Genomic DNA, 72089 nt, shown 5'->3' with positions numbered 1-72089 from the left:
TTTTGGGTACATAAGGGGATGATATACAATGATAGGATCATAAAGTACACAGGATAACCAGTGTTTCTTGCATGTTATAACAATAAAAATATATATTATATATACATAAATAAATAGTATAAAGAATTTAGATATAATTCACATATACAACATAAATAATATAGAAATCTATACATTATTTTACATTTTTATTTAAGGGTCTTTTCTTAATAACTATTAGGAAAAAATACATATTTCAGAATATAACTGTGAGACTCATTATTCCATCTTATGATACAGAAATTTGCTCACTGTCTTCAGGAATCTCTGCATGTAGACTATAAATGCTCTATTGAAATAGATAGACAGTAATATATCTAGCTACAGTACATCTATATTGCACTTTCAAACAATTCTAATCACACTAAGTTTCCACCAACATAGATCATTTTATAGCCAAATAAACAAAATCCAGTGCATATGACTGTTATTTGTGTGTTGGAACTTAGAGTCAACACTAGACTATCAATTAGTGTCACTAACACATACTTCTGAGTAAAATTTCAAATAATGTAAGACTTTCTTCTTAGGTTTTTGTTACTACCACTTATCTAAATGTGTTCTTGTCTAGGTTCAAAGACCCCACAAAACTGAACCAAGTGATCATGTATTGTTTCTCCTCTGATGATCTGTTTGTAGCATTGGACATTGCTCATCGGTTCTTCTTACGGAAAATGGTCACTTCACTAGGTTTCCATTCCATCATGATTGCTAGGTTTTTCTTCTATTTTTACAGCTGTGTGTTCTCAGGCATTATTGCCCCTAGCTTTTAATTTTGGAATGCCCCCCAAATCAACCATTGAATGCTTTCTCTTAATCTTTTCCATCTATAGTCACTCCCCACTGAATCATCCAATCTAATGACTCTAAATGTTCTCTATACCTGAGTCTTTATCTATCTATGCAACTATTATCTATATAATCATCTATTATCTATCTAATCATCTATAATATATTATCTATTATCTATCTAATCATCTATCTATTGTCTATCTATTATCTATCTAATCATCTATCTCTCATCTGTCAATCTATCTTATCTGTCTTTCTAATCTACTTGTTGCTTGTCCTCTGACTGTTTCTCTTCCCTGAATTTCAGACTCTTGGATCCCAATGTCTACTTAACATTTCTATGGGGATGTCCCCTGGGAAGTTCAGGAAGAGCTGAGCTCTTAACAGTCCTCCCTAAGCCTGCTTTGCTCTCAGATTTCTCCATTTCAGTAAAAGGATTGCATTATCTCAGTTTAGGGAAAATCATGAGATATTTTTGACTCCTCGTCTTTTGCACTGTAGCTGGCTAATCAGAAATACCGTAATTCAACCCTCAAAATATTTCCAGAACTGCCCATTTTCTCCCAGCCCCAGTGGTTCCACCACACTCAGCCTGTATCTTCTCCCATTTGCTTTAGAACAGAGCCTCTTACTAGCCTCCCTGTTTCCTCCCCACTTCCATCCTTATCCCCCTGAGCCTTTCAACAAAGACAGCAAGTGTGATCCTGTTAAAATATTATATATGTCAGGTTATTCCTCTTCAAATTCTCCAATAAATTCATGACTTTTTCAGTTAAATCCCCAATCCTTCTAAAGACATACAAGCTTATTACCTTTCTGCTTCTGATTCTTACTTTATCCCCTTCACCATCTACTCCACTCCAGCCCAGCTGCCCTACCTTCTCTTTTTTTCTCTTTCTCTTTATATTTTTTTCTTTTTAGGGCCACACCTGTCCCTGTGGCATATGGAATTTCCCAGGCTGGGGGTCATGTTGGAACGGCAGCTGCCACAGGCACAGCAACATGGGGTCTCAGGCACATCTGCAGCTTACACCACAGCTTTCAGCAGCACAGGTTCCTGAACCCACTGAGTGAGGCCAGGGATTGAAGCCATATCCTCACAGATACTAGTTGTGTTCATAACTCTCTGAGCCACAATGGGAACTTCATTTTTTATTTTCTTCCTTTCACTTCCTGGGATAAACTGAGTTTATTCAGAGTCTTCGCATTGCTCCTTCCTATAGTTAGAATGCTCCTCCTCAGATATCTCTGTAATAAACACCTACCCTTTTTCCCAGTTGTCAATTGCCACTAATGTTACCGTCTTTCAGGTGTTCTCTGATCACCTTACTGCTGTCCACCTCCTTGACATTTCTATATATCCCTTTTCTGCTTTATTATTCTCTCTAGAATGGCTCATTATGTGCTATTATACATATCCCATTAATTTAACTTCTCATTTTTAAAAATAGAATATAATCTTTCTTATTTGCTTTTGATGGAAAATGTACATCAGTTCAAGGTTTATTCCATTTTAATCTTGAGGCTTACTGTGAAGTTTTGTGGGCCGTTTATTCTAAATGAATACAAACAATGCAAACTGAAAACAATTTTGTGCTGGGCAAAATCTTTGAAAACATGAATCCATGAAAACTACAAAGGGTTTCCTGTGGGAAAAGTTGAAAAGCCCTAGATAAAACCTTAAACTTAACTATCTTCTGTTTCTATATGCCTGTGATTCTCCTAATTTGATTCTAGAGCTTTATCACATATAAAAATAGTAGATAAGTATTTTGCATAATTTACTCTGACAAGCATCATGCTTAGTGCTTCACGAGCATTATTTTACCTATTTCCACAACATCCATCATAGCTATGCTTAATGGTTAATAGAAATAATTTTTATAGGTGACCTAATTGAGTTCTCATGAGAAGGAAGTAGTACAACGAGTAAGTGTTGTCTTTCTCTAGAGACCTGGTGCTTAACCATGAAGTGTCTTCCTTTCTTTCCTGATATTAGATTAACGTTGCTTGTGTGATCCATGGGTCCCTCTCTTTTTGGTTACAATATCCTAACTTAAATTTAATATGATCATGCTGAGATGCTATCCCAGCTAAGTACCACCATACATGTGGTGTCCGACAAATGCTTCCAACTAGCTTCCAAATCATCTTTGGGCAGAGTCCTATGTCTCTTACCTTGACAGCCAATACTGATTCTCGTCCTAGAAACATTCTACTCAGGACCAGGCCACTTACCTACAGCTCTCACAGTCACAAGCAACAAACGACGATGCCATGCGTCCAGACAACTTATACTTGCTCTAGGTCTCCAGTGTATTTGATGCATTATGTATCTCAGGGGTTCATAGCTTTGAAAGTCTCTAAAAAGCAATTAACCAAAGTGTGTTAACTTTATTTAGGAGACTCTCACTCAATGCAAAAGTGAATGATTTTAAAAATAACATACAATTACTATATTTTGAGTAATTAAATATTGTAAAACACTTTCTTGAGAATTTTATTTGATTGTCAAAAACCTGTATGGAGTACAGATTGCTTTTCCAACTCTCAACAAGAAAATACTTAGTATGAGAGTTTCTAGACTCATACTTAAGTGAAGTAAGTCTGAAAGAGAAAGACAAATACCATATGATATTGTATCTGGAATCTAATATACAGCACAGATTAACCTTTCCATATAAAAGAAACTCATGAACTTGGAGAACAGACTTGTGGTTTCCAAGAGGTTGGGGGAAGGAGTGGGATGGACTGGGAGTCTAGGGTTAATAGATTCAAACTATTGCATTTGGAATGGATAAGCAATGAGATCCTGTTGTATAGCACAGGACTAGATATATCTAGTCAATTGTGATGGAATGTGATAGAGGATAATGTGATAAAAAGTATATATATATATATATATATATATATATATTCTGTACAGTAGAAATTGACAGAACACTGTAAATCAACTATAATAGAAAAAATAAAAAATCATAAAAAATAGATCCAGGGCAGGTAATCAATTTTCCAGGTAAAATGATAAATAAGTAAAGTCAGGATTTAAACCGATCTGATTAGGAAATGTAAAGTCTTTTCTATGCCAAGAATATTTCAAAAGCATATAATACTTATCTATTCTGCTATGACTATAATGCTTTAAAAGCAAACTGCACTTATTCTGAGTTTCTATATAGTCAGATTTTGCAACAATCATATTTGGCCTCACTTTTCATCAACTCATTACTGCCTTTTTTTTTTTTCCACACCAGCGACTTGGGGAAGTTTTTAGGCCAGCAGTGACCTAAGCCATAGTAATCACAACACAATGTCAAATCCATCACCCCCCAGGCCACCAGGGAAGTCCCTTTACTCAGTTTGTAAGTGGCAAAAAGTGTCATATTAACTAATGTGCCTAAAATCGATTCATCAAGTTTCTTCAGTATTTATCACAGTGATATTTATTGAGAACTTAATATGTGTCAGACACTACACTGAGAGCTTTAAAAGAGTCTTTTACTTTAACCTTCACAGTAATTTTGTGAGATAAATATGATTTTTATGCCCATTGTATGGATGATCTGAGACATAGAAATGATCATACAGGCGTCCCCATCTTAGCACAGCAGAAACGAATCTGATCAGGAACCGTGAGGTTGGGGGTTTCATCCCTGGCCTCGCTCAGTGGGTTAAGGATCTGGAGTTGCTGTTCACTGTGGTGTAGGTTGCAGACATGGCACGGATCTGGCATTGCTGTGGCTCTGGTGTAGGCTAGAAGCAACAGCTCCAATTAGACCCCTAGCCTGGGGACCTCCATATGCCACAGGTGCAGCGGTAAAAAGACAAAAGACAAAAGACAAAAAAAAAAAAAAAGAAATGATTATACATACATTGTTCAAGGTCACAAAATTTGAGGCTTGTACAGGGAAGATTTAAGGCTTTTCTCTCAGGGCTCATCATCTGTTCCCATGTCATGGCCCTCTAGTACTTCCTATGTTCTAGATGCTCTTTTAGGACCTATGGAAAGTGATAGAACTAAGGTATGGGTTCTGACATCAACAAGGGTCCAGTTTATGGGAGAAACCAAATCTTTGTAAACAAATAACTGCAACAAGTTATGTTGCAATTACCTATCATGGTTGACAGAGGGAGGCAGGCCAGAATGGAGAGTTTGCTTGAATCAATAAAGGACGTGTTGTGTGTGTGATGAGAAGTAAGAGAAATGTGTGTGAGCTTAAAGATGCATGGACAGTTACCCAGTGGGAATATGGCATTTCTGGAAAAGGAGAAGAAACTAAAACTATCAAGGCACTGAGTCAGGAAATAGAATGGATGAAGGAACCATTGACGATTTGTCATAGCCATCTACAGTGTAGAGTGTGTTTGTTGGCCTAATGTTAGGCAAGATTGCAGAGGGCTTTCTATGCTACACTCAGAAAACTCTCAAAGGCGGTGGCTTCACTTGGACCAATAATAAGATGTCTGAAGTGTCAGGGGCTGTGCAAAAAGCCTGATGGTGATATGGAGGCAAATATCACTGCCCAAATCAATATGTGTGGAGCAAGACTGATTGATGGATAGGTAAACACTCTAGACCCATGTCTACTTTAGGATCCAAAAAGTGAGGAAAGAGACATTTCACTAAAGACTCAAAGTGGCCACAAGTGGTTATAAAGCAAGTCAGTGGACACAGCTAACTCCAAAACTCAGTGTTTCTGACTCCACATTCTACGCTTTTTTTTTTACCACAGCAAATTCTTCCTAAACCTTCTGCCACGACATAAATACTCCTTCTTTGTAGGCATTTTTTTTTCTTTCTACATCCACACTGGACATTCCCAGGATAGGGGCCCAGTCAGAGCCTTATCTGTGACCTACATTGCAGCCTGAAGCAATGCTAGATCCTCAACCCATCGAGTGAGGCCAGGAATTGAACCCAGATCCTCACAGAGACAAGTCCTTAACCTGCTGATCCATAATGGGAACTCCTCATGTAGGCATTTTTGTTCTTAGTCACATCTTGAAGAGAAGGGGCAAATAGCACTTGACTTCCTGACCTCACTCCCTAATCCATCCTGTCCTCTTATAAGAGTGGTTTGAGAATCTCGTGAGAGAGAACCACAGGTAGACCTGAGACAGCTTTGCAGTACAGGGGGAGATTTATATCTCAGGGAATCTCTTTGCTAGAAATGTCTGCATTCTCCCACCTAACCTGTGCACACTCATATGTACACATATTTCATTCGTATCCCAAACACATTTGCATTCCAAATTGTTTGTGCTTAGGATTCATTCATCTTAGAACCTTCTTTTACTCCTTTTAGTTGTTCAAAAAATATGTTATCTTTTCCCTGTGCTATGCAGCAAGTCCGCATTGACCATCCATTCCATATAAAATAATGTGCATATGCCAATTCCTACAGTTACCACAGCAGTTCTTCAAAGTAACACAAGTGGAAGTTAACAACATGGAACTTGCTAAGAGAATGCATATTTTGGGCTGAGCTTTGTCTAAGTCTACAATTGTATTCTTTTCCCAATAAAAATGTTGGTAAAATAGGATTTCAATGGCTCACCTGTGGAATTTTTAATAACATTTTTTGTCTTTTTTTTTTTTTTTTTTCTGTCTTTTCCAGGGCCGCACCCTGGCATTTGGAGGTTCCCAGGCTAGGGGTCTAATCGGAGCTGTAGTTGCTGGCCTACCCCAGAGCCACAGCAACATGTTATCCAAGCCACGACTGAGAACTACACCACAGCTCATGGCAATGCAGGATCCTGAACCCACTGAGTGAGGCCAGGGATTGAACCTGCAACCTCATGGTTCCTAGTCAGATTTGTTAACCACTGAGCCACAAGGGGAACTCCAATAACATCTTCATCTAAATCCCATCTGTAGTGATTCTGATTCAAAATATGTCCTGAACTTTGATATTAAAATCAACCAACAGCCAATTATAATGCATTCAGAATTTGAGAATCCTGAGATTAAGTTATATTATTATGTGGAAACATTATTTGACTCGGCTGGCTTTCTGTATTTTGAAAGGACTTAATCAGTATTAAATTTTTGCTCCTTTCCTCCCTCCCTCCCTTTCTTCCTTTTTTCTTTTCTTTTTTCTTCCCTTTAGTTATATAAAAAAGAGCAATATAATGATCTAGATATTTTAATGTCCATTTTGAAAATGAATAAATCAAGGCTTATGAAACTGAAATGGTATATTTGATCTCACAAAAATAGTAACTTCCTGTGATGGACTTTTTCCTTATAGACAGTTTGCATTTCCTAGCCCTGCAATTGCAAATGGTTCCAGAGTTTGCTATGATCAGGAAGAAGAGTACTGAGGGTTCAGATTGGCTATGTGGACAATTGAGAGTGTAATTAGGAGCAAAACCATCTCTAAATTCCAGGTGATTCCAAGACATGACTCTGTGTATGGCCTCTGAAACCCACCTTTCAGGTTCTGCTGTTTTTGCGTTGAATGTGTCTGTTTTTGTAGTTGCCAGTATTAGGCAATACAGAAAGATGAGGACACCTTGGTCATGTGGAAAGCAGGTTGCACTTAACCATGGTAAAGTTTTACATGTACGGGAGGGAGCAGAGGGGACAACAAACACACACATCAGGGAGGAATCCCTCAGAACAAATAATTAAATTTTAAATTTTCATTACTGCTCTGGGACATCATCCCTCAAGAATCTAAAATTCAGCCTAAAGCCCTAAAATGAGAAGACTCAAATGACTTGGGAGTTTCACTGTGTATGACTTCCTTGTCTTTATTTTTAATATATAAAAGGGCAGTGTTGGATTATAGAACTATTGCATTTGTGGTCATGATAGAAAAAGCTTTATTACATCTCCATTGAACTGTAATTTTTGCACCTGGATATCGTGACTCTTTTGGCTTTTATGATTTTTTTTTTTTGCATGAATATGTGGTGAGGACAGGTATGAAGCAGATTATTTGTACACATCATTTATGGGGTTAGGGTATTTTTTAATCTGCTGTGCTTATGGTTGCTTGCTTATTGAGATGTTAAAGACTATAGTAAATTTTTTAAAAATTAAAAATAATAGTAATAGTAAAATGAAACTATCAGGTATTTAACTAAAGGACATTTTGGAATTAAGTAAACTCAAGTACAAATTACGGTTTTGCTAAATATCCTGACTTTGCAACAACTGTATAACCTCTCTGATCTTCAGGTTTTTTTTCATATTTGAAATGGATATAAATATATTGGAGTTGTTGTGAAGATATGATTTACCATCAGCAAAGTACATAAACATGTTTGTCATGTAATGGAGAATTATAATAAGTAACATTTAGTGTGTGTGTGTTTCCTTTCCATAGGGAAAGATTTTTTCTAGGGGTGGACAAGTGATTTAATTGCCTCTACTGAGCATCAAAAGTTGTTAACTTTTGTTATTGTGTCTTCTAACATAGCATTTTTGCTGATGTTAGGGGCTGGCCCTCTTTTTAGAGCACGACCTTCTGGGAACCCCTAATTTCATTATCTTTCTCTTTCTACCCCATGCATGATCAAAACCAGATCTCAATTTTTTTGTCAAAAGGATTTGTGAAGTTAATTCCCAGTAAATGGTAGATTATCATCTATGGTGCAATTTATAAACTCTATAAGTGATATTTTTATCATTTCTTTACTGGTATATATCTATAAATCAGTGATTGATTCTTTAGAAAAATGTTTATGGTCTTCCTGTTAAGCTTTTCTAATATTCTTTCTTAATTAGTAAGACACACAATTATGATGCTATCTTTATTCTTAATCCTTCAATTCTAGTCTTTATGTTTATTTTTTAATAGTAAGTTTCATTGATTGGGGAAGTGATGACCAAAGAAATCACAAATTTTGGCAACACTAAACACACATAGGGATTATATGAGTTTGTGAAGGCTCTAAATGGCTTTACAGAGATATATCAAGTACTTCCAATTATTAGTTATGTCTACTAATCCTTCTCTTAAAACACAAGTGGACCTCTAGAAAATTAAACAACAAAGTTTAAATGCTCTTGTTAGCTATAATTTTTTTCTCTATGTGTCAGATATTACGATGAAATTGCTAGATATGCTTTCTAAAGTAATCAAGATAATTCTATGGATTAAGTATTAATATAGTTCCCACTTAGCACAGGAGAAAATGAGAAGTTTGGAAATTTATCAAGTGACATAGCAGAAAAATGCTGGAGTCAGAATCATATTTTGGCTGTACTTGTCCAGAGTTGATGTTTTATTGCCATGCTCTAGTTCCTTAAAAATTATCCCGTGAAAGTAAGTTATTATCAAAGACTAACAATATCCCTGGTATCTATCAAATCCATCTTCTAAATTTAATAAACAATTTAATCACACATTGGAGAAAATGATGTATTCACTTATACAAGTTTAATTTACACAATGATTAAATAGTTAGCATTTGAAAATCCTGAATTTTGAGGGAATATTAGACTTTTCTAATTTGGTGTAAAATATATTTTATATTTCTTCCTGAGACTTGCAGAATGGGAAAGATGAGTCAGTTATCCATGTAATACAGAAAATGCCTACTATCTTTTGTCTATGTGATGCTCAAATAACCTGAATTTGAGTAAAGTATAATTTAGCACATATTGTACCTTTTGGCATCAAGCCATACCAACAATTTTGATTCTAATTTTCCTTCAAACTGAATTTTTTATTCTTTTTTTCTCCAAACTGAATTTGTTTAGCAAATTGAGTGTTGTTCAGAAAAATTAAGTTTTAGGAAGTAAATTACTTTGCTTTGACTTAAACCATGGCTACTCTGAGAGTGAATTTATTCTTAATTTGATCTCAACTTCAGAAAAACAGGAAATAAGAAGGGCTTATTTGAGTTCTATGAACATCTAATAGTGCATAATATATGTTAGAGAATGGGAAAACATAAAGAAACATGACAGGATCCCTAGAAGCCCAAAGCCAATTGGAGAGATAAACTAATAAATTTTTACTTGCAAAGATACACACATACACAACGAGGGAATATGTTGAAAGGATGGAACTGTTCATTCGCAGAGGGGACTTTGATTAACTGCCTGGGAGAATTAAATTAGGGAGAGTTTCAAACAGGATGTCATGAGCGCCTAGTATTTAAAAGACTAAACAGGAGTTTTCCAGGCAGACAAGTTGCAAGAAGGCATTTGGCAACAGTAACTTTCTCCTTGTGAGGTCTAGTGGAGGTTGCAGAGTTTATTCCATGTTTGCTTGCTTGCTTGAAATGCTTACATAGAATCAAGAGGTAATTACAAATCATCCATGGCTTTTTCAACCCAAATTTACTTTGGCGAGTTTGCTTTATATTATGGGATTTTTTTAAACAAAACTATTTTTATTATTTTTATCCTTAGGGAGATGTATATAGCTCCAAATATTCTCATTGGAACAAAAGGATATTTACAGCTAGCTGGTTTTCTGTAATTTGAGTTGTAAAGTGATTAGAAATGCTCTTTATGGTAACCATTCATTAATAACTAAGAACAATCTTATTTTATTGTCTTTAAAATATAGACAACATTTAAAAGTTGAATCAATATATTTATGTCCCTTTACATGAGCACAATTCTACAGATGCATGCACGCCTTGCAGGGACCCAGGCTTTAATTTTTGCCATGGGTTTATTACTATAGATATATGCATATTTGTTGTAGGTGCTTTCATATGTATTCAGTAATTCCTCCAGTGATTTTGGACAAGTTGTTTACTGTCTTAAAAATAGTCTTGGACTTCCCCTGTGGGGCAGTGGGTTAAGGATCTGGAGTTGTCACTGCAGTGGCTCTGGTTGCTGCTATGGCTAGGAACTGCCATATGCTGTGGGTCTGACTTAAAAAAAAAAAAAGACTTAGTCTCTCTGTCATTTGGTGGGGGGATGAGGAGTGCCAACAATTCTTGCCCTGAACACGTAACAATGGTTCTTTGAAGAGGATCACATATATTAAAATGGCAATAGTTCACATATATCGAGCCCTTACTGCATATGCCTACTGTTTTAGATGCTTTTATGTATTATCTCTTTACCTCATTTACCACTTCTTTGAGGATGCTACTGTTGCCCCTGAGCTGCAGATGAGGAAAGGTAAACATAGACGGGTGATGTGAATTGTCCAAGCAAGACCTCCCAGGGGACAGGCACCTGGCAGGGACAAGGATGTGACCTTGTCTGTCCAGTGGTGGAGCTTGAGTTCTTCACTACTAGTCTTGCAATCTCCTGAGGGTGTGCCATCTTGTCAACCCGGAAACTCATCGTGGATGTCTTTTTCTGTCATCATAGGAACTGGTAAACATCACTGGAATGATTCTATTTTTAGCAGGATGTATTGACTGTTGTTTGGAGGGCCTGGAAAGGGACTCCGTAGCATCCCTTTCTTTCTCCTCGTGATGAAAACAGGACTGTGACTAAAATTTTCTCCCCTCTTTCCAGACCCATCCTCCCTTTATCCTTGGACTTAATATTTTAGATCATTTCGCTTACCAGTTCACTGAGTTATTTTATTTGAAATGCCCCGACTTAAAGCAAAATATAATAGTGCTCTCTAAAAGGTATTGCTTGCACATTAATTCTATTTGAAAAATGATGTTTTACATAAAGTATCTTTTTCTTAACCTGCAGCAACTTGGTTCTTAAATGTCTTCTGGATAAGATTCCTCATTCCCTTAGGAGTCAGTTTGTTCCCTTCATCTCAGCTTTCCATTGGACTTGGAGTTCCCGTTGTGGCTCAGTGGATTAGGAACCCAACTGTTCTTCATGAGGATGTGGGTCATCCCTGGCCTTAATCAATGGGTTAAGAATCTGGCATTGCTGCGAGCTGGGGTGTATGTCACAGATGTGGCTCAGATCCAGTGTTACCATGGCTGTGGCTGAAGCTGGCAGCTGCAGCTCCAATTCGACCTCTAGCCCAGGAAATTCCATATACTGCAGGTGCAGCCCTAAAAAGTAAAGGAAAAAATTCCTACTGGACTGTAAGTTTTATGAGAGTATCAGAATATCAGCTGTGTTTATCAGAGCAGGCCCAGCATCTGGTACATGCTCAATGATCAAAAACACAGTTTACAGAAGGAAAAAAGAAAGAAAAAAGAAAGGGGGAAAAAAAGAATGAACAAATGAATGACTTGGCAGCTGCTTCTTGCTCTTACAACTGTGCTTACATCTAGGACTTTTCATTATCCTATATCTTTCTAACTCCCTGCTTTTAATCTGCTACAAGTCAATTAACCAAACCTATTATCCGTGCACAAACTAAGAGTAAGTGGGCACAGGGTGAGGGCTAAGGAGCTCTCAGTGAATAGCCCCAGTAACTTTAATTTGATTAGATCCTTTTCAATAATATTATTTGTACTAGAGAAGTGAATTCTAGATAAAAGTAGGAACATTGTATGTTACTAGGGCTATTAATTATGTGTTATTTGTGGATTATTTCCTACATGTAAACATTGTCTTAAATTCCTTATAATATTATTTAATATAATCCTCAAAATTTAGCTCTATCATTTTTCTCATTTTATATATAATAAAACCATTCAAGTCCTCACTGCAATAAGTGGTAAAGCTGGGGGAATTAGCAACTGGTGTGACCCATGGCTGTGTTTGGAACTGATGTGTACAGTTTTTGTTTTTTAGCGTATCAGGGTATCTAAACACTAGAAAGTTGCATCAGGGTGATACAGAAGAAGCACAGGCTGCCACTCTCCCCTTGAATTGTAGGTTAGCAGGTAGCATATGAAAGAGTGCCCTTTATGGCCATTTATCTGCTTGCTACATCATGCCATTTTTAGGTGTAGAACAAAGACATAATTAGATCTTTTTAAGAGCTGAGCATGAGCAAAGCTTTGAATAATGAATATGTTTAGAAAGATTATGAGCAGCCAAAAGAGATAAAATACCTTAGATAAAAGGCTTAACCATATCCCTTAAGAATATCTGTTTAACTTAATCAGTATTTGAATCTGAATTTTTTTTTGAATATTACCTTCAAAAGCAGAAGAAAAACGTTCTGCTTGTAACACAACTCAGAGGTTCAGGATTTAATCTCCTTGTTATACAATTTACATCTTGAATTTCCAACACTGTGACATATAAGGCACAGTGATATTGCCCTATATTGATGTTTTTCTTCAGGTGAGTAAGTAGCTCTATGAGAAGGAGGTCGCCTAAGAAATGAATATAATAAAAACAAACTTCACTGTGACTGAATTTGTGTTCCTGGGGCTCTCATCTCAGCCAAAGATGCAGCTCATTCTTTTTGTGATGTTCTTGTTTTTCTATTTATTAACAGTGGCAGGAAATGTTATTATTATCACTGTCATCCAGATAGAACCTCATCTCCACACGCCCATGTACTTTTTCCTCACTAATTTATCCTTCCTGGATATCTGCTACACATCGACCAATGTCCCAAAAATGCTGTCAAACATGGTGGGAAAAAAAAGAAGACCATCCCATTTTCCAGCTGTGCTGCTCAGATGTTCTTCTCCCTCTCCTTTGGGATGATTGAATGTGTTCTCCTTGGTGTCATGGCTTATGACAGATATGTAGCCATCTGTCATCCTCTTCATTATATAGTCATTATGAACCAAATCACCTGTGTCCAGTTGGCAACCATTTCTTGGTTCAGTAGCTTCTTGAGTTCCGTGGTCATCAACATCTTCACTTTGAGTTTGCCATACTGTGGACCCAATGTCCTCAATCACTTCTTTTGTGAGGTTCCTTCCATCCTGAGTTTGGCTTGCACTGACACCTCATTTACGGAGATGGTTGTTTTTATCTTCAGTATCATCATTGTCTTCATTCCTTTTCTCCTCATTATTGTTTCCTACACCCAAATCCTTCTGTCAGTTCTTAGGATGCAGTCAGCCTCTGGGAGGCAAAAGGCCCTGTCCACCTGTGCCTCCCATCAGACGGGGGTGGTCTTATTCTATGGAACTGCCATCTTCATGTACATGAGACCCCAGTCAAAGTCCTCAAGGGCTGGGGGCAAGATCATCGTGGTGTTCTACACTGTGATCCCACCCATGCTCAACCCCTTGATCTATAGCCTAAGGAACCAAGATGTAAAAGGAGCCCTAAGGAGAGCTTTTGCAAAACAGAGGGCATGAGAGCTCTTAATGGGGCTCTGAGGTTAACTGCTAATAAATAATATAAGATAATTGATTTGTTTTAATGGTCGCACCTATAGCATATGGAAGTTCCTAGAAAGGGATTGAATCTCAGCCCAGATGTGACCTATTTTGCAGTTGCAGAAACACCAGATCCTTTAACCTACTGCACCAGGTTGGGGGTTGAAACTGAGTGCAGCAACCACAGTGACCTGAGCCACTGCAGTTGAATTCTTAAACCATTGTGCCACAGAGGGAACTCTGATCATTGACTTCTACATATGAGGTGATAGAGTAAATAGCTCAGTCAACATCTGACTGGCTATTCATTAAAGACACATAATTCCAGCTGCAAACTCAACAAGAGACATGTTTCCCTTAAGAATGAACGAGAGAGCGTTCATGTGTCAAAACAATGCCCTTTATCGAGTGACTACTATTTTCTTACTCCCAGAGAAATATTGGTTCTCTACAATCAGAGACTCTTTGAAATTACTTACTTCAAATTATATTAATACATCTTAGTTATTATATTAATAACATCTTAGTCATGCCTGGAAGATATTAAGCAGCTATACAGAAGCATTCTTAATTTTCAACTCTAGCATAGAACTTCAGTTAAGAGTTTTTGGTGAAACCTTTCCCATCTACCTGAATTTTGTCATTTCCAAGAAGGCAAGATCCTGCCTCTACTTTGTGGTCTATACATGATTTTTACCTTTTATACACAGCTCTGCTTTGCAATGAATCTATCAAAATATTGCTTCATTTAAATTTTACTTCAATTCCCCTTTGTGTCAAATCCTGGTATGTGGTATTCCCCTTTGCAGTGGATGAATAAATCTGATTTTATCTGATGATAGACTTATTCCTGATGGTCTTAGGCTGATTGCGTGGACTGGAGGATAGCAATGATCAGAAGATTTGGTCAAATGTTAATTAATGGATCAATTCATTCATTCACTACATATTCATCAATGACAATATACCATAATGTTAAATAAAATAGAAATACTTCATTTCCTCATATATACATAATATTTATCATATACATATAATATACACACCTCTACTGACAAATTGTGATAAATGGAATAAAGGAACTAATCGTCAAGGAATGGTGACAGACATCAATATGTGGGATGACCTTCTCTAAAGAGGCTGCATACAAAGCTAGGAAATAGAGGTAGGAGTCAGATTGAAACATGCTTTCTATGCAGGGGATCTTTGTGGACAAGGACAGAGACAGTTTGCTCTAAATGTAAGATGTTTATCCAAGTTCCCCTAAGAGAAGCACACCATTTTATGCCATGAAATCCGTCTGAAGTAGCCAGAGTCTACTTGGCTTTACCAACTTAAAGGCTGTGTTGTCACACTGGTTTCTTCAAAGGTCACTTTGTGGATGGATATGTGATAGGACTTCAGGGAGCAAAGAGGAATCTTCTCTAGAATCCATGAGTGATAAACTTCCAAACTCCCCAAATATTAAATTTTTATGTCCTTAAATTGGTGCCAGATCTTGAGCCACAAGTCAGCTTTACCATCAAAGCTTTCCACTGGACACCTAGCTAAAATATTACATGGAATATTCCCATGGTTTCTAGCCTCTTTGCTATTTTGTTCACTGTGTTTCCCCCTTCTGGTATTCTCTACCTCATTTGCTTCCCGCTTTAATTTCTGGGCCTTTTTCAGAAACAACCCACATGCTCCTCCTCTGTAACACTTCCCTTGTCTCCCAAGAGCAAATGCTCTCTTTCAAGCCTGAGTTCCCACAGCACTTTGTCTGCAATTTTCTTTCAGCATTTATTATTATTTTTCTTATAATATGGATTATTTTCATTTATTTTATCTCTTTACAAATATCAAATATCAACTCAGTGAAGTCTAGATATATATCATATATATGTGTGTATATATATATATATATAATTAAGCACTGATTGTTTAAAATAATATTACCTGAAGTCAAATAGCTTGAGAGTGGAGAAAGTGAAATGCAATTTCAACTTTGTCTCACTGTAGCATCTTCCATCTTAATCACTTCTGCATAAATTTTTGCCTTTCATAGCTTCTAGTACAGGGATTACAAGTTGGTTAAAGGAGACACCAGTTCACAAGATTTTTGCAGCCTATGATAGAGAATATGATTGAAATGTCTACCTTTGTTATAATTTCATTACTTGACAAATATAATTTCATTACTTGACAAAGTTTTTTGGTGTATAAAAGAGAATTCAGACCTTTTCAAACATCAGACATTTATTTATCACTTATTTGAACAAACTAATGGGATAGATGAGGTGTAAATAATTGCAACAAGGTCACAAGGACATCTAAGTGGGATTTTCAAAGATTTTGATTCTAAAGCAACTACTTTTTCGACTATAACATATACTAATTGGTTTGTTGCTAATGAGAAAGGAAAGCCCATTTTTCTTATTTTTCCCACAGCATATAGACTTACACATTGGCTTAAAACAAAACAAAACAAGACTGGGAGTTCCCATCGTGGCTCAGGGGAAACAAATCTGACTAGCATCCATGAGGACACAGGTTTGATCCCTGGCCTTGCTCAGTGGGTTAAGGATCTGGCATTGCTGTGAGCTGTGGTGTAGTTCAGAGATGCGGCTCAGATCTGGAGTTGCTATGGCTCTGGTTTAGGTTAGCAGCTAGAGCTCTTATTTGACCCCTAGCATGGGAACCTCTATATATTGCAAGTGTGGCCCTAAAAATATAAGAAAACAAAACAAACAAAAAAACATGAAAGCTAATCTTTGAACTGTTGATACCAACTCTACATATATCTATTAACCCCTATAATTTCTCCATAATGTGAAGCTAGTGATATTTCTGAAATTCATGATGTGACTGGGTAATTTTAAACCAAGTCAATTTCAACTCTTATTAATGGCATCAATCAGAAAACCTGGAAGTCCTCTTTGGTGTCTTTTCATGAGGAGTGGGGATGCCCTACCACTTTAGGGAAACCCTATCTTTTGGCTATATTGCCTTGGAGGAAGGGCTGAGAGAAAAACATAATTAACTGCAAATATTTAAAACAGATGGTGTGATGTAATTTCAGTATATCTGAGGACAACTTAGCATTCCCCAGATCGCAGTCTGTTGCCTTTGCCTGATGCTTTTACCTAGCACTCTGGCATTTTAAATCAGGATTTGTACCCTTGGGAACTTGCAAAAAGAGTTATATCCTCCTCTATTGTCACTCGTTGATACATCAAGATTAATAAAACTATTCTTTGATAGTGTCCTTGGATGATGGCAGAAAGCATGGACTATTGCCTCCCAGAGAAAAGGCTAGGTTTTAGCTGACATTAGAAGAGAGGTAGAGAAAAGCATAGGGAAAATTAGGGATGGGACCAGGACAACCAATCCTGTAGATATTACAGTCTTGTTACAATTAGCCTTAGGGATTGATCCAAACTATATCCTAGGGCATTCTTGAAGGCTAAAAGTATGTTGATATGTGAAGTTGATCCAACTGAGATGACTACCAATTCTGAACATTAGGCAAAAGAGACCAAAAGGGTTCAGTGATTACTAGGTGAAACCAATGACTTGCCATAAGTGAAAACTGAGAACAGAATAAAGGGTATTTTCAATACTCATATGCTAGTTAGAGCTCCAGCTCTTATTTTTGAGTTTTGCATAGCTCTTGATTTCATTGGTGGCAGCAGTTTCACAGAGATCACAAAGTAACAGGAAGCACAACAAAATCCTTGTTGTTGGCACATACATGTCTTATGTTTATATCCTCTCTTACCTGACACATGTCTAGCATTTATAAGTTTTTGCTGAATATATGAGTAGGTGGATCCTGGATGAGTTAAGTCATCCTTCATACCAGCTCTGTTCCCCATGTTTTTAACTACACTCTTTCTAACTTACTTTCACAGCTAAGAAATTGTCAACATTTGGATCTAACATTCCTCATGACCCTGAAAAAATATGCTCAGAGTAATTGGCTATTTATTTCCGCTCTCAAGTCCTATCTCCATTTCTAATCAATATGTGAACCAATTTTGAATTAAGAAAAAGAGTGCATCTTGATTAAGATGACCTTCAAAAATATTAACTTATATTTGTTTCAGATGATAGAGTTAAAGTTTACTGAAAACTCTTCAGTATTTAGGATTGACTTGGAGGATATTATGCTTAATGAAATAAGTCAGACAGAAAAGAAAATACTGTATGATATCACTTATACATGGACTTTAAAAAATAAACTAGCAAATAAAGCAAAAACTATTATGTATAAAATAAATATGTTATATGGATATATTGTACAGCACAGGGAATATAGCTAATATTTTATAATAATTATAAATGGCATATAACATTTAAAACTTTCAATCACTGTGTTGTACACTTGAAACTTACATAATATGGTACATCAACAATACTTCAATTTAAAAAGAAAGAGCCTAAGATTGAGTCAGCAATTAGTTGGTAATTCCAGTAGTGTTTATTGGAAAGTTTTAGTATTCTCTATCTTCTGCCTCTAACCTTCTGCCCCTATCATTTACCTGTGATAATAAAATATTTTCAATTTTTGTTATCATTGAGGTTGCAATACTCATATCAGACAAAATTGACTTTAAAACAAAAGACATAAAGAAAGACAAAGAAGGACACTACTTAATGATTAAGGGATCCATCCAAGGAGAGGATGTGACTATCGTCAACATATATGCCCCAAATACAGGAGCACCCAGATACATACAACATATATTAACAGACATAAAGGGAGAAATCGATGGGAATACAATCATAGTAGGAGACTTTAATACCCCACTCACACCAATGGACAGATCCTCTAGACAGAAAACCAATAAAGCAACAGAGATCTTGAAGGAAACAATAGAAAAGTTAGACTTAATTGATATCTTCAGGACACTACATCCAAAAAAATCAGAATACACATTCTTCTCAACTGCACATGGAACATTCTCAAGAATCAACCACATATTGGGACACAAAGCTAACCTCAACAAATTTAGGAGAATAGAAATTATCTCAAGTATCTTTTTCCAATTAATTTTCTGAAAGCAGCTTTCACATCCTTGTTCCATAAACTGTAGATCAAAGGATTCAACATCGGGATGATAATAGTGTAGAACATGGAGGCCCACTTGTCATGATGCAGGGAGTAGCTGGATGTTGGCCTCAGGTACATAAACATGACTGTGCCATAAAAAAGTGTGACGCCAGAGAGGTGAGACCCACAGGCAGAGAAAGCCTTTAGGTGGCCTTCAGCTGAGCACATCTTGATATTTGCAATGAGGATGAAGGCATAAGAGATAAAAATGATGAGGATGGTACTGAATTCAGTGAAGCCATACAGACAAAATAGCAAAATCTCACTGATGTGGGTGTCTGAGCAAGAGAGGGCTAAGAGTGGTGGAATTTTGCAGAAGTGGTTGATGATATTGGAACCACAGTAACTCAAACTGAAGGTGATGGAAGTGTGGGCTACTAAACTCACCAGACCAGCCAGGTAGGAACCCAGCATGAGAGCCAAGCAGACTCACTTGGACATGAGAGTGCTGTAGTGGAGGGGTCGACAGATGGCCACAAAGCGGTCATAGGCCATGGCAACCAGGATGTAGCACTCAGCATCCACCAAACCTACAACAAAAGCAAACTGGGTGGCACAGCTGGAGAAGGAGATAACTTTGCATTTTGTTAGGAAGTCAGCCAGCATCCTGGGGGCAATAGCTGAGAAGTAACCCAGGTCAACAAAGGAGAGGTTGCAGAGGAAAAAATACATGGGTGTATGCAGCTGAGTGTCTTTTATGATCAGGATAATCATACCCACATTCCCCACTTCATTGACCGGGTAGACTAAGAGGAAGATCACGAAAAAGATGATCTGGAGCTGAGGGTCTTGAGTGATGCTCGTAAAGATAAACTCAGTCACCATCGAGTGGTTTTATTTATCCATCTTTTCCATTTATGTGTACTTGGATTTGGATAATTGTTTGGGGTGATTCTTAAAAATCCTCCCAGTAATTAGAGTCAATGACTGACCAATAGAGTAACTCGAATGACTTTGCAGAAGACAGTGGTCACATGTCTTCACCAGGAACCCAGTAGAAATAGGACAAGATGTTGGTGTTTTAGGAATGGCAAATTCTGCTTCACCAAAGACCTTGGTGCTCTGAAATCATTTGTCACATGGTACCAAATGTTTGACCTGATCTGTGCAATTATCTGCCTAATTAATTACTGAAGAAGAGCACTTTTGAGTGTGCCTTATTCTTTCTAAAACAAAGCAGATAATGACTAAACATTAACCCTCATTGCAGATAGGCACAAAAAGAAAAATGAACGTTTAACAGATGTGTAACATATCTTGATGTGTAACCTCTCTCTCTTTCTCACACACACAGACACACACACACACACACACACACACACACAAAGTGAAATACTTGGAGAAGAGGGTGAGCATTATTACAATGAGTAGTGGATAAGAATACATTTTAAAAAGCCAAGAGTTACTTACTGAATGTTAACTATACGCCAGCATTGTTAGCACTTCCACACACTACATAATTTCATCCTCACATAGCTCTATGAAACAGGTACCAACATTATCTCCATCTTATATCTGAAAAGAACAGACAATCAACAGCCAGTAAGTAGCAGATCTGGGTCAGTCTGACTCTAGAGTCCTCTTCACTTTATTGTTTTCTGTGTATATGCAATTTGATGGAGGTTACATATCCTTATTTTTGTGCCAGCTTTTCTTTCTCCTGTCTTGCCTATTATACACTGACTCAGAATTAACCCTTTGATTTCCCTGATCTTTAGAAGCACTGAGAAGTTTGGTATGAGTTATAATCAGGATGAAGACATAGCTGTGTCTTTAGGCAATTCTATCACTCACGTAGCCAACAGATTGTCGCACAGCTTGATTCAAGGATCTTTCTCTCAGAGAAACAGAGGAAGTTTTACCCAGCTCTGTGGACACACGGAACCATGTATTTGGTCAACTTTTGTCTCTTTGGTTGGATAGATATTTGATCCACTGAAGAATTGTCAGAAGGAAGTGTGCAAAACCATAGCAAACCAAACCAAAACATGAAGTAATTTAGAAATAAGTAGCATCCTCTACCAAAACCTGAAAGGAGAAGTCAGACTTTATCTATTGTAATTGGTTTACTGCTTAAGAAAAAATCGGATATCAGAAAGCAGAAAGAATGCATCATTCATGGGGCTGTGGACGTTCATAATATATTATCTAAAATCATAGGGTGGTTGAAAGTAGTGTTCCATCTTCCAGTTTATGTATAGACACAGGCAACTGCAGCAAAGAAGGTGTCCTATAAACAAACAATCGATAACTTATATATGTAAAAAGTATATAAAAGTAAAATAACTTTTACTTTCAAGTTTATAATTTGAAACTAAGTATGTTTACTCCTATTGAACTCATCCATATTATGCCAGGAATGTGTGCATTGTTTCATACATTAGGTCAATTAAGAAACAATGAAAAAATAAACCTTGGATAAATTATTTGAAAAAATATAATTCTCATAAGAATATGTAGCCATAATGTAGGAAAAAAACCCTTTAAAATTTAATAATAAGAAAACAAACAACCCAAAATAAATTGGCAAATGTTTGAACAGATACTTCACCAAAGAGATATATGACTGACAAATAAATGTATAAAAATACTCTAATTATTTGCATTAAGGACATAAAAATTAAAAGCACAAAGTGATATTATTACACATCTATTAGAATGGTTAAAGTGAAATATATTAGCCATATTGAGTAATGACAAGGAAGGGAGGAACTGGGAATTTCATCACTGTTGGTGGGAAGTGTACAACCAATTTGGAAAATACCTTGGCAGCATACAATTAAACATACAAATATCTATAGTATGGTCCAGCTGTTCCAAAAAAATCTGGGAGCAATCTAAATGCCCATCCATGTGTGGCAGGATAAATACATTTTAATATGCCAAAAAATGGAATGCTACCCACAAATTAAAAATAACCCACTGTCGATATTTGCAATGTGATGTATGAAACTCAAAGTAATTAAGCAGAGAGAAAACAACCAGATAAAAAGAGTACATCTTATATGATTTTACTTATAAAAATTTAGAAACCTCATGCCAAGTAATAGTGAATCTAGTGATGAGATAATGACTGGGGAGAGGTGTGTGTGGAAAGGAGAAGGAAGGAGGGGCTAGCAGCAGGCATTAGAAACTCTTTGGGGGGGGTGATGTATTTGTTTGCTATGTTGATGTGATGATGCTTTAGTGATATATATATATATCTATATATATATATCTATATATATATATATATATCTATATATATATATATAACATTAAATTTTTACTTTCCATATATACAGTTTATTGTATATCACTTATACATCAATAAAGCTATTATTATACTTATTATATTATTATACTTATTATACATCAATAAAGCTGTCTCAGTGAGTTTGTTGCAGAATCATTGACTGAATCAGGAGCTGAAAATTTCAACTATACTGCTGTGTTCATCCTGCCTCCAAGCCCACTGATTTACGTAGGAATATAAAAATAACCCACCATGAAAATAGCATAAAAGATCTACTCTAGCCCTTCCCTTTTTCAGGTTACTCTCCTGCTTTAGCAAGAGAGAAAATAATCCTGTTGTTGACCCCAGGAGGACTCAATTAGTCCAACCTCACAATTTTGTAGATGAAGAAACAGACATAAGGCATGAAATGCAAAGGTGATATTCAACTGTAGCATTTTAGAGGGGTGTGCGATGTCTGGTAAGAACACAGCATGGGAGTTAGGACTTATCTGTGTCCAGGTACGTGCTGGCCAACTCATTTCCCTCAAATGGAAAATGTGATTAGAAAATCATTCTTTCCTCCATTATAGATTCAGTGGTCCAGTTAAATAAAGAAGCAGATGAGAAGGGGTCTCACTGATCATAAAGCACCTTGCTTGTTCTCAATTATAAAGAATGGACAAATGCAGGTTTTGCCACTTTCTGCTATTGATGGCTAGCATTCAACTTATCTTCTCGGAGTCTTGGTTTTTCATTTTTTTTTTTAAATTAACAACTTTCTGCAAGAATAGAATATACATACATATATATTCTCTCTCTCTGATGTTTAGTTCAGTGACTGTCATGTGATAATTGATTTATGCATTTGGCAGTTGTGTGTAAGTGAAGATGATTTAACTCAATAGATGAGCATACATTCAAAATTCCCAGAAAAAACAGAAAGATTTAATGCTTATTCCATAAGGTGATGTATTATGGACTGCCTGAACATTTAGGGAAGGTGTGATTTTAATGGTACAGCATTTCTATTGAACAATTAAACAAGTAGAGATGAGGCTATAAAATTAGGGCTGATTAAAACAAAAGAAAAAGAAAACCTATGTTTTTCTCTTTAGTCTCTTGTAACTAAAGTACAAATAACCTGACTTTTGAAACGGCAGGATAGTGAGTAAATAAGAACATTCCATAATTAACAATAAACTCCAATATTTAAAAAATACCATCAAAATACTGTCTTCCAGAAGCAAATTAAAGTCAAATATATTTTACATTTCTATGTATCACCTGTTTTTGCATATTTATATGTAAAGAATACTGGGGTAAGGCCACAGATTCCTGGATGTGGTCCCCTTTCTCCAACTAATTAATCATTTGAACTTGACGAATTGCTGTGTGATATGCAGCTTCCTTATCTGTGAAATGAATGGGGCAGAGAATGCAAACTCAATTCTAGCATTTTTTGAAATCTGACTTAGAGTGAGACACCTTAACACCAAACAAATGGTCTATTTCTCTTTTTGAAATTTTAAGATGGGATGAACCTGGGGCCAAGGAAATCCATGCCCAAAGGCACACTGGGTTGTATAACGCTCCACTCCCAATAGGCCACATCTCTTTCTCTTTCTGTCCCAAATTCTCATCTGTCTTTCACTTTCTGGGGCCAAGTTGAATGTTTCCTCTTCTCTTACTGGGTTATACTGGACAAATACTCTGAGGAGAATCCACAGATGGTCAGGCACTCTAGTGGTTTTCTCTGAGTCTCCTGCTCAGTCCACCTTTGCTTCTGTTTGCAGGAAATTTTAAGTTGCAGAATCACAAATTATCCTCAGAGAAAATGTGATGACATTACTTCTGCACTCACAGGAGGCCTAACAATTTGATGAACTGTCATCCCCTAAGGGTTTTACTCTCTATTTCTTCAACTTTAATGATAAAAGAAGGGAACACAGGGGAATTCTTTTCTGCTCTTCTAGTTCTGATGGTTGAGTCAATAATGAGTGCTGCTCATGCACTTTTTTTTTTTTTTTTTTTTTACAATCCCAATGCTGTCTTCCTGGTATGATTTTGATGGCGATTTAGAAAGGTCCGCTTTCTAATACCTGAAGTCCTTTCAAAACGGATGCTACTTTCAGTGTTATGTGGAGTGACCATATTTACACTATATTTTAATCTGAGAGAATCTAGCATTGTGACTAAACACAAAGTAACAAAAAAATCTAAATAAAATGTATGTATCTGAAACTTAACGAAACAAATCAATGAGATTCATCTTTTTTGAGAGCCTAGTTTGGTGGATAGGAAAAGGAACAAGTGAGGCTCTAGGAAATTAATAATTTTTGCTTAAAATATTTATTCACCAGAGACTCTTCAGGGCACTTTCTGTATATGATCCATTGGATTTTCTGTTGATAATATTATTGCCCCAACTTAGGATAAAGTGAATGACTTATTGATATATAAGTAAAGTGGGTGAGTGAAGACTGTTTGACTTTTCCAGGAAGCACAATTAGTAGATTCAGAATGAAAACACTCATCTATTTAAGTCTGACAAGGTCACCATTCATAGGTCAAAGATTCCTACTCCAGGAAGAGATCTAGGGTAGATTACCAAACATTGTTGTTTCTTTCTTTGTGTGTGTGTGTGCTTTTTAGGGCCTCATCTGCAACACATGGAGGTTCCCAGGCTAGGGGTCTAATTGGAACTGTACCCGCTGGCCTACGCCAGAGCCACAGCAACACCAGATCTGAGCTGCATGTATGACCTACACCACAATTCACAGTAACGCTGGATCCTTAACCCACTGAGGGAGGCCATGGTTACTAGTCGGATTCATTTCCACTGCACCATGATGGGAACTCTCATTATTGTTTCTTATCCCATGATAAATATTTGTAAGGAAAACAGAATGAAAAACATGATTAAGGAGATCCTACTGTGGCATGATGGGATTAAGCACACCTCTGTAGCATCAGGACACAGATTTGATCCCCAGCCCAGCACAGTGGGTTAAAAGATCTGGCATTGCCACAACTGCAGTGTAGGTCACAGCTGTGGTTCAGATCTGAAACCTGGCCAGGGAACTCTAGAGGCTGTGGGGTGGCAAAAAAAAAAAAAAAAAAAAAAAAAAACCAGGAAAAATGATTACGTTGGTAAAAATTACATGCTTAATTTTTGTTTTTAATTTTAAGAGATAGCATAAAATTTTTTTCAGCTTTTCCATTATATTATATAAAGTAAAAGGCAAATGAGCAATTGTAAGGGTCTCACTGCCTACACAGTCTGTATTTTTAACAAATGTATTACAGTTGATTTACTATGTTCTGTCAATTTCTGCTGTAGAGCAAAGTGACCCAGTTTTATAGACACACACGTGCACACACTCTTTTTCTCATATTATCTTCTATTATGTTCTATCACAAGTGACTGGATAGAGTTTCCTTGCTTATCCATTCTAAGTGTAGTATTTGCATCTATCAACCCCAAGTTCCCAGTCCACCCAGCTCCCTCCCCTGGTAACCACAAATCCTCTCTTCATGTCTGTGAATCTATTCCTGTTCTTAGATAGGTTCATCTGTGCCATATATTAGATTCCCCCCATATGTGATAGCATATGGTATTTGTCTTTCTTTCTAGCTTAGCCCCACAGTATGAGAATCTCTAGTTTCATCCATGTTGCTGCAAGTGGCATTATTTTGTTCTTTTTATGTCTGAGTAGTATTCCATTGTGTGTACATACTGAGTCTCCTTAATCCATTCATCTGTCAATGGACACTTAGGTTGTTTCCATGTCTTGGCTATTGTGAATAGCGCTGCAGTGAACCTAGGGTTGCATCGATATTTTGAATGAAAGTTTTGTCCAGATATATGCCCAGGAGAGGGATTTCTGGATCACATGGTAGTTCTGTATTTAGTTTTCTAAGGAAACTCCATCTTGTTTTCCACAGTGGTTTTACTAATTGACATTCTTGCCAAGAGTGTAGGAAATGCCTCTTAATTTGGAAATGCTGTTTTATCTGAGAAGAAGTTTCATCCTAGAAGAAAAAAAAAGATTCAAAAATAAAATAAAATAATACAATATTTGTAAACTTTTTTTACCTTTTTAAAATTAAAGTATACTTGATTTAAAATGTGCCAATTTCTGATGTAATATCTTTTCAGTTTTTTCACTTTCAGCCTATGTGTGTCCTTAAAGAGCTTTTAGACAGAATATAGTTGGATATTGTCTTTAAATCTAGCTTCTTTAATTTTATTTTTAAATCTCATTTTATAATGAAAAGTTAATTTCTAATAACATTTATCTATTCTCTTATTAATAATATTTGTTTTCAAGTCAGATTTCGATTCAAAATAAATATTATTCTCTCTTTTATCCAGCTGAATAATACTCCCTTTCATGGATATACCATTGTTTATTTATCAAGTATCCTTTTGATATACATTTGAGTTTGTTTTGGTCTTTTGTTATTGGAAGAAAAAAATCTGGCAATAAATATCTTAGTGCACATTTTTTTTCCTACTTTTACAAGCACATCACCTAAGTGGGTTCTGAGGAGTGGGAATGTTGATTCATAGGGGAATTTAATATGAAATTTTGCTAAATATTCCAATTTTTCCCAGGCAATGTAAAGGAGTGCTTGTTTCCTTACAGTTGATAAATACATCCTCATTGTTTGCAAATTATGTTTCAAACTGTGTGTTGATTGGAGACTACTCTATTTTCCCTCCAATGTACTAACACAAAAAAGCAAAGGTTTAATATTTAACAAAATAATGCAGATATTGTCTGAATTGCTAGAGGTAAAGCAACACATCTTTTAAATGTTTATGTCCCTTAGTATTTAGTGAAAATTTCAGTGATTACATTGCATTGAGAGAGGAACTTATTAGTGGGTCTTCTTAAAGATAGACAATGTAAATGATCATAAGATATGGGTCTTTGTTTCAGACTCTGCATCTCTTATATGGAAGATATATTTAGGCAATAGGAAATCTTGTACATCTCTCTCTAGGCTACATAGGCTGATAATGATTTCTTACTCTGGACTGTCAGGAGGAGTCAAGGTGGGGAAAACATCTATCTATGATCATTGGATGCAACAGTTCACATTCATTTAATTATCTGCAGAGTCATCCCATGGGGTAGATATCTATATTCTCACATAGAAATGAACAAGCCAAGGCCCAATTGGATTTTATGCATTATCTGAAGTCACACAATTGGTGAGATACAGAGCCAGGACTGAAAGCCAAGACAATCCTTGTTCTGGCTACATCCTTGCACCTCCTGCAATTAGTCCCCCACCATGATTCAGGTAGGCTAACTTATATGTGCCCGGAGTACTTATACAAGGCAAGGCCAGAAGTGGAACTAAACTGCTCTTTTTTTGGAGACTTTAAATGCTCCCAAGGGGACCAGACCACTAACTGTCAGGAAGGGACAAGAAAAAGATGTTTAATAGTGGTTAGGAATATGGGACTGAAAATTCCTTCTCTGCTGGGAATTGAGCCCAGCTGTCTTGAGGGTAAAGGAGAGAAATATGAAAGGGACATGTGATATCTTTAGTTCCATAGAAAAATAAAATCAGTGGAATAAAATGAAGTGACATGAGGGATGTAGTCCCCAGAGACTAAAGAACAAAGAATATATCCTGTTTAAAACAAGATGTGATGCTTCCTCTAGCCTCTGGTCTAGGGATTCCACAATTTGAAATAGCTGGAAAAAATATTGCAGCTGCACTGCAGCAACATACTCTATATTTTGAAATGTATTTTACATTTTAACAGATTGAGGTACTTACCTTTAAGGAAAAATAATGAAGTATTCAGTCTCTGCTGAATTCAAGAGAAACTCTCTTATGACAGGGAAGGTATAAAGTGTTTCAGCACAAATGAACATCTCCTCAGAAAAGAAAATCATGGACTTGGAGAAAAGACTTGTGGCTGCCTGATGGGAGGGGAGGGATCGGGAGCTTGGGCTTATCAGACACAATTTAGAATAGATTTACAAGGAGATCCTGCTGAATAGCATTGAGAACTTTGTCTAGATACTCATGTTGCAACAGAACAAAGGGTGGGAAAAAATGTAATTGTAATGTATACATGTAAGTATAACTTGATCCTCTTGCTGTACAGTGGGAAAATAAAAAAAATAATAAATAAAAAAATAAATAAAGTGTTGCAGTTTTCTTATCTCTGTAACAAATGGTGTTTTAAGTAAGTCTCTTCCACCTGAGCCTACTGCTTAACCTGGGAGAATTAGAGTGGACATCTCTAAGAATATTTTAGGTTTTTTTCCTGATTTTCTCTTTTTGGTGAATTTAGGCAAAGGAATCAAATAGAATTCCAGCAGTTAAGAAAGGTAAGAAAATATATTGAAGGTTCTGTCCATGTCAGTTACTAACCTGGAGAAAAATTCACAATCCTGTTAATTTTTCCAATCACCTTTACACCCAAAGTTCCAAGGGCACTGAGTGGCTAAGAAAGTATGTTAAATAAACACTCTGTCCATTTTTATCAATACATGATCTGTTAGCCATTAGCAGAAATATAAAGGGCACTAAATAATATGATTTTAAGGCCTTTTTAAATACCAGTGAGTCTCAGGAAATCTCACTATTATTTCCACAAACTCTTAGAAAGTGACAACCAAGATGGAGAATCTCTGGACTAGGGTGTTGACTGTGAAATTTCAGAATGAGAACTGAAAATTTCATTAACTGGAAATAAATTAGACCTCCATAGGCTATCTCTGGGATTGTGGACAAGTCACCGACCTTCTGTTCCTCCCATTTCCCATGTGCAAAAAATGGTTATAATACTGTTTATCTCATACAATTTAAATAAAATCCTGCAGCAAAAATCTTAACACAGTGCTTGTAAAGCATAGGGAGCACTCAATACATCTTTATACCTTGTTATTTTTATTCATCTTTGCCTTTGCATGTCTAGCACACATACAAAAATGTCTCAGGGATTTTATTCCTTTTATTATTTCTGATACGAACGTACTCTCAGGGAAAGTTTCTGGTTGAAGATGAGAGGAAAAATCCATTCCTCCTTTTAATTCCTTCCAGAGATGCTTATCTTTGAAGTTTAAAGAGAAAGTTTAGTCCAAGGAAGAGGACCAGGGATATACATCTGTCCCGTGAAATCAGAAGAGAGGCAATGCAGTGTTGGGGAAGTAATAATGTGGCTTCCAGAGACCTAGGTTCTGGCCTGGATTCACCATGGATTATCTCGGAAAGCCCTACATTTCACTGACCTGTTTAGATAATCTTATTAATATAATCAAAAGATAATCTTATTAATGCTCTTGAACTTGTACTTGCTTATTTTCTTCACTGATTTGTGGCAAGCCTAGATAAGATAAATGGGTATAATGACACTTTGAGGGTATTTTAATACTGTATAAAAATGCCAGGTTTTATTGCTGGTTAGGATTTTGAGCCCCTGTCCCACTGGAAACTAGGTGAAGCAGAGCATGAACAGGCACTTTTGTGTACTTGTGTGCAGCAGTGTCTGTGATAATGGAACACTTGCTGCCCACCCTTCTTCCCAACTGTGCTTAATAGCTCCATTAACTCCAATATTAGCATAGGTGTTGGGTTGCTTTGATCTGTGTTTCGATTTTAGATAGCATCAAATAACTTCCTGCTGTGAATGATAAATAATTCAACACTTTGAGCTATAAATTGCCAGCTGGATTAGAACCATTTTCTCTACTGTTTAATAATCTGAAGTCATGGATCAAGTAGAGAATTGGAGTGGAAATGAAGACCTCCACTGGGGTTGGTGCCTAAACTTTAACTTGGAAGATCTAGGTTGGACATCTATTTTGAATTTTCTTTCTTCCTTCTTTCCTCTCCTCCACACCTACCTTCCTTCCTTCCCTCCCTCCCTCATTCCTTTTCTTTCTTTCTTTCTTTCTTTCCTTCTTTCTTTCCTTCTTTCTTTCCTTCTTTCTTTCCTTCTTTCCCTCCTTCCTTCCTTCCTTCCTTTCTTTCTTTCTTTCTTTCTTTCTTTCTTTCTTTCTTTCTTTCTTTCTTTCTTTCTTTCTTTCTTTCTTTCCTTCTTTTTCTTTCCTTTCATGCTTTTCTTTTGTCTTTTTAGGGCCACACCTGTGGCATATGGAAGTTCCCAGGCTAGGGGTCCAATTGGAGCTACAGCTGCCAGCCTCTGCTACAGCAACACCAGATTGGAGCTGTGTCTGTGACCTACACCACAGCTCACAGCAATGACAAAACTTTAACCCACTGAGCGAGGCCAAGGAATGAACCCACAACCTCATGGTTCCTAGTCAGATTTGTTTCCACTGTGCCACGACAGGAACTTCCTTCCTTCCTTCCTTCCTTCCTTCCTTTCTTCCTTCCTTCCTTCCTTCCTTCCTCCTTCTCTTCCTTCCTTTTTTCCTTTCTTTCTATCTTTTCTTCTGTCTTCTTTCTTTTGTCCTAGATTTCACTTTTACATGCTGCAGGGAGTGGATTTTATTTCCATTTAGATGATCTGGTGTTAAATTATTCCCCAGATTGAATATGGTAGCTGGAATATTCTTCTTGCTGCTGGTGATATCTCCTTGTTCTGTCATGATCTTGTGAATCAAGAGTTAGGAGTTTTCACTGCTATGGCTTGTTCTTACTGCTTTTGACTGGGATGTCTATTCATTCTCACAGTGTGATTCTCTAAATATTGGAGGGAATTATTCTAAATGCTCAATATTTAACTGAATTTTTTTTCTGTAAATGCTGATGCTGGGAAATGTGGATAGGTTTGGAACCATGCTAGCTGTAAGGGGTATCCTATCTCTTGGCTTGGCCAACAATTTTTAAAATTCCCCCCACCCCCAGGGAACCCAAACTCTTTTTTATTGTTTGGCATTGCTGATTAGTTTTATTGACTTTCTTTTTTTTTTTTTTGTCTTTTTTTTTTGGTCTTTTGTTGTTGTTGCTATTTCTTGGGCCGCTCCCGCGGCATATGGAGGTTCCCAGGCTAGGGGTTGAATCGGAGCTGTAGCCACCGGCCTATGCCAGAGCCACAGCAATGCGGGATCCAAGCCGCGTCTGCAACCTACACCACAGCTCACGGCAACGCCGGATCGTTAACCCACTGAGCAAGGGCAGGGACCGAACCCGCAACCTCATGGTTCCTAGTCGGATTCGTTAACCACTGCGCCACGATGGGAACTCCAGTTTTATTGACTTTCAATATTTTTCACTCATGCCGTTAATACTGTAGAGGAACAGTCAGGGGCCTGAATTCATTTGGACATTTTTCTCCAGAAGTTGTGTCTAAAACAGTATGCATTTATTTATTTTTCATTATTTATTTATCATAAATAATGACAAAATACTTCTTCAGGATAAGTTTCTGTAATTACCCAATAAATAGTTCATGCTAGGAGTGATCTAAGTTAAGGCTATTAAGTCACTCTTCTGAAAATCATTTGCTAGTGGGCAGCACACATAGAGCTCAACAGTCTTTCATGTATTTTTACTTGACATCAAGGCTAATACACATTTTAATAAGGTTTTCAAGTTGCACACTTCTGTTAGAATTTGAATGTGTACATGTCAGCAAATATATGTTTATAGCTCTGTCATGTATTCATATGACCAAATGGATGCTCTATCTTCTCTCTTATTGTAGCTCAAATGATCAGATATACCAAAGATGTCCAAGGCAAGAATCAAACAGAGGTGACAGAATTTATTCTCTTAGGACTCTCAGACAATTCAGATCTACAAGTTGTCCTCTTTGGATTGTTTCTAATAATCTATATGACCACCATGGTGGGTAACTTGGGGATGGTTTTGTTAATTAAGATTGATCTCTGTCTCCACACCCCCATGTATTTCTTTCTCAGCAGCCTCTCCTTTGTTGATGCCTCTTACTCCTCTTCTGTCACTCCTAAGATGCTGGTGAACCTTGTCGCTGAGAGCAAGGCCATTTCTTTTAAAGGGTGTGCTGCCCAGATCGAATTCTTTAGCTCCTTCTGGGGACTGAATGCTTCCTGTTAGCCATGATGGCATATGACCGCTATGCAGCCATTTGGAATCCCCTGCTCTATCCTGTTCTCATGTCTGGGAGAATTTGCTTCTTGCTAGTAGCTACCTCATTCCTAGCAGGCTTTGAGAATGCAGCCATACACGCAGGAATGACTTTCAGATTGTCCTTTTGTAGTTCCAATAAGATTAATCATTTCTACTGTGATACTCCCCCCCTGCTCAAACTCTCTTGCTCTGACACCCACATCAACAGCATTGTGATCATGGCTTTCTCCAGTTTTATTGTTATAACCTGTGTTATGATTGTCCTCATTTCCTACCTGTGCATCCTCATTGCCATCTTGAGGATTCCCTCCCTAGAGGGCAGACACAAAGCCTTCTCCACCTGTGCCTCTCACCTCATGGCTGTCACCATATTCTTTGGGACAATTCTCTTCATGTACTTGCGTCCTACATCCAGCTACTCAATGGAGCAGGACAAGATTGTCTCTGTTTTTTTATACAGTAGTGATCCCTATGCTAAATCCTCTCATCTACAGTGTGAAAAATAAGGATGTGAAAGAGGCCCTAAAGAAGGTTTTACATAAACAGATATTGTAAAAATCCATGTTATCCATTATCTTGTTACAGAAGAAGAAAATGTTTTCATGTTAACTGTATTGTCTACGTGCTTACGCTGTTTTTCTATGTTAAAGTAGATTGTTTAAAATGAGGTATACTGATGTGGGGAGTTCATTTCGAGAAGTAATTATTCACTAATTATTTATTAAATAAACAGTAATGGTTTACAATCATTAAAAACTAAAATAAGTTATATGTCTTAATCTTCTGGTGTCTTAAATGTGTATCCATGGGCCAAGAGGATCAATAAACACAGTTGGGGAAAGAAATGCTTGGTAAAGTATCAAACTACTTGGAATTTGCAGTCCTGAGTCTAAGACTCTATTTCAATATTTTTGTTTTTTTACACTCTGTTTTATTATATATAATGTATATATATATAGTGTATATATGTGTGTATGTATATATATATATATATATATATATGTATCTATGTCTATATATGTGTTATTGTTTGATTAGATCTGGGCAAATAGACTCTGTCACGAGACATGTTTCTACAATATTTTCTTAGCCTCTTTGCTGAAAATTCCATCTTGTCCTGCTTTACTTTACCCCATCTTTCTGCTTGGAAAACAGTCACAGTGCAGGTAAATGACTTAAGCTTAAGAACAAAGACCTAAAGGTATAAGTTATTCATAGGGTCAGCTGAATGAGGACTTAATGCATTGGTATAGGCACGTGGTTTGCACAGCATGATATGTCCACTTAAGAATAAAATAAAGAGGAGCCTCATGGCCCCAAGGGGTTTATGAGGGGTCTTTAGCAGGATATGCATTAGCAAGGAGAACCGAGGTGCAAACCTAGGCACACCATCTGCAGAATCACAATGGTGATTCTCTAGATGCTATGTATAGATAGCTCATGCCAAGCTTCCTCAAATGCTAATGATTGTTAAATGCCTAAATGTCAGAATAAAAGCTTAATCAGCAACCGGCTATGTGACTTTTAAAATAACTTAAATAAAAACCTATATCCTGTCATATTAGCTTGGTATAAAAGATGTGTATTGGTGCTGGACAAAGCCAACCTCTGGATGAGGTGGGCCAGGTGCTGGTTTGGAGGTGCTGTCCATGGTAAAAGGTTTGGGTGAGCTGGTCCTCTTGGTAATGCTGGGGCAAGGTGTGTGTCAGCTAGATTGATGGACAGTGACAGAGATGATGTCTGCCAGTACTGGGCCAGGTAGGTGGAAGGAGAGAAAAACAAAAGGTGCCCATCAGGCATTTCATTCCTAGAGAAAGTTTCACCAGATACCAATCCCTTTAGCACAAGTCCTAAAATGAATCAAGGAGTCTCCTTATACAACTCAGGAGCTTTTCATGCTTTTACATCTGTACTGAGATTTAGAGATGGTGATATTATGTGCAAGCCCTTCCAGAGTGTAGTATCTGTTTCCCAAAGCACTCTGGTTTCCAAAGCCAGATGTTATGGAGGCTCATGTTCCTGGTGCAGATCCCCAAAGCTGGGGAACCTGACGCAAGTCTCAGACCTCTCTCCCCTCAGAGAGGATCTCTGAGGTTATGATGTCCCTCCTACTTGTAACTTTCCACACTGGCAGTGTGAATAAACAAGATTGATTTTGATTACTCTACCAGTACCACGGATACTTCCACCACATAAAACAAATTCACTCTTTATTTGTTGAATGAATGAATTAATGCAGTGAGATTCATATTCTAATAGAAATAAGTAAGGATTACATTTTAAGTGGAATTCTGAAATTGAAGGAAGGACCTAATAAGTCCTGTTCCACTTTTTTCAATTTGATGTGCAATGGATTCTGAAGACTATCAAAGAGATTTTGCCTTTCTCTAATTTCTAAGTTATTCTCCAGGGTATGAATGGCTCACTAGGGAGAATGCAGTTCAATTATCTCAGTGAAAAATAAGTGGATGTTTTAATTTTGGACTAGCTTATATCAAGCTTTGTATTTTTTAGTGTTTTGTAGAGATGATTACCTCTCAAGAGCACTGTCACAACTATAATAGGCTGAACCTCTGCCTCAGATTCAGAAGCAGCATTTTCTACTATTTGTTGAATTAATTAACCATGTCTTAATGGTGTCATAGCTGAATTCTTTATGCCACTTCTATTTTCATTGAAGCTATAAATTTCACATTGCAAGGAAGAAAACTCATATTCCTCCAAAAACCGATAAATAAAACTAGACTAAAATAATAAATACTACAACTTCCAGTGAATATTTCTTAAAGGCAAAAGGTAGATTATTTAATTTATCTTAAGTGTTTGGATATAGAAAGTTTTCAAGAGGATTCAAAAAACATTCAAGTAATTAAGACTAAATTTCTTAAATGTAATATGTCTGAAACATTTAATTTAATATTGCCAACTAAACAAACATGGATTTTTCTAGAAGCAAGGGTTAATAACAGATGATAATTTTATACAATACTCCACACATGCATACACCATATATATGTATACATGCATATATGTGTGCATATATGTATATACGTGTGTTTTTGTGTGTGTATAAAGTTTGGATATTTAATTAATTTCATGAAGAAAGAGTGCCAAAATACTTGGCATATTTAATGTTCTCTGCAGGGCATTAAATAAAATTATTTTGTACAATTAAATGCACAGATAGAGAAAATACTTCAATATTCAGCCTTTATCTGCATATATATGTACATTTATGTAAGATTCTATACATCATATAGAATATAATTCCCATTTCTGTCAATTTATATGTTTGTTAATATATATGAATATTTCATATGTATGCATAAGGTAGAGCTCTACAAAATGGCTGCACGATTTTAAAGGTAGCATTTTACAGGAAAGGATTTTGGCTGATTTTAGAGATAGAAAGATAACTTAAAGGGCTATTGCAATAATCTAGATGGAAAGATGATGTGTGCTTGAGGCTTCCTATCGGAATAGAGGTGGTTGGAGGTGGTTGGCTTGTCGATATAGTTATTTTGAAGGTAGAGACAACACAACAATCTGATAGACTGGTTACAGAGTGTGTGAGAAAGAAAAGAGAACAATTTTTCTAATATCTATTTGTTTGTATTTAGTTTTATCTGAACAAATGGGAGTAGAGAGTTGTCATTTACTTGAGATAGGGAATGTTATGTTTTGAAAAAAATTAAAGGACCAAATAAGTTGTGGGTCATGTTGAGTCACTACTTGATGTTAACGTGAAGATGTAAATAAGCAGTTGAATTATAAGCCAAATTTGGAGAAAAGATCAGGATTGGAGATATAAATTCAGAAGTCATAAGTGTATAGATAGTATTTGAAGTCATGAGGCTGAACAAGATCACCAAGGTGGAGTGTAAACAGAACAGCAAGGAGGATCAAGAAGTGAGTAGTTCTGAGCTACTCTAACCTTCAGAGTCAAAGAAAAGAAGAGGGACAAACAAAGATTGAGAAGAAGCAATCCCTACAATAGGAGGAAACCTCAGACTGGTGTCTGGGTAGTGAGATAAAGTTTTTCAAGGTGTAGTTAGCAATGAACTCTGCTAAATGTTATTAATAGATCAAAAAGATGAGGACTGAGAATTGACCACTGAATTCGGCAATGTAACGACCCCTGATGACTTTGATAGGAGCAATTTCTGTGGAGTGATGAATGAAAGCTTGATTAGACTGGGTTTAATAGAAAACAGAAGAAACGGAACTGTATACAGCAAGTGTATTCAGTTGTATCATACATTTCACTGCCAAGGGGAATACAAAGAAATTAGATAATCATGAAGTCAGGAACAAGGGAGGAGGAGATAAAGGTTGGGAAGTAGAGTAGGATATAGACGAATGGGGTTGATTATGAAAGACCACACACACACACACACACACACACACACACACACACACACACACATATTTAATTGCCACATCTGTGTTATATGGAAGTTCCTAAGCCAGGGGTCAAATCGGAGCTGCAGCTGAGGCCACAGCCACAGCCACAGCAACAGTGGATCTGAGCCACATGTGTGACCTATTCCATAGCTTGTGGCAATGCCATATCCGTAACCCACTGAGTAAGTCCAGGGATCAAACCCACATCCTCACAGAGACAATGCTGTGTCCTTATCCCACTGAGCCACAATGGAAACTCCTAAATATTCATTTTTAAATAAAATAGTTTACTGAGTTTACTTAAGAAATCTGTTTTATTCTGTTGCAGTTTTGCAGAAAAATGAAAGAGAAGGAAAGAAAGAAAGAAAGAAAGAAAGAAAGAAAGAAAGAAAGAAAGAAAGAAAGAGAAAGAAAGAAAGAAAGAAAGAAAGAAAGAAAGAAAGAAAGAAAGAAAGAAAGAAAGAAAGAAAGAAAGAAAAAGAAAGAAAGAAAGGGAAAGAAAGAAAGAAAGAAAGAAAGAAAGAAAGAAAGAAAGAAAGAAAGAAAGAGAGAAAGAAAGAAGTTTAGTACACACATTCCTAGGCCATTTTGGAAGAGATCTTACTTAGAGCAGAAAATTAATTGTTTGATTTTCTTGGTATTTTTTGTAAAATTTATTTCCTTGGGTTCTGTCTTATCTCCACAAGTGAATCATCCATTCTGAGACAAGGTATGAGCATCTATTCATCAGTGACTGAATTCATTTTCCTGGGGTTTAGCGATCATCCAGAGCCACAGTGTCTTCTTTTTATGGCACTTCTACTCATCTATATGATCACTGTGTTTCAAAATCTTGGCATGATCCTAATAATCAAGATTGACTCACATCTTCACACTCCAATGTACTTTTTCCTCAGTACCTTGTCCCTCATTGACTTCTGTTATTCTTCTGTCATTACCCCTAATATGCTGGTGAATTTCTGGGTGAAGAACCCCATCATTTCATGTAGTGCATGTGCCACTCAATTCTTCTTTTTTGGTTCTTTTGCTGGCATTGAGGGCTTCCTGTTGACCATGATGGCCTATGACTGTTATGCAGCCATTTTAAGCCTCTTCTTTACACAGTCACTATGTCCCCCTATCTTAATGTCCCGCTGGTGCTGACCACGTATCTTGCAGGCTTTATAAATGCTGCCATTCACACTGGCCTTACCTTCCAACAGTCATTCTGCCATTTAAATGTCATCAACCACTTTTTCTGTGACACGCCACTGCTCCTGAAACTCTCTTGTTCTGACACACGTGTCAATGAAATTGTCATTTTTGCTTTTGACAGTTTTAATGAACTGAGTTGCCTTCTGACTATTCTCATTTCATATCTCTACATCCTCACTGTGATCTTGAAGATCAGTTCTGCTGAGCGGAGGCACAAAGCCTTCTCCACCTGTGCTTCCCACTTGGTGGGGGTCACCATCTTCTTTGGCACAATCCTGTTCATTTATCTCTGCCCCAGCTCCAGTTATGCGATGGACCAAGACAAAGTGGTGTCCGTATTTTACACGGTGGTCATCCCCATGTTAAATCCTCTCATCTACAGTCTGAGAGACAAAGAGGTTAAAACCTCCTTAGGTAAAATTTTTAAAACAACCTCTTTTTGCTTCTGTATTTAGAATGATTAAAGCCTGGGGTTTTAGGACTCTGGGGGAACTTAGAAATGACAAAATCCACCTTCATGTACTCTGGCTCCATATCATTCTGCTACAAAGTTCTGATAGTGGAATTTGACCAAATGTCTCAGACATCCTGGAGAATATTGTTGCTCTGTATAAATCCCACTTACTCCATAGAACCTATATACTTGAAAATAAACATATATCACATTTCAACTCCCTGCTTGGAGGCATAAAACCCAATACAGGCATACACCTTGGAGATACTCTGGGTTCAATTCCAGATCAAAGCAGCAAAGTAAGCATCATAATACAGCAAGTTACAGAATGGCATATATATATATATATATATATATATATATATATATATAGATGTATGTGTGTGTGTGTGTGTGTGTGCGTTGTGTGTATATATGATATATATGGCATTATATATTATATATATATATGGTTTTTCAATGCATGTAGAAGTTACATCCTCATTGTACTATAGTTTATTAAGTACACAATAGCATTATGTCTAAAAACTAATGTATATACCCTAATTAAAAATGCTTTATTGCTAGAAGATACTAACTTCATCTGAGCATTCAAAAGTCATAATCTTTTTGCTAGAGGAGGGTCTTTCCTCAATGTTGATGCTGACTGACCAGGGTGGCAGTTGCTGAATGTTGAGTGGGCAATTTCTTAAAATGAGACAATAATGGGAGTTCTTGTCATGGCTCAGCAGTTAATGAACCTGACTAGCATCCATGAGGATGCAGGTTTGATCCCTGGCCTCACTCAGTGGGTTAAGGATCCAGCGTTGCCATGAGCTGTGGTGTAGGTCACAGACATGGCTCAGATTCAGAGTTGCTGTGGCTCTGGTGTAGGCCAGTGGCCAGAGCTCCAATTGGACCCTTAGTCTGGGAACTTCCATATGCCACGGGTGTGGCCCTAAAAAAATCAAAAGGAAAAAAAGCGAGCGAGACAATAATGAAGTTTGCCCATCAACTGATCATTCTTTCACAAACAATTTCTTTGATGCAAGCAATGCTATTCCATAGTATTTTACCCACATTAGAACTTCTTTTAAGGAGTTCCCATCATGGCTTAGTGATAATGAACCCAACTAGTATCTACGAGGACATGGGTTTGATCTCTGGCCTTGCTCATTGGGTTAAGGATCCAATTTTGCCATAAGCTGTGGTGTAGGTCACAGATGTGGCTTGGAACTCATGTTGCTGTGGCTTGGGCATAGGCCGGAAGCTACCAATTTGACTCCTAGCCAGAAATTTCATACGCTGTGGGTGCAGCCCTAAAAAGACAAACAAACAAACAAACAAAAGAAGAACCTCTTTTAAACTGGGGTCATTCCTCTCAACCTGCCAGTACTTCATCAATTAATTTTATATTATATTCTAAATTCTTTATTATCATTTCAATAGTCTTCACAGCAGCTTCACCAGTAGGTTATCCCTCAAGAAACCACTTTCTGTGCTCATCTATAGAAGCAGCTCCTCCACTGTTAAAGTTTGATCATGATATTTCAGCAATTCAGTCACATCTTCAGGCCCACTTCTAATTCTAGTTTTCTTGCTATTCCACCACATCTGCAGTTATTTTCTCCACTAAAATCATAGGCCCCTCAAAGTCATCTAAAAATGTTTTTCCAAACTCTCATTAATATTGATATTTCGACATCTTGTCCTGGATCATGAAGGTTCTTAGTGACATACAGAATAGTGAATCCTTTCTATAAGGTTTTTAATTTGTTTCGCCAAGATCCATCAGATGAATCACTACTTATGACTACTGTAGTCCTACAAAACCTATTTCTTAAATAAAGACTTGAAATTCAAATGATTCTTTGATTCATGGACTACAGAATGGATGTTGTGTTAGCAGGCATAGGACAACATTAATATTATTGTACATCTTGATCAGAGCTCTTTGATGAACATGTGGATCATTGATGAGTAATCATATTTTTATTAAAGGTATTTTTTTAATGAGCAGTAGTTCTCAATAGCTGGCTTAAAATATTCAGTAAACTATGTTGTAAATAAATGTGCTGTTTTCCAGGCTTCATTGTTTCAGGTAGAGTAGATTTAGTATACTTTTTAAGGACCCTAGAGTTTTCAGAATGGTAAACCAGCATCAGCTTCAATTTAAAGTCATGAGCTGCAATAGCCTCTATTGAAGAAGTCAACATATCCTTTGAAATTTTAAGGTAAATACTTCTCTCTAGCCATGAAAATCCTAGATGGCATCTTCTTCCAATTTAAGACTCTTTCATTTACAATGAAAATCTGTGGTTTAGTGTAGACATTTTTATTATCTTAGCTAGATATTCTGAATCCAAGGTTACTATAAGGTTAATGATCAGCTTAATTCCAATGTCATTGTGTCTCAGATAATAGATAAGCCCTAGTAGAGGAAGAGAGGGAACAAGTAGTCAGTGTGCCAGTCAGATCACGCAAAACATTTATTAAGTTCATTCTCTTATATGGACACAGCTTGCGATGTACAAAAAAAATTTAGAGTTTTGGGGCACCAAAACTGTGTCCATCAAAGACCACTGATCACGGATTACCATAACAACTGTACGAACAGTGAAAAAAAAGGAAATAATGTGAGAATTACCAATATGTGACACATATTTTTCCTAATTCATGTCTTGTTTTTTCATTATTGTAACATTACTTTTGAAGAATACAAATGAGTGAAATTTTCATGTTTTGACACTTGGTGACATGAAACATGTAATTTTTTGTTTCATGATTAATGATTCTCCTGTCCTTCATAAGACAGATTTGTTACTTCAAGATCATGCTACCTCCCCCCACCCACCCCCAGAGGACTTGTAGACTTATTTATTTTTCATCTTTCTTTGTGGGGGGGTTGAACCTGGGACATATGGAAGTCTCCAGGCTAGAGGTGGAATTGGAGCTGTAGCTGCCCACCTACACCAAAGCTCACTGCAATGTGGGATCCTTAAACCACTGAGCAAGGCCACAGGTTGAATCCTCATCTTCATGGATATTAGGTGGGTTTTCCGCTGAGCCACAGTGGGAATTCCAGACTTATAGACTTAGGAATCACATTTCAATGTATGATTCACATCAAGTTAATTTTGGAGTATTAGGTTATGATATGATATAAAGATGGAAATTAAAATTTTCTATACAGATACTCAATTGTCCCAGTAGTATTCTTCATTGAAATACATTTGTGCATTTGTTCTAAAACCCACTTACCATATATAAATGGATATATTTATGGTACTCTATTCTGTATCATTAATCTCTTAGCCTTGGTTCCACACATTGTTTTGAGTACTGTACTTTCTTATTGACACTTAACATGAGGTAGTATATATCCTTAAATTTTTCTTCTCAAAATTTATTTGGCTAACCCAAGTCTTCTTTTATATATTATATATTTTAGAGTCAGTTATAGATTAAAAACATAAGCTGTTCAAATGTTGACTGAACCAGTGTTAAAACTATTAATCAATTTAGGAAGACTTGGCAACATAAAAATATTGAAGATTCCAATCCACAAGTGAGAAATATCTCTCCATTATTAAGGTCATCTTTAATTTCTTTCTACATTTATTCTGCAGTTTTCTGTATGTACCCCTTGCAGTTTTTTAGCAAATCATTTCTATCTAGTTTATGCTTTATTTTCTTTTTTTCTTACTCCATGAATTTATTACATTTGTAATTGTACAATGATCATCACAATCCACTTTTATAGGATTTCCATCCCACGATCACACTAGTTTATGCCTCTGCTGTTAAAACAAAATAATATTGAAAATATTTTCCAACTGTGCTTTGCTTTCATATTATAATGTAATAATCTATGTATATTGATTTTATAATGATATGACCTTCCAAAATATACTCTTAACTTTTCTTTTGCACATTAAAAAAATTTTCAGGGGTACAAAATGATTCAATATTAGTTTATATTGTAAAATGATTACCAAAATGTCTAGTTAATATTCCTTTTGCATATACTAAAAAGAAGATTCTATCTAACATCATGGGCTCTAAGAATAACATAACTTTTATTTTTTCTTTCTAGTTAGCATAACTTTATGGAACATATTAGAACTTCCAGTAAAATGCTGAACATGCTACAACTTTAACAAAATAGACAATTAAATAATCACAGAAAGACAAGTAAAAAAACTAACAATGTTAGGGTGGCATTTCTAATTATCTGACTCTTATGATGTTTATGTATCTAAAGTCAACAGGTATTCATTTAGCAGACACACGTAAGTGTTTATAGAGAATCATTGAAGCTTTCTGATGAGAATATTATTATTTTACATATTAAAATTCCAAATTCTTCCATCCATATTCTCTTCCCATCATAATATTTTTTATTATTGATATATATTTTATTTTATTTTATTCCTATTTTTTTGATTTTCCCACTGTACAGCAAGGGGAAGAAGTTATCCTTACATGTATACATTACAATTACAGTTTTTCCCCCACCCTTTCTTCTGTTGCAACATGAGTATCTAGACATAGTTCTCACTGCTATTCAGCAGGATCTCCTTGTAAATGTATTCCAAGTTGTGTCTGATAAGCCCAAGCTCCCGATCCCTCCCACTCCCTCCCCCCCCATCAGGCAGTCACAAGACTCTTCTCCAAGTCCATGATTTTCTTTTCTGAGGAGATGTTCATTTGTGCTGGATATTAGATTCCAGTTATAAGTGATATCATATGGTATTTGTCTTTGTCTTTCTGGCTCATTTCACTCAGGATGAGAGTCTCTAGTTCCATCCATGTTGCTGCAAGTGGCATTATGTCATTCTTTTTATGGCTGAGTAGTATTCCATTGTGTATATATACCACTTCTTCCAAATCCAATCATCTGTCGATGGACATTTGGGTTGTTTCCATGTCCTGGCTATTGTGAATAGGGCTGCAATGAACATGCAGGTGCATGTGTCTCTTTTAAGTAGAGTTTTATCCGGATAGATGCCCAAGAGTGGGATTGCGGGGTCATACGGAAGTTCTATGTATAGATTTCTAAGGTATCTCCAAACTGTTCTCCATAGTGGCTGTACCAGTTTACCTTCCGACCAACAGTGCAGGAGGGTTCCCTTTTCTCCACAGCCCCTCCAGAATTTGTTTGTGGATTTATTAATGATGGCCATTCTGACTGGTGTGAGGTGGTGTCTCATGGTAGTTTTGATTTGCATTTCACTTATGATCAGTGATGATGAGCATTTTTTCATGTGTTTGCTGGCTATCTGCATATCTTCCTTGGAGAAATGTCTATTCAGGTCTTTTGCCCATTTTTCCATTGATTGATTGGCATTTTTGTTGTTGAGTTGTATAAGATGCTTGTATATTCTAGAGATTAAGCCCTTGTCGGTTGCATCGTTTGAAACTATTTTCTCTCATTCTGAAAGTTGTCTTTTTGGTTTCTTTTGGGTTTCCTTTGCTGTGCAAAAGCTTTTCAGTTTGATTAGGTCCCATGGGTTTATTTTTGCTCTAATTTCTATTGTTTTGGGAGACTGACCTGAGAAAATATTCATGATGTTGATGTCAGAGAGTGTTTTCCTCTAGGAGCTTGATGGTGTCCTGTCGTATATTGAAGTCTTTCAGCCATTTGGAGTTTATTTTTGTGCATGGTGTGAGGGTGTGTTCTCGTTTCATTGCTTTGCATGTAGCTGTCCAGGTTTCCCAGCAATGCCTGCTGAATAGACATTCTTTTTCCCATTTTATGTCTTGCCTCCCTGGTCAAAGATTAATTGACCAAAGGTGTCAGGGTTTATTTCCGGGTTCTCTATATTCTGTTCCATTGGTCTGTCTGTCTGTTTTGATATGAGTACCACACTGTTTTGATTACTGTGGCTTTGTAGTATTTCTTGAAGTCTGGGCGAGTTATGCCTCCTGCTTGGTTTTTGTTTCTCAGGATTGCTTTGGCGATTCTGGGTCTTTTTGTGGTTCCATATAAATGTTTGGATTGTTTGTTCTAGTTCTGTGAAAAATGTCATGGGTCATTTGATAGAGATTGCACTGAATCTGTAGTTTGCTTTGGGTAGTATGGCCATTTTTACAATATGGATTTTCCCAATCCAGGAACATGGAATATCTTTCCATTTCTTTCCATCTTCTTTGATTTCTTTGATTAAAGTTTTATAGTTCTCGGCATATAGGTCCTTTATCTCCTTGGTCAGGTGTATTCCGAGGTATTTGATTTTGTGAGGTACAATTTTAAAAGGTATCGTGTTTTTGTATTCCTTTTCTAATATTTCATTGCTGGTATACAGAAATGCGACTGAGTTCTTATACCCTGCTACTTTGCTGAATTTATAAATCAGTTCAAGTAGTTTTGGGGTTGAGTCTTAGGGTTTTCTATGTATCTGCATACAGTGACAGTTTTATCTCTTCTCTTCCTATATGGATGCCTTTTATTTCTTTTGTTTGTCTAATTGCTGTGGCTAGGACTTCCAAAAGTTATGTTGAAGAGCAGTGGTGAGAGTGGGCATCCCTGTCTTGTTCCAGATTTGAGTGAGAAGGCTTTCAGTTTTTCCCCATTGAGGATTATATTTGCTGTGGGTTTATCATAAATGGCTTTGGTTATATTTCGGAATGTTCCCTCTATACCCACTTTGGTGAGGGTCTTGATCATGAATGGATGTTAGATTTTGTCAAATGCTTTTTCTGCATCTATTGAGATGATCATATGATTTTTGACTTTTCTTTTGTTAATGTGGTTTATGATGTTGATTGATTTGCATATGTTGCACCATCCTTGTGAACTGGGGATGAACTCTACCTGGTCATGGTTTATGATTTTTTTCATATGTTGTTGGATTCGGTTGGCTGATATTTTGTTGAGAATTTTTGCATCTATATTCATCAATGATATTGGGCGATAGTTTTCTTTTGGTGGTATCTCTGTCTGGTTTTGGAATGAGGGTGATGGTGGCATCATAGAATGTCTTTGGGAGTATTATTAAAAGGGTTGGTTAATTTCCCTATTTTTATCAAAGATCTTAGGCATTTAGTACCAAACAGAATAAAACGATGTTGGGTATAGATTTTGGCCTTGAAGGAGAATCTAAGACCTCAAAGCATGAAATTAAAGTTATGCGCTTGAGAAACAAAACTTATTTTGATTGTATTTTAATATTTATTTTTAAAATGCCCTAGGGAACATTCCTAAGAAATACATTATAAATCTTCCCATCTTGTTTTCAGAAAATATGATGTCATCATTTACAGGTAGGTCATTTTCTACATTTATTTGTTAAAAAGATATGTTTGTGCTTTTGTTTGATATCTCACTAATTTTGAAAAAAAATAGTTTGATCTATTGTGCTTGATTTTTCTATTCATATGTTAATATTTCAGAGCATCTCTAAATAATCAGTTCTAACATGAAAGCTCTTGTGATGTCCATGTGAAAACTAAATTTAAAAAGGCCAAGGTGCAATTCTTGAGGCACATTTTTTTCAGTCATATCTTTTTCTTCTGAAGAAAAAGTAAAACAAAACAGAGACACTGACTCCATCTGGGAGCTAAGTCCACATTTAAATATTATCCTAATGTGTTACACATATATTAGTTAAAAAAATGTTAAAAATGGAGCCAAAAATGACGACTTGCTTCTCTAGATACTTGAATTCTTTTTTTATTGTTCAAATTCTGTTTTCTCTGAATAGCCATCTAAAAGCACACCATCTTTGATAGCTTACAAGTATTTTCTTCTAATTTACATTCTGTTGTAGATCTTTGTCTATGTGGTCCGTATCTCTTCTTTCTCCTACAATGCAAGCTTTATGAAGATAGAGAATCTGCTCACTGCTATAAACCCAAAATCTAAAAAAGAAAAAAAAAGTAATTAGATTGTACATAAATATTGAGTGGGTGACTTTACCAAGCAGAGAAAATAATTCTTCATTCTGTCATTTCTTAGTCATATTTCAAGAGATAAATTTACTAACTCAATGTCCTCTGAATGTAATGAAGACAGAAAAGTCTGGGTTTCAGGTGAAAATGCTGTTCTGAAGGCATGCCTTAGATTTTGTGTCTGAAACACTGGGATATCAAAACTAGAGGGAGTAAAAATTCAACTACTTTCACTTGTCTGTTTGAATGATGCTACTGGTCTGCTGTTTTTCGTACATGATATTCGTTTCCCTGGTTTTCATTTTCACAAATATGAAAACATACCTTATGTGGAGTTCTCCAAGAAGACAGGTATAAATGTGCATGTGTATATATACACACACAACTTAGAGATACATAGGAAGAGAGAGAGAGAGTTTGTGAGTGTGTGTTTGAGATATATAGGGAAAGAGACAACACAAGATTAATGTTTATGATGATATTTTGACAAATTTGTTGAGAAGAGTAATTTTCGCACATATAAATAGACCGAAAGGAATGGCATAAGAATGGAATAAATCTAAAGTCAAGATCAGAGCAAATTCTTCGCATTTTTGTGACTTTTGGTTTCAAGCGATAAGAACATGTCTTCCTCAAACCACACTGTAGTGACGGAGTTCATTCTCCTGGGACTCACAGGTGACTCAGTGCTAGAGAAGATCCTGTTTGGGGTGTTTCTGGTGATCTACCTAATCACACTGGCAGGGAATCTGGGCATGATCCTGCTGATCAGGACCCATCCCCACCTCCAGACGCCCATGTACTTCTTCTTGAGCCACCTCTCCTTTGTGGACATTTGCTATTCCTCCAACATTCCTCCAAACATGCTGTGCAATTTCCTCACAGACCAGAAGACCAGCTCCTGTGCCGGGTGCTTCACACAGTGTCTTCTCTTCCTTGCCCTGGTGATCGCTGAGTTTTTTTTATCCTTGCTTCAATGGCCTTGGATCGCTATGTAGCCATCTGCAGCCCTTTACATTACAGCACCAGGATGTCCAAGAACATCTGCCTCTCTCTAGCCACAGTCCCTTACACCTGTGGCTTCCTTAATGGACTCTCGCAGACACTGCTGACTTCTCACTTGTCCTTCTGTGGCTCCCTTGAGATCAATCATTTCTACTGTGCTGATCCTCCCCTCATAATGTTGGCCTGCTCTGACACCTAGGTCAAAAAGATGGCAATGTTTGCAGTTGCTGGTTTTACTCTCTCGAGCTCTCTCTTCATTATCCTCCTGTCCTACCTTTTCATCATCACAGCCATCCTGAGGATCCATTCTTCAGAAGGCAGGCACAAAGCCTTTTCTACTTGTGGTTCTCATCTGACAACAGTTACTCTATTTTATGGGACCCTCTTCTGCATGCACTTAGGCCTCCATCTGAGAAGTCTGTGGAGGGGTCCAAAACAATTGCTGTCTTTTAGAGTTTTATGAGCCTAATGCTGAACCCATTGATCTATAGTATGAGGAACAAGGATGTGATCCAAGACTTGCAGCCGAGGATTAAGAGAAATCTTTCAAAAAATTTCAATTTAAGTGTCTGTTCATTTGAAATGACTAAATATCTGTGACAACATCATCTTTAGAGCCAGTAAATGAGTAACAGATACTGTCTGTGACAGAGCTCCTAGTTCCAATTTCTCTCTCTCTCATTTTGTTTTTATGTCTTTTTGTTTTTTATGATTGCACCTGTGGCATATGGAGTTTCCAAGGCTACAGGTCCATTTGGAGCTGTAGCTGCTAACCTACTCCAGAGCCACAGCAATGTGGGATCTGAACCATGTCTGTGACCTACAATGCCAGATCCTCAACCCACTGAGAGATGCCAGGGATTGAACCCATGTCCTCATGGATGTTAGGTGTCTTAACTGCTGAGCCACAGCAGAAACTACCCAATTTCCCTTTGGCTATCAGCATACTATATTCTGTGGGCCATTCTTTTAACTTATAACAAACTTCCTTTTTTTGTTAAGCAGAGTTATGTTCTTTCTTAGCAACCAGAGTGTTCTGATATCAAGATTTATGATTCTGTTTGAAAACGTTTTTTGTATTCATTGCAAATTACTGACATTTTGAATAAATAATTACATACTACCTGTTATTTTATACTCCTAGGAAATACTCTAGCTTTCAGAGCTCAGATTTAAACTTAATCCTGGCAACTCTTTAAATCCAAATGGGTTGATCTATTTGTAATACCCTATTTTTTGCTTTCTCTTTGTGATTTAAGTTTCTTCATTTTGTATGTCTTTGTTTGAAATCCACTTCAGAAATTCTTTTTTTTTTTTTGTCTTTTTTGCTGTTTCTTCGGCCTCTGCCATGGTATATGGAGGTTCCCAGGCTAGGGGTCGAATCAGAGCTGTAGCCACCAGCCTACGCCAGAGACACAGCAATGCGGGATCCGAGCTACGTCTGCAACCTACACCACAGCTCATGGAAATGCCAGATCCTTAACCCACTGAGCAAGGGCAGAGACCTAACCTGCAACCTCATGGTTCCTAGTCGGATTTGTTAACGATTGCACCACGACAGGAACTCCCACTTCAGAAATTCTTTAGAGATAAGATAGACCATAAGTAAACATACGTAAAAATAATCCTAACTAACACTCAGTTACAGTTGATTGCTTACTTTTATTATTGTTATTATTATTATTTCTTTTAGGGCCACACCTGGGGAATATTGAAGTTCCCTGCATAGTGATTGAACTGGAGCTGTAGCTACCAGCCTATGCCACAGCCACAGCAATGCCATATCTAAGTCAAGTCTGTGACCTACACCACAGCTCATTGCAATACCAGATCCCTAACTCACTGATCTGGGACAGGGATCAAATCCACATCTTCATGGATACTAGTCAGGTTTGTTAGTGCTGAGCCATATTGGGAACTCCATATTGCTTACTTTTATATCACTGTGTATATCATTCTCACAAATGAACTAGTGGATAAGTTATTATCTCCATTTATAATATTTGGAATCTTAGGCACAGAGGATGAAAAGACAGCCCAAGTCACTTGGTCACTTAGTAGCACAAACACAAATCCCTTGATTCCAAGTTCTTGCTCTTTCTGATTAACAATGCAGTGGTTAAACATCTTAACACATTGCAAATGCTGGATGGGATGTTGGGGATGATGAACTGATGAGGTTATTGCCCTATATGATCCTGGTGATGAGGATGAGAGATATAACTAATAATAGGTAGTGTGGATTTTTTTGGGGGGGAATGTCAGATAAACATGATAATGTGTAGGCAGTAGGGTAGAACTCTCTTGCTCTTCCATGTAAAGCAGGCAATTTACATATATAGAAGATCTATATAGACTGTATTTTATAAGTATATTTTCTAGATCATAAAAAACATATGTTTATTATAAATAACTAGAAAATTCAAACATGAAAGAAATATTGTATGAGTGGTATGTCCTAAACAACTGGATGATTCCTCTGTGTGTTTGTGTGTGTGTGTGTGTGTGTGTGTGTGTGTGTATTTTAAAGTGTGTCACTTCAATAATTTTACACAGTTATTGTAATTAATAAAACAAAGCAAAATTGGAATCTTTTGCTATATACAAATCAGAACATTGAATTTCACCTGATAGTGTAAGATTTACATTTCTTACAGATTGTTTTTAGTGAATATTATTTTAATGCAGTTAATATTAAGAATTAAATCATACTTAAACTTAATTTTAATTAAATCATACTTAAACTTAATTTTAAACAGGATTCAGTGCGGAAAAACATACTGATAAATACTGAAAATATATAAAATATAAAATATATAACTATTTCCCTCTCACTTTTAACATATTTCCTCTCACTTTTTAACAAGCAATCCCTTACCGTCTCAGTAATGTGTACCGTTATATTTCATTATATAGTGAATTAATCCATTTCTGTTTATTTCTTCTATTTTTTGACCAAATCTTTATATGTATCTTAAACCAAATTCTTACCACTAAAGTAGATTTAAAATATATTTTACTTTCATTTTTTTTGTCTTTTTAGGGTTACACATGCAGCATATGGAAGTTCCCACGCTAAGGATCAAATCAGAGCTTAGCCACTGGCCACAGCCATAGCAACAGCAATGCAGGATCCGAGTCACTTCTACGACTTACACCACAGCTCACAGCAAAGCCGGATCCTTAACCCACTAAGCGAGGCCAGGGATCAAACTTGCATCCTCATGGATGCTAGTTAGATACATTTCTGCTGGACCACAATGGGACTCCTATATTTAATTTCTGGTAGAGAAATTCCACCCTTGTTGTTTTTTCTTTCAAATCTGTCTTAGGATAATACAAATCATATATTTGTAGATATCCAATATTTTTAACCTAAAACTATGCACATTAGGGTTCAATCTAGAAAGCATGCACACACATAAACATGAAACTCCAATATTTAAATTGAGCAGGTCCTTTTCCTCTATGTCTTCCATCTGCCTTTTGTCTGTAGAAAAACTTTAGCCAAAGAATAAGTTTAATCATAGAAGTGAGCAAATGAAGAAGCAAAGAAAAGCAGTCCAATAGGACCAAATAATAATAATTTATATACATATATATTTGTTTTTTTAATGTTTAGGTCTGTACCTGCAGCATATGGAAGTTCCCAGGCTAGAGGTTGAATCACAACCATAGCTGCCAGACTATACCTCAGCCACATCAACGCTAGATCCAAGCCAGGTCTGTGACCCTCACCACAGCTCATGGTAATGCTGGATCCTTAAACCACCAAGCAAGACCAGGGACTGAACCTGCATCCTCATGATTACTATTTGGGTTCATTACCACGGAACCACAATAGGAATTCCAATGATATTTTAATCATTAAGCAAAGTCAAGGACCTTTAGTTTTTCTTCAGGGGCTGTAGATCATATTCTCAGCCATATCCCATGAGCTATTTTGTAGAGACTGAAACTCCCAACATATGGAAGAAGGTAACTACATGATGACCAGATTATCGCCCTGACATACGCTGCCACAATTTAGAGAATTGACCTCGGAGAAATGGGAACAAACCAGCCCTGGGGCTGAAGACTGAATGTATTTAGAACAATCAAGATGATGCTGATCAGACAACTGCATGATCGATTTCAAGATGACTGACAGAGTTGACTGTGCTATTTCTGTATGTAGCCTCTTCTGTCCACTGATACATCCCTGAAACTTCCCTTTAAAAGCTACTACCCACTGATGGTCAGTGGAAAGTTGATCTTTGGCCACAGGTCCACCCTCCCCCCAAGTTGCTGTTCTCTGAGATAAAGCAATCTTTCTTTCCACAAACTTTGCCTCTTGAGTATTGGTTTTGGAGCAGTGAGCAGTCAGACTCCACTTCTGGTATGAATACAGCTACATATTTATTATAAATTACATGGAAGATATGGAGAAATATCTTAGTCTGCATAATATTATTATAGTTTGTCTCCCAGATCAGATGGGGAGAGGTATGAAATGGAGCCCGCAGAGAGCTCTGCTCAGCAATGAAAAGTTTTAAGGTGTTGTTTTGTTTGTTTGCCAGAAAGTTGTCCTACAATTGAGGAGAAAAACATTTAACCACATTATACTGTGTGTTTATTAAAATTTTATACAAACTTTTTTAAATAGTTTACCATTATGTTTCTATTATGCAACATTATGTTTCAACAAAGGTATCTATATATGGAATTTCATACCCAACTCTATTGTCCTTTGTCAGGAAATGTCCTCCAAAAGATCTGACATGCCCACACATATGCCTCAATTGTGGGTAATTTCAAACACAGAAAAATATTAGATTGTTTTGTTCATTCATTTTTCTTTTCCCCAATTTTAAACATCACCATCAAGTACCTAGTTCAGCATGGCATTGAGAAGAAGTGAAAAGTCAATTCCAATACTTTCTGATGCTGTGTTGAATTTGCATCTACTATATATTCATACATATACACAATAGAATAAAGACTCACAGTGATACTGAGGGTGAAAGAAAACATGAGGACTTGTTTGCTGGTGGTGACTTCAAATATCACTAAATCCAAAAAGAAGGACATAAAGGGAAGTATTAGTAAAACTTTGCAAACCTTCTTAGCATGATAAAGGACTAGAAATAATAACTTAGGTGCATAAAGATTTTCTTAAAGTGGGAAAATTAAAAACTCCCTAAATATAAAAAGGAAGCAATGTACTAAAATGTATCATATCAATATTAAATCATACTGTGGTCTTAAATAAAGACAATTTTCAAAGAGTATAAAGCAGTCTGAAATATGCTTATGCTACTATTTAGTTGTAAAACACTAAAACCAAATTTTCATGAATACTTGAACAGGTGTTAAGTTGAAATTGTCTATGGGAAGACAAGAGATAAAAGATACATGTAAAATTATATTTTCCAATAATGTAGAGACAAAATGATATAAAGCTCTTCTGCAAAAAAGGAAAATTCTAAATTGGGAATGGGAATACTCTATTGAGAAGAGAATCTGCTTTGTTTAAAATAAATTAATGAAAAAATGTGGATCATTAAAACATTTAAAATATTATTTGTTGAAATAATAAAACACCTATAATTTGGTATTCCAGAGAATTAGACTAAGAAATAATCCAAAGTTCCAGAAGAAAAAATTAAAATCAGCTATATGAGATTCTTTTGAAAATATAAACATATTTTATTAAAGGAAATTATGTATATGTCATATGAAAGTAAATCATTTGCATATTCATGAAATTAATTGTAATTCACTTCACACTGCTGTTAAGACTAGCTCTGTGATTCTCAATACTGAAGAACTAGGAATGTAAAGGAAGAAATATCTGCCAAGTAATCAACTGAAATGAATTACCAAATAAGGCTAAAACCATAACCCTACTTCATCATAAAAGCTTTTCTGCAATTTTGTTTATTATTAATCATCATTCCCAAACAATTTTCCCACTCACTGTTTCCATTAGACTCACCTGATTTCAAGCTGTGTATATATGTATATATGTATATATATGTGTATATATATATATATGTAAAGTTTATTGATGTCCTGAGGACTGCATTCACAGACCTACAAGGGATTATTTTGATTGTTTGGGGACTCTTCTTCTTCTTCTTAAAGTCTGTTTAACTTCTTTGTTCCTTGGGCTGTAGATAAATAGATTCAGCATGGGACTCATAAAAATACAAAACATCACCACAATTTGTGCCTTGTTCAAAAGATCATTCATTGGAGTTCCCGTCGTGGCGCAGTGGTTAACGAATCCGACTAGGAACCATGAGGTTGCAGGTTCGATCCCTGCCCTTGCTCAGTGGGTTAAGGATCTAGCATTGCCATGAGCTGTGGTGTAGGTCACAGACGTGGCTCAGATCCCGTGTTGCTGTGGCTGTGGTGTAGGCTGGCAGCTACAGCTAGCCTGGGAACCTCCATATGCTGCAGGAGTGGCCCAAGAAATGGCAAAAGGACAAAAAAAAAATTCATTTTCTGGTCCCAGATACTTGCATAATAGTCAGCCATAGACCATAATCACAGGTGGAGAAGGCTTTGCATTGACTTTCACGGGAACAAATCCTCATAATGGAGATGAAAATGAGAGTGTAGGAGATGAGGATGATGAGGAGGGAAACTGTGAGGTTAAACCCTGCATACACAAACAGGGCAGTTTGCTTCATGTAAGTGTCAGAACATGTTAACATTAAGAGGAGTGGGTCAGTGCAGTAGAAATGGTTGATGGTCTTGGGTCCACAAAAGGACAAGTGAGTGTTCAATATTATTGTGCCCTGATAGAGCCACAGAAGTAGGGGAAATTGATCAGGCATGTGAAAATTAGCCTGGACATTCTGCTGTTTTAGTGTAGGGGGTTGCAAATTGCCCTGTACCTATCATAGGCCATGGCTTTGAGAATGTCGTACACAGTAAGGAGCAGTCATGAATGTTCAGAGGGAAATGTCACAAGTATTTCACTGGTTACTGCAATTTACTACCTGAAGATCCTCATCTAACTTCTCTTCTATTGCTGCTTCTCTTCCACCACCTTCTCCTCCCCCCCTCATTTCTCCTCCTCCTCTTTTTTTCTTCTTTTTCCCCCCTCCTCCTACTTCTTCTCCTTCCTCCTCTTCCTTTCCTCCTTCTCCTCCTTTTAAATCCAAGCTTCCTGGAATAAAAGAAAAGAGATCAGAGATAGACCATATAGCTTTTTGGATTCCATTCTTGCAAAGATTGTTAAAAAACTTTGAAGGATGGGTCTGAAAAATGCCTTATCTTTCAATGCTTTGTTTTAAACTAACTATGGAAAGGCTCCTAACAATGTGCTCATGTAACTCAGTATTAAATACCTAGTGAATAATTTGATCTGCTTTAGTCTGTGGACAGTCAAATTTACCCTTAAGTCAATTTTGTGGAGATAAATTTACTTACAATAAAATGTAGATATTTTGAAGTAGTATGACAAATGTGCACAACCTAAGTCAAGTTTCCAGAGCTGCTATTCAGGTAGGGGGTAGGGATGAAGATAGGGCATACACACACACAAAAGCCACAAAAGTCACTCTTAGCAAATTCTAACTTTTTTTTTTACTTGAATAAACACTCCAAGGATTGTTTCAAAGGTTTAGTTAATATCCAGAATTCTGTAAAGATAATTTTTAACAGTTTTTCCAGGATTTTCAGTGCTTTCATGAGGAGGACGTTTTGGGAGACCATTCATCTCTCATTCAGAATTTGACCTCCTTCTAATACAATGATTTTTAGATTCACTTAAGTTGTATGAGTGTTTTGTTCTTTTTTTTTATTTCTGAGGTGTGTTCCATTACATGGTTATATCACTTTATATATATATATATATATGCCAAATTATGTTTGAGTTGAGTAGATAAATGTTTTCTGTGTTCTGGATAAATCCTAATACCCTGCCAGATCATAGTTTTATAAGGAACTAAAATATTATAAGTAATTTTGGAAGGTAAAACAAGTTTCCCAAAGTAGGTGAATTATTTTACACTCCATCAATTGATGTATTATGAGAATTATAGTTGTTTCACATTGTCTTTGTCTGTATTTTTTGTCAATCATTTTAATTCTTGCTGTTGATGTGGATGTGAAGTGGGTGCTCAAGTTTGCTGTAATTTGCATTCCTTGGAAGTTATAGATATTGAAATATTTTTCATATGGTTAATGTGTATTCATAGATCTTCTTTTATGAAGTATGTGTTCATATCTTAGACTTAATTTTTTTTTCTGGTTATATTTTGATCAGTGAATGTGGAAGATCTTTAAATAATTTTTTTTGGTCTTTTTGTCTTTTTAGGGCCACACCTGTGGCATACAGAAGTTCCCAGGCTAGGGGTCCAATCGAAGTTGTAGAAGCCAGCCTATGCCAGAGCCACAGCAACACAGAATCCCAGCTGCATCTCCAACCTACACCACAGCTCATGGCAAAGCAGGATCCTTAACCCACTGAGTGAGGCCAGGGATTGAACCTGCATCCTCATGGATGCTAGTTGAGTTTGCTAACTGCTGATCCACGATGGGAACTCCTGTGTATTCTTAATAGAAGTCATGTTTATTTATTTCTTTAATACCAATGTGAATGTTTTTCCTAGTCTCTGAATTTCCTAGTCTTTCTGTTCCTCAAATAACTTCTTTTACTTCACTTTCCTACTTCTCACTAGAAGTGTATGACCGCCCCTTAGTTTTTCAAGAAGCTGGAGTTTTATGATTCAACTTTCCTCCTTTTTACTATAATGTAAATACTACACTTAGCTACCCATATTTTTTTCCTTCCATGGTCCTAAAAGTGATGGCTAATTTCTCTCTCTGCTGAAGCTCTCATGCACAGTATCAAGCACTGTCTATAGATGTTATGTAGGCACGTTGGCCTCAAAGCAGAATCTATTTCCCAAATCATCAAATTAATGTTACACTTTTGAGAAACAAAGACAATATTAATTGGTCTTGAAGAATTATTTTGCAAATACTCTAGGGAATATACTTAAGATACACATTATAAATTTCCTTATTTTGTTGTTCAAAATATGGTAAGTCCAGTTTTACAGGTAGGTCATTTCATGAATTTGTTCACTAAACATATGTTTTTATTTTCCTTTTTGTGAAGATTGACATTCACCATGTGGGAAAAAAATTCATTTAAAAGCATTCCACCTTCATTTTTCTTCATAGTACTTGCTTCTAATTGACATTATATGATATATCTTTATCTGCATAAGTAACATCTCTTCATTATCCTACAATATATTCTACATGAGGTTGGGAAATTCGTTCACTGCTGTAACACCAGAACCTAGAACAGGAAAAAAAATTTCAGTGTAAATTACTACATAAATGCCTGAATTTACAAAGCACAGAGAACAACTTTTGACCCTGTACCTTCTTAGCCATATGTCCTGATATATTCCACTAATTCAATATGCTCTAATTGAAATTAAGCCAGACAACTCTAGCTTTTGAACAGTCATCATCTACTTTGTATCTGAAACAATAGGCTATTAGAGCTGGTGAAATCCTAGAAATACAATTTCCTTCCTTTTGTGTTTGTTTTGGCAGCATCCATGGTGTGTGGAAGTTCTGGTGCCAGGGATCAAACCAATACCATAGCAGTGACCTTGGTATTGACGGTGACTACTCTGGAACCTTACCCAGCTGAGACATTTGTCCATTTGAATGATTCCAATGGCGTGCTGCTTTTCATACCTGATATTTATTCCTTTGTAATTTTTTCCCACAGTTTTAAACAAAAATATCAAATGTGTAGCTCTCCAAAAAAACAGGTATAAGTGTATGGAAATATAAAATATGTAGTAATATTTGATTATTATATATGATTCAAAATGTAACATAGTTACATATTAAATACTATTAATTATTTTGTATAAATTGATTATTAATTATTTCACATACAAAATAATTATTTTATATGTAAATGAAAGGGTAAATATATGAATATATTTATGTATAGAGAAGATAATGCTGAGATAAGGATAAAATATTCATGTAGAAATTCTGATGTATTAATTGGAAAAAAAAGGATTTTTCCATAAAAGAATAGATCAATGAATAATATAAAATTGGTGGAATAAATGCAGACTGTGTATAAGAATGAATTGTTCACATTTTTGTGACTTTTGGTTTCAAGCGATAAGAACATGTCTTCCTCAAACCACACTGTAGTGACGGAGTTCATTCTCCTGGGACTCACAGGTGACTCAGTGCTAGAGAAGATCCTGTTTGGGGTGTTTCTGGTGATCTACCTAATCACACTGGCAGGGAATCTGGGCATGATCCTGCTGATCAGGACCCATCCCCACCTCCAGACGCCCATGTACTTCTTCTTGAGCCACCTCTCCTTTGTGGACATTTGCTATTCCTCCAAACATGCTGTGCAATTTCCTCACAGACCAGAAGACCAGCTCCTGTGCCGGGTGCTTCACACAGTGTCTTCTCTTCCTTGCCCTGGTGATCACTGAGTTTTTTGTTTTTTGTTTTTTGTTTTTTTGTTTTGTTTTGTTTTGTTTTTTTTATTTTCCCACTGTACAGCAAGGGGGTCAGGTTATCCTTACATGTATACATTACAATTACAGTTTTCCCCCACCCTTTCTTCTGTTGCGACATGAGTAACTAGACAAAGTTCTCAATGCTATTCAGCAGGATCTCCTTGTAAATCTATTCTAAGTTGTGTCTGATAAGCCCAAGCTCCCGATCCCTCCCACTCCCTCCCCCTCCCATCAAGCAGCCACAAGTCTCTTCTCCAAGTCCATGATTTTCTTTTCTGAGGAGATGTTCATTACTGCTGGATATTAGATTACAGTTATAAGTGATATCATATGGTATTTGCTGAGTTTTTTTATCCTTGCTTCAATGGCCTTGGATCGCTATGTAGCCATCTGCAGCCCTTTACATTACAGCACCAGGATGTCCAAGAACATCTGCCTCTCTCTAGCCACAGTCCCTTACACCTGTGGCTTCCTTAATGGACTCTCGCAGACACTGCTGACTTCTCACTTGTCCTTCTGTGGCTCCCTTGAGATCAATCATTTCTACTGTGCTGATCCTCCCCTCATAATGTTGGCCTGCTCTGACACCTAGGTCAAAAAGATGGCAATGTTTGCAGTTGCTGGTTTTACTCTCTCGAGCTCTCTCTTCATTTTCCTCCTGTCTTACCTTTTCATCATCACAGCCATCCTGAGGATCCATTCTTCAGAAGGCAGGCACAAAGCCTTTTCTACTTGTGGTTCCCATCTGACAACAGTTACTCTATTTTATGGGACCCTCTTCTGCATGCACTTAGGCCTCCATCTGAGAAGTCTGTGGAGGGGTCCAAAACAATTGCTGTCTTTTAGAGTTTTATGAGCCTAATGCTGAACCCATTGATCTACAGTTTACAGAACAAGCATGTGGTCCATGACATGCAGCAAATGATTAAGGGAACTTTTTTTTCATAGAATTGCAGTTTAGGTATCTGTTCATTTGTAATTACTGAGTATCTGTGATTACATAGTGACTCCCTTTAAAAGAAAACTTACTGGTTAATAGTCATAGTTTTTTCTGTTTTCACAAACTCCCCTCAATCTTAATACCTTCAAGATAAATTGTTTCATTAAAAACTTTAATATTGAAATTCAAAATTATTTTCTTTAGCAGAACCTCTGAAAATAAATTGGGTGGTATTCAGTAATTCCATATTATAGTTTAATATCTTTACTGACTTTGTGAGTAGATATTATAATTAACTCACTCTGATGGTTCTGCTAAAAATCCATTTCATTTGAATTTTATGGTTTACATAACTAATGTTATGTTCAAAATAAGATGATAGGTTTTAAACTTAATTTTTTAGAACTTTACTTATTTATACGTTTTTCTTTATATGGCCACATCAGTGGCATATGGAAATTCCCTGGGTTAGGTGTTGAATTTGTGCTGCAGCTGCAGGTTTGTGCCAGCGTCACAGCAATAATGGATCTGAACCACATCTTCAATCTATGCCACAAGCTGCAGCAATGACAGATCTTTAACACACTAGCTGAGGCCAGGGATGTAACACACATCTTCAGTGATACTATGTATGGTTCTCAACTTGCTGAGCCACAATAGGAACTCCCAATGCTTCCTTTTTTTTTTTTTTTTTTTTTTTTTAATTTCTTAGGGCTGCACCTGGGACATATGGAATTGCCCAGATTAGGGGTAAAATCTGAGCTACAGCTGCTGCCCTACACCACAGCCAGAGCAACAGGGATCCAAGCTGCATCTGAGACCTTCACCATAGCTCATGGCAATGCTGGATGCCCAACACACTGAGCAAGGCCAGGGATTTAATTTGCATCCTCGTGGATACTAGTTGCACTATTTTCCATAGTGCCACAACAGGAATGCCTTAATTTTTTTAAATTATGAAGTAATTTCTTCTTCAATGTGTCATTTAGAACAATGGGTCTGGTGCCTGATTAATCACTAGAATAATCTCTGGGAAATTTTAAATATATGGATCACCCACAGGTTGAAATTACTATATTCTTTTTTTTCCACAACCCAAATCAGAGATATCCTGAGAAACTTTTTGTTCATTTTTAAACAGTGGTTATGCTTCTCATTATGGAATATAATCTGTCAACCATGTTTAAAAATTTTCAATGATACAGATTCAATCATTGGTAAAGTTTAGTGGCACTGTAGGAATATTTCTCATGTAGTAGCTCTGACCTAGGTCTAATTTATTTAGAGTAAATAGAGCCTATCATTTGGATCAAAACAAGCCCTGAAACAGCACACAAATGAATCTATGTTCAGGTAACTCTCTGGCAGAGAACACCCAATGTTTACTTCATTTCATAAAACTGTGACATTACTTTCTACACAACATTGTTCTAGCAGTTTTCAAAATTCCTACTGAGAAAACCAATAGTGTAGAAGCTTATAGTAAGAGATACATAGTTCATCCTCATTGTATGTGCATTAGTGGTCAACTAGATGATGATGTGTTGAAACACAGAGTAAACTTTTAAAAATTTGTCCTAAGTGTTTGTATTCTAATATCGTGCACTCTGATTTTAATTAAGACCACAATACTAGGTACTAATATGAAATCAACTCCTATATTCACTGTAATGTGTTCAAATTATTTTCCAGAAAATCACCCAGATGACCATCAGTTTTAGAAAATTGGGCTCCATTCTTAAGTCTTAATTGATTGAAAAGGGTTGATTGTGTTCACTAAAAATAAATGAAAATACAGATGGTTGTGAGGAAGTAATTTTATCAGCAATGTCTTCCAAACCAAAGGACAACTTCTGTACATATTTTGCTATATATTCTCAAATAAATTGGCATGCATACATATTCTGATAATTCATAAATAAAAATTGGAATAGTATGCCATATACAAGTTTGAATATTGATATTTCACTTGCTAGTATAATGTCTGTATTTTTATACAGGCTAAATTTTTCAGTGAACATAATTTTTGATGTAGTATAATACACAATATCCAATCATACTTGATTTCAATTATAAAAATACTATATATCAGTGCAGAAAAGCACATTGAAATATACTGAAGATTTTTGTAACTTTTAACATTTAAGATTTTTCAATTTTAGAATATTATTTAATGTCAATTTTAGAATAAAAGCAGCACAATTTATTTGTAATCTCCTAATAAAAGAGAGATCCTCTCTGCATTTGATGTATTTTTTCCATTTACCTTATCGCACAAACCACTATTCCATCATATTGATGCTCTTAGCATTAGAATTGATTCATATCTCTAAGTATATATTCCTCTGATTTCCCTTAGGATAGATTTCTAAATGTGGAAATAATGATTTTAATCTCGGACACTTTAAAAATCACTCACTGCTAAATTTTTCTGTGAATAACATTTTCTCCAGAAGACATGAACCATTTACATTTGTGACTGGTAATATTCAAGAGTAATCATTTCACCATAGCCTTATTTTTTCTTTTGAAAAATAAAAGTTGACTTACAGTATTATATTAGTTTCAGGTGTACAGCATAGTTATTCAATATTTTTACATATTATATTCTATTTAAAGTTACTGTAAAACACTGATGATGTTCCTTGTGTTGTACATTATGTTTGTAGCTTATTTATTTTACCCATAGTAGCTTTTATCTTTGAATCTCTTATCCCTATCTTGCTCCTATCCCCTTCCCTCCTCTCATTGATAATCTCTAGATCTTCATATATGTGACTCTATTTCTCTTTCTGTTTGTTGTTGTTTTCTCTCTCTCTTTTTTTGTTTGTTTGTCTTTTTGTCTTTTTAGGGCCTCACCCTAGGTATATGGAGGTTCTCAGGCTAGGGGTCTAATTGGAGCTGCAGCTGCCGACCGATTTGTTTCCACTGTGCCATGATGGGAACTCCTATTTTGTTACAGTCATCCACCAAAATTTATTAACATTAGAAAATAATATTTAAGCTTGTCTGCTTCTTTGTTATTTCATCTAAGATTCTTGGGAAAGGAATATGTTTTCATTCGAACAGAAGAATTTGAATATATATTTAACAAATAAAGAATATAATTTCAATTGAATGATCATTTTTGATATTTCTGATGATTACTCACTTGAAGAATATATTTTTGGAAAAACGATAATTTTTCATTTGTCTTATGGCTTTTTTCCATCCTAAAATTAAATAATCAATTATCTATAGTATGTCATCATTTTTTCACAGCCTTCTCATATAGGAACATCTTTAATATTCTAAATAAAGTTTTGTTGTCTATTGTAATATTACACTTAACTTTTTTCTTACATGTTAATCTATTTCCTCCTGCTATTTATTGAGCAATGCTTTATTGTTCTACTAATTTGTGATATTTTCTTCATTGTACACTGAATTAATCATTTTTTATCTTTGTCTAATCTCTATATGTATTTTAAATTAAATTGTAATTTATGTGGATTTAATGTGTGTTTTAATTTCTAGTTGAGAAATTCCATCATAGGAGTTCCCGTCGTGGCGCAGTGGTTAACGAATCCGACTAGGAACCATGAGGTTGCGGGTTCGGTCCCTGCCCTTGCTCAGTGGGTTAACGATCCGGCGTTGCCGTGAGCTGTGGTGTAGGTTGCAGACGTGGCTCGGATCCTGCGTTGCTGTGGCTCTGGCGTAGGCCGGTGGCTACAGCTCCGATTCAACCCCTAGCCTGGGAACCTCCATATGCCGCGGGAGCGGCCCAAGAAATAGCAACAACAATAACAACAACAACAACAACAAAAAGACCAAAAAAAGTCAAAGACAAAGAAATTCCATAATAATAATTTGTCCCTTTCAAATTTATCTCAGGATAATATGAATCAGAGTTTCCAGTTATCCAAATTTTTTTTTTTGGCATTTTGGGGCTGAACCCATGGAATACAGAAGTTCCCATGCTAGGGGTCGAATTGGAGCTACAGCTGCCAGCTTACACCTCAGCCACAGCAGTGTGGGATCCAAGCCATGTCTTCAACATACACCACAGCTCACAGCAATGTCAGATCCTTAACCCACTGAGCTAGACCAGGGATCAAACCTGCATCCTCATAGATACTATTGGGATTCATTTCTACTGGGCCACGATGGGAACTCCTATCCAATATTTTAAAGTTGGAAGTAGGAGTTCCCTTTGTGGCTCAGTGGTTAACGAATCTGACTAGGAACCATGACGTTGAGGGTTCAATCCCTGGCCTTGCTCAGTGGATTGAGGATCTGCCATTGCTATGAGCTGTGGTGTGGGTTGCAGATGCAGCTCAGATCCTGCATCACCGTGGCTGCAGCATAGGCCGGCAGCTACAGCATGGATTAGAGCCCTAGCCTGGGAACCTCCACAAGCCACGAGTGAGGCCCTAAAAAAAAACTTGGAAGTAATGCATATCACTGTTCAGTTTATGAACTATATCTATATCTATATACATACACATACATAAAAATCAAACAATCAAGTATGACTATATATATATAATACATATTCATTGTAAATTATTTGAAAAAATGCAAAAATATTTTACTATTATATTGCTATAGTTTGGTCCCATGATCCAGAGAGGAGATGTATGGAATGGGGGAGAAAATTAAGTAACCTTGGGATATTAATGTTTTTATATATGAACACTTTTACATAAACATTTATTTTGCACTATTTCAGTGTCTGTAATGAAAAATATTTTTTCAACAAAGGTATCTAAATACAGAATCTTATTCCTGACGGGATTTTCCTTTTTCCAACAACCATTCCCTAAAAGAATTGACCTGCCCATCTGTACCCTCAACTGTGAGTCATTTAATCACTGAAAAATTTTTGTGTTTATCATAGTGAACATAAGCATTAAACATTTCATATTGAGAAAAAATCTCTCAGCTTTATAGGAGTGAGAGCAGTTCACAATAGAAAAGTCACTTAAATTTGACTTAAAATAATTTAATTATTTTGCTCGAATAATGTAAAATTAAGCAACACCCACCAAACTGACAAAGGATTTTGTCTCAAGTCAGAAAAAAATGGAAACAGTATTAAACTTAAGTCCATAGAAATCACATGAAAAATGGCATGTTGAAGGCTATGAATAGAAAAGTAATAAAAATTAACAAATGTTAAAATTAATGACTAAAATTACTGGTCATCAAAAATACAAATTAAGGAGTTCCAGTCATGGCTCAGTGGTTAATGAGCCTGACTAGACTAGTAGCCTTGAGGACATGGGTTTGATCCCTGGCCTAGCTCAGTGGGTTAAGGATCCAGTGTTTCCATGAGCTGTGGTGTATGTTGCAGGCACAGATCAGATCTGGTGTTGCTGTGGCTGTGGAGTAGGCTGGTGGCCACAACTCTGATTCAACCCTTAGCCTGGGAACCTCCTTGTGCTGTGGGTGTGGCCCTAAAAAGAAAAAAAAAAAACAAATACAAATTAAGATACTGTTTTGTATATCTATATTTGTGAAGAAAACAAAAAAACAAACAAACAAAAGTCCTGGCCTTTTCATACACTGGTGATGTCAGGAAAAATAATAATACAATAAATGGAAATCACATAATGTTACGTTTTAGGGAGTCTTAAAAAAGTTTCTACCCTTTTACTCAGTCCTGTTTTAAAAATGTGCTGAAGGCATAATAAGAAACTTAGGTAAAGATTTTCATTGCAATGTTTAGAGTTGAGTTAAAGGGGAAAAGTGATATGCTAATACAGGCAGCCCTCACTTTGCATGATCTTGCTTAACTGCACCCACAGAACCAGGAAATATGTCCTTGCTTTGAGTGAATCTCAGTGACCACAGCACTGTGCAAAGGGAGGACTTCCTGCATTCAATACACACTTATGCACAGGCAGATGCCAGACAGAGCAGGGGCTGCATGAATATAACTAGAACCCCTGGAAGGGGTGCTGGCTGTGGTCATAAGGGAGAGCGTCACGCTCACATGACAGATTTTGCATTAGAATGTTATACAGACATTAAAATAGAGAACCTCCCAATTAAGAAAAGGCCATGTCTTTTCATGCAGTTTATTTACAGGAAAAGGATACTTCAATACATATTAACTTTGTAAAATACTAGGATTAAGGAAAATTAAAACTCATTCTTTATATCTATGTGCCAATTTTCTTTTGTAAAGAGTTATTGCTTTTAATTTTTTTTTTAATTTTTTGTTGTCCTCTTAGGCCCACACCCACGGCACATGGAGGTTCTCAGGCTAAGGGTCGAATCTGAACTGTAGCTGCCAGCCTGAGCCACAGCCATAGCAACTCGGGATCCAAGCCAAGCTTCATCTACGACCTACACCACAGCTCATGGCAATGTTGGGCGATCCTTAACCCACTGAGTGAGGCCAGGGATAGATCCTGCATTCTCAGAGATACTAGTCAGACTCATTTGTTTCTGCTGAGCCACTGTTGGAACTCCAAGTTATTGCTTTTATAAGCAAGAAAATAAAAAAAAAAATAACAAATGCATATTTCCAGATTCATCCAGATCCTGATATAAAATTAAAGCATCTTTATTTATTGATGTTAGAATTTAAATATGATAGTAGGAAAAAGCAGGGTTTAAAACTTGTTCTCTAAAGGTATTAAAGTGATGATCATCCAGAGTCCTAATTCAAGCTTCTATTATTTTTCCCTTTTAAAATATTGTGCTTTGGAATAGATTGAGATCTTCAGATATTTAACAAAGCTATCTTTATATGTTAGTAGTGAGGGATGAGGGCATATGAAAATCACTATCTCCCACTTCACTGTTTTAATCCAGAAACCAAATTTTTCTTTCTTACAGAAATTTACTTCTCAAGAGAGATTTCCTCCGAATAAAGTATTTATTCTGGAAATTAAATATCACTAGCCCAGTAGCTATGATACTGTATTATAAAATTGAGAAAAAGTGAAAAAATATGGATTCCAATTGTTTCTGTTGCACGAATATTTTCTATATTGCATTTATATCTACTATATTCACACAATAAAATGATACTCCTAATGTTATTAAGGATATAGGGAAACTAGGGTACACATTTTTTGGTGTTGATTTCATATGTGACTACATCCAAAAAAAAATAAATAAATATGAAGAATAAAACTGTGGTAATTTATTTTAACATAACTGATTGGAAGTAATAACTTATACGCATAAAGATTTTCCTAAAAGTGGAAAAATTAAAATTCCCTAAGTATTAAAAGGAAGTGATGAACGATATATGTCATATCACAGTTAAGTTATATTATGCTTTTAAGTAAAGACCAATTCCAAAGATTATCAAGCAGTCTGGATTATGCTTGCACATATTTAGCTGCAAAACACTAAAACAAAATTTTCATGTGTATTAGACCAGCGTTTATTTTAAAATTGTTTGTGGCTGGACAAGAACCAAAAGATACTATTTAAAATTATGTTAGAAATAATGCTAATATTGTAGGGACAAAATGATCTAAATATCTTACGTAAGAAATAAAAATTATAAATCAAGCTTGGGAACCTCCCATTCATAAGGGTATCTGTTTTGATTAAAGGACACTAATGAAACAAATCATTGGGTTCATAAAATGTAAAATATCAAGTATTTTTGTTGAAATAATAAAACCCATATAGTTTTACACTCAAGAGGAGTAAACACAAAAATTAATCCAAAGTTTATTCAGGACAGATATTGAAAATTAGAGAAATGAAATTTTTTTGAAGATAATCAACTTTCATTAAAAGAATACATGAAATATGTCCTAGGGAATATGTTACCATATATTTGAGGAAATATACTGTAATGCACGTCACTTTGCTGGAACGAATAGCTCAGTGATGCTCATCATCGGTAACCTAAGAAGTAAAAGGAAGAACTGCTCTCTGCCAGTTAGTCAAGAGGAAGTGAATTCTTGAGTGAGACTAAAACTGGAACCTGCTTAATCATAAACAGCTGACTTCTGTTGCTCTTTCCTACCAATCATCATCTCCAAACAATTCCTCAATTATTTGTTTGCATTAGATTCTCATTGATCCTGCCCTCTGCATATAGAATGTTATTGCTAGGAGTTCCCGTCATGGCTCAGTGGTTAGGGAACCCGACTGGCATCCATGGGGATGCAGGTTTGATCCCTGACCTTGCTCAGAGGGTTGAGAATCTGGCATTGCTGTGGCTGTGGCATAGGCCTGCAGCTTTGGCTCCAATTTGACCCCTAGCCTGGGAACCTCCGGATGCCAAGGGTGTGGCCCCAAAAAGACAAGAATAAAATAAAACAAAATGTTATTGCTAGTCCAGATAATTTCATTCCAATGTTGGCAGAACCTACAACAGATACTTTTGGATTGTTTTAAAGACTTATTTTTCATTGGGAAACTGTTAAAATAGAACTTTTCTCCATGGTCCTAAGTTTTCTTGTACATGTGCTTCTTAAAGCCTGTTCCACATCCTTGTTCCTCAAGCTATAGATAAACGGATTCAGCATGGCACTCACAAAAATGCAAAACACTGACACAATTTTCCCTTGTTCAACCGGTTGTTCATTTGTGGGTCTCAGATACATGCAGAAAAGGGACCCATAGACCATCGTGACAGCTGTCAGGTAGAGAAGGCTTTGCACTGCCCTTCATGGGAATGGATGCTTGTAATGGTGTTGAAAATGAAAACATAGGAGATGAGGATGATGAGGAGGGAACCTGTGAGGTAAATCCCTGCAGACACAAACAGGGCAGTTTGCTTTATGTAAGTGTCAAAACCTGTCAACATTAGGAGGGGTGGGTCAGCACAGTAGAAATGGTTGATGGTGTTGGGTCCACAAAAGGACAAGTGAGAGGGCAATATTACCTGCATGGTGCCCACTGTAGATCCCCAGAAGTAGGGGAAAGTGACCAGGCAGATGCAACGTGGCCTGGACATTCTGCTGTTGTAATGCAAAGGTTTGCAGATTGCCATGTACCTGTCATAGGCCATGGCACCAAGCATGTAATACTCAGTAAGGAACAGAGTCACAAAAACAAAACATTGGGCCAGACACCCTGTGTAGGAAATGTTTTTCTTCTCAGATAAGAAATTAAAAAGCATCTGAGGAGAGACATTAGTAGAATAAAAAATATCTACACATGCTAAGTGGGTGAGGAAAAAGTACATGGGGGTTTGCAGCTGGGGAGTGAGTCTGATTAATAAAATCATCCCCAAGTTTCTGGTCAGGGTGATGAGGTAAATCAGGAGAAACACCACAAAAAGGATGGGCTGCAGCTCTGGTTGACTGGTCAGTCCCAGCAGAACAAACTCAGTTGCTTCAGTGCCGTTGTGTTGGGGAAATATCTTCCTCTTCATTTTCTCTATTAAGAGAAGAATAATTTTTCAGTTATAAAATTCAGAATTTATTTTTCAGATATAAAAAGAGAAATGAATTGTATGCAGTTCAAGACCAGACAAAATTAGCACTAAAACCAATTGGTTTTGAAAAGAGAAGTTAAAATAAGTTATTGCAAGAGTTTCAATAGATGCCTTCAGATGGTTGATGGTGCTGATTAAACTGGACAATATATTTGATAAATATGTTTTGAAGTTCATGCACCACCTGTGTTGGCATCTTTGAAACTCCCACCTTAATTCATCTAGCCCATATTGAATTTGAGTTAGCTCTTTGGTGTCCCTCTGTAGAATCAGAACACCTGATACTCAGCCATAACTACTGCCATCATCTGATTATGACATAAATGCTCGATTGGGCAAAGAAGAGAATGGTTGGCTTTCTCACATCGGTTCTATTATTGTCACCGAAGTCAATCCTTCCACAATCGAAGAGGCATATACTTCTTGAGAGCCTCTTGTACATTTATTAAGATTCAGTTTCTTCTTTATTTTTCCCTTACTTTCCAGTAGCAATAAACTTCTCCCAGTCCTTTGATGTTCTCCATCCCATCTCCATGTTCTATGTCAACAACTGGTAATCTGGGTTATTTCTTACCCTAATACCTGCTATATATTAGATTCACATTTCAGTTAATCTCATACCTTTGACTTCACACCTTATAAATAAATAAACTATCAGAAAGTCTCATCTGCTCTACCTTTAACACATTTTGTACTGAATCTTAAAACATCTTGGCAGCATTTTCTCCTTACCTGTCAGGTCTACAGTAAAATTAGCTCTTACTTAAGCTACTTAATAACTTTCCCTCATCCACAGTTGAAAGCTTTTACCCTCCCACACAAGCCACTGATCTTTTATGAACATAAAAATATCATGCTACTGATCTGGTAAAGTGGTCCAAGACTTTTCACTAGACTTCTTACCAGAGTATAGAGGGACTTGTGTAATGTCTTTCAGACTCTTCCACGACTTTCTCTTTAGTCCTTTTCTCCTGCCATATTGACCTTTATGCTGTTTATTTCATTTTTTAAAAAAATCAAACTATAGTTGATTTACAATGTTGTCTCAATTTCTACCGTACAGAAAAGTGACCAAGTCATACATGTATACATATATATGTGTATACATATGTGCCTGTGTGTGTGTGTGTCTGTATACACATGAAAGGGATATGTGTGTGCATTCCCTTTCTTATATCTTCCACCATGGTCCATCCCAAGCTGTATCTTGAACATTCTGACCACATTCTTGCTTCAGGGCCTTTGCACATACTGTTCCTTCCACCTAGACTGTTCTTCCCTGGGACCCATAAGTGACTCATTTCATCATTTCATTTACATCTCACTTCTAATAACATATACACTGAAAGGCATTGCCTGGTCTCTTGTCTCAGTTACTCCATCCCCAAAACAGTTGAATTGTAATCCATATTTTTTCTCATATCATTTATTGCGTCTGATATTATTACTTATTCATACAAATAACTGTTAGTTTCATGTATTATTGTCCGTCCCTCCCATCCTTGGAATGTGAGCCACATACGGGCAGGAATTTTTTGTGTGGTATAGCCCCAGAATATGAGAAAATGCTTAATTATGGTCAATAAGCAGCATCTATCTCTTAAGTAAATGGATGAACTAGTGAGGTAACTTTTCCACTTACATACATTAATTAATTTTCCATGGCTTGTAGATCTCTTACCTCCATGATGTAAGAGAGATGGAGTTACCAAAAACAACTACAGATGTCATGGAAACAATGTACAGGAAGGAAGCACAATTAAGGCGTGGTTATAATAATGCAATCTAGTGATAATGATTCCTGATTTAAACCCTTGATAACTGACAGTTAAAAATGGCAGGGTGGTCTTTTGGGAACAGGTGGAAGTTGACTGAAACGAGTTATAGTTCTCTCTATAGCAAATTTTGCAAGGGTAGGAGGCCATAGAAAGATCACATTTTTAAACAGATAATTCTATAGCTTTATTAAAATCATATATTCATATATCTAAGACTCAGATCAGTGGTTACAGACACTGTCTTCACATTGGAATCAGGTGTGGAGCTTCTAAAATCACTGATCCTTGGGACCCAGCTCAACCGAGGTGGGTACACAAGTTGGTGTATCTTTAACAAGTTTTAATGCACAGCCAGGGCTGAAGAATTTAGTAAAACAATTGAGATGATATACTTAATCTAAATAAAAGGAGTCATATAATTTTACCCTATGATAACTTACACCATCCCTTTTCAGTGAATTCTGAGGCATTGCACTAAACCCCCTAATATATAATTATCATCATCAATGGTATACAGACACTTGTTGATTAACTCTTTTTTTCCTTGTAGGGTTGCCCATGGCCCATGGCATAAAGAAGTTCCCAGGTTAGGGACTGAATAGAGCTACAGTTGCCAGCCTATGCCATAACCACAGCAATGCCAGATCTGAGCCATGTCTATGACCCACTGAGGAGGGCCAAGGATAGTACCCATATCCTCATGGATACTAGTTGTGTTCTTAACATACTGAGCCAAAACAGGAACTCTGTTAATTAACTATAATGAAGGAAAAAATCCCATTCTATGATTTCAGCCCTTGTAACATTCTTTAGGTTTTAGGAAGCTGGGAAAGAAAATATCTTCCTGAGAGACTCTGTGATTTCATCTTAAGTTTTCTCATATTCAGGAAATAGAAGGAAAAGGAAGAAACCGTATCAAGGATAACACCCTTTTATTATTAATTACATGTGGTTGCGGGCTTAGTTCTGGGATTCACGTGCAGAAACACCATTTTTGAAAAGATTTAGTGTAGTTATGTTTCAAGTTAGGAGCTGAAGTGAAGGAGTGGAAGTGAAAGATTTATTGTTCTCATTCTCACTAAAGTATTCAGAGTTGTAAAAATACCAATGCACATTGCTTGTGCTGAACGGTGTCTGAGAATTTTTCAGTCCCCCCCATTAAATATCACAGCCCTTGATGCCATGGATCTCCACCATATGGCTTCATTCCAAATTGTTGAGATCCTCTTCATTCCACAAGGAAGGTGTGTGAGAAAATGAGAGTGATAAAGATATTCCAAAAGAAGATAACAGTTAAATGTATAAAATCATTACAGTTCAAATAGTAGAACTATTGAAAAGAATCACCATTATACTTAGCATAGGTAAGAATTCAAAATTAAAGATCCATGCATGGAGTTCCCTGGTGGCTCACTGGGTTAGGAGTTGAGCATTGTCACTTTCGTGGCTGGGGTCCCTGGCCTAGAAACTTTCACATGCCATAGGTGCAGCGAAAAAAACAAACAAACAAACAAACAAACCCCCCCCTCCACACAAAACAAGTTTCATGAACAATGCAGGGGGAAGAAAACCAATTTTTTTTTAATCTCTATAAGGTCTTTTCTAAGAACATTGGTCAAACAGGATGATTCAGCTGAAATTTAAATAAAATTCACAGCAGTGTTGGAAGGAACACAAATACGGTAGAGAAAAGTATATTCCCCTTGAATAAAACACTGTAAACCTGTTTTGATGATTCTGAATACACCAAAGCTATCATATTTCAATGCAAAACTAAATTGGAAAAACCTGAGAAATTCTTTCAAATGAAGAAGACATTTGTTTCATTTGTTTTATTCTTTCTCACCTTTAACCTAATGCTCATTTACCCAAATCCCTTTACACTTTCCTCTCAAAAAATAAGTGTTTGAAATCATTAAGAACATATGGAGTGGGAGTATATTATCTTGTGCCAAATTCTAAGAGGCTAGGATTGGAGAAGGAAAACAGGTTAGAAGGGAAGTACGATGTTTGGGCTTTTTAAATTCCAAAAATTAGCTAACACTCCACAAATGACTCTACTCTAAATCTTAGCTATATTGTGAAATGAATCTGTAAGTAAAGTCGGGGTGGTTGTAAGGCCTGTCTGACCTCTTAATACATCACAAGTCACCTGCTGTCTTTGACATAAAAAGTCTGGGGTCTGTCTGTCTGCTGCTTGGGTT

General features: G+C 36.5%; 1 protein-coding gene and 6 pseudogenes across 1 annotated transcript; 5 read left to right on the top strand and 2 right to left on the bottom strand.

The window, feature by feature from the left end:
- Window positions 1-13006: 13006 nt before the first annotated feature.
- On the top strand, window positions 13007-13944 carry LOC100518356 (olfactory receptor 2G3-like; annotated as a pseudogene).
- Window positions 13945-18973: 5029 nt separating this feature from the next.
- On the bottom strand, window positions 18974-19906 carry LOC100152964 (olfactory receptor 5AR1-like; annotated as a pseudogene).
- Window positions 19907-31925: 12019 nt separating this feature from the next.
- Window positions 31926-32879, top strand: LOC100518174 (olfactory receptor 5AP2). The gene is given in 3 exon segments (XM_003122776.2): window positions 31926-32265; window positions 32268-32773; window positions 32775-32879. Coding segments are annotated over 3 exon segments (951 nt in total).
- Window positions 32880-37439: 4560 nt separating this feature from the next.
- On the top strand, window positions 37440-38377 carry LOC146406211 (olfactory receptor 5AP2-like; annotated as a pseudogene).
- Window positions 38378-46871: 8494 nt separating this feature from the next.
- Window positions 46872-47853, top strand: LOC146406210 (olfactory receptor 5M10-like; annotated as a pseudogene).
- A 9566-nt stretch (window positions 47854-57419) lies between these two features.
- On the top strand, window positions 57420-58728 carry LOC146406209 (olfactory receptor 5M10-like; annotated as a pseudogene).
- Window positions 58729-67073: 8345 nt separating this feature from the next.
- Window positions 67074-68044, bottom strand: LOC146406208 (olfactory receptor 5M11-like; annotated as a pseudogene).
- Window positions 68045-72089: the final 4045 nt, after the last annotated feature.

This window comes from Sus scrofa, chromosome 1 (assembly GCF_054392235.1).
Source record: "Sus scrofa isolate SSC_HxYL_T2T_F1_AM1 chromosome 1, Sscrofa_HxYL_maternal_Yorkshire_Landrace_v2.0, whole genome shotgun sequence".
NCBI classification, from domain to species: Eukaryota; Metazoa; Chordata; class Mammalia; order Artiodactyla; family Suidae; genus Sus; species Sus scrofa.
Note: the sequence above shows the minus strand (reverse complement) of the source record. Positions and strands in the feature narration are given on the sequence as shown.